Source organism: Physeter macrocephalus, chromosome 7 (genome assembly GCF_002837175.3).
Source record: "Physeter macrocephalus isolate SW-GA chromosome 7, ASM283717v5, whole genome shotgun sequence".
NCBI classification, from domain to species: domain Eukaryota; kingdom Metazoa; phylum Chordata; class Mammalia; order Artiodactyla; family Physeteridae; genus Physeter; species Physeter macrocephalus.
The window spans coordinates 50,268,135-50,338,457 of record NC_041220.1 but is presented as its reverse complement, the minus strand read 5'-3'; the positions used below and the strand labels follow the sequence as shown (position 1 = coordinate 50,338,457).

The following is a 70,323-nucleotide window of genomic DNA, read 5'->3' as shown; positions in this document are numbered from 1 at the left end:
CCAGCCGCTCCGTGGCATGTGGGATCCTCCTGGACCGGGGCACGAACCCACGTCCCCTGCATCAGCAGGCGGACTCTCAACCACTGCGCCACCAGGGAAGCCCTCAGCCAGCATCTTAAAGAGAGCAGTGACTTCACTAAGCAGTCACATCACAATCTGCCTTGGCAGGGAATGCTCATTGGATTCTCAGATCAGACATTGTCAGTGTTCAAATATTTCTGATTGGAAGCTGCATAGAGGAGACCAGAAGAGAAAGAGAATGTCACCTTGAAAAGATGTAATCTGCCACTCACCCAGCCTTAAGCATCTTATCCTGCCTGGGCACACAAACTCCAGAGAGCCTGACAGTTGGAGTGCTAGCTGGCCAATTCAAAGCAAAGAGACTTTCCTAGATTCTGCTTAGAAATCCAGAATCTTAACTTGATTTCCTCAGCATCTCACCCCAACTGTTGGTTATTTGCCTGAAAAACCCTGTCTCTATAAAATTTGAAGACACTCAAAGACATAATTACAAGAGTTTTCACCGATTGCTTTGTTCTTACACCATCTCAAAAAGTTCCCAAACAGGGCTTCCCTGGTGGCGCAGTGGTTGAGAGTCCGCCTGCCGATTCAGGGGACGCGGGTTCGTGCCCCGGTCCAGGAAGATCCCACATGCCGCGGAGCGGCTGGGCCCGTGAGCCATGGCCGCTGAGCCTGTGCGTCCGGAGCCTGTGCTCTGCAACGGGAGAGGCCACGGCAGTGAGAGGCCCGCGTACCGCAAAAAAAAAAAAAAAAAAAGTTCCCAAACAACATAAAGTTATCTATGACAGAAAAGCCCCAAATGAGTTTCTGAAGGTCAGGCTGATAAAGAGAGGGGATAGAGAAGATAATATTGTTATGGGCGCTACCAACATATTTTTCTAATACATCTTAGTTTGGGTTGGTCTTGATACCAATTGGAGTCTGAGGAATGGCAGATTTCTCCACAAGCCTAGAGGAGAGATGTTTCTAACAGGTCCTAAAATATTTACTATGAGTTTCAGTGCTTGAATCAGCTTCTGGGGTTAAAATCTGGATCCACTATTTCTTACTAACTGTACAATTTTGTACAAATAGGTTAAGCTGCCTAAACTTCAGTTTCCTCATCTGTAAATTGGTGATAATGTTAGTACCCAGCTCAGAGGGTTGTTATGAGAACTATATTTATAACTGCTTAGTACCCTGCCTAGCACAGACTAAGTTCTTAATAATTTATCAATTATTATTGTTGCTGTTATTATTATTTCTATGAAATCAATGGAAGTAATGAGGAGGTGCCATTGGTGCACAAGGTAAGGGCCATTTAGTAGCTATTTGCCCAGAAATGAGACTTATAGTCTCCTTCCTTCTGACAGATGCAGTTTTAATGGCCTTGCCAGGCATTCACCTGGCCATTCTGGAGGGGCACTCAACCTTCACCAAGCTCACCTGGCAACCTAACGCCGCAGTGCCAAACCCTGAGTTAGCAGGAAACGCCGAGCCAGCTGGCTGCCACACTGAGCCTTGACAAGACTTCAAAGCCTCCCTCAGAGGTGACTCTTTAGCCCTCCCAATATTAGGGAAACAAATGGTCCTTCGTGGCTGCGGCTCCCTGGGGTCCTTCCTCCTCAGGAGGCTCGTGGCTGCCGAAGCTGCAGAAAGCTCAGCCTCTTGACCCATCATCGGTCACCATTCTAATGATCTGGCAGGAAAAGATACCTGCCCTCAGTCCCCCTGGGGTGGACTCACAGTAATTTATGAGCCAGCAGAGCACCCCTTCCTCACGACTTAATGTGCTTAACAGCTAATTGCATCTGTGTAGGGATTACACTTTACATTGTGCAGCTTTATGGAAACAAAGCCCGGGCTTCCTCGGATTCCCTTAAACAGCTCCTTATCTCGGAGAGGGAGATCCTTATCAGGGCCATATGTTAGAGGGCCTGGACTGTTTCCAAATGACCCCAGGAGAGTCTGGGGCCTAATCAGTCTGCAGGCCCAAAGAGGGGCCTTGAACAGAGTCCCAACCTGAACCAGCTGGGAGGCCAAAGCCAAGGGAGGAGCTTCCTCCCTGCCTTCTGTCCTCCATAAACCTGTCAAAGGCCAAGCTGGGGCCCAGATGACCCACATCAGCTCCTCTGCCCCGGTGACCAGGGCTTCCTGTGCTGACCTTCATGCCACATGGAGCTTGAGCGAGCAAAGCCCAGGGGATTACTGAGCACCTTATCCAAAGTCAAAGTGAAGCTTTTGCCCTTCCAGGGGTGCTGTAGAAGGATTCTTTTGGTAGTAACACTTGGCTTTTTAACTCACAAGCTAGCTAAGCACCCCCAACCCCCGAGGGAACAAGTCAACGCTACCGCCTTCCTTTTGCCAGGACGGCAGGAGAAACAACTTGCTTCATACACAATTATTGCAAGGCTTGGGAGATTCCCCCGCCTTGGCAGACACAGAAAACACTCCTTCCCCTGGGTTACAACAATTCAGTTAAAGACCGAGTCTTAAGGCATTCCTGGGGGAGGCGGGGCCGCCAAGTGTAAAGAGCAGGAAATGTCTCCCAGCATGCGAAGCCCGGGAGCCAGAGGGGCCCTGCTGGAGTTTTCCAGCCTGTGACTCACGGGGCCACTTCCCTGCTGAACCCGGCCTGCACTCCTGCTCCTTGGCCACTGTGTCTCAGAGCCTCTTCCTGTCTCCATTCCACCCAGGCCCCCGAACAAAGCAGAAGTCTGGAGTCCACGGCAAAGACTAAAGTGTTGCGTATATATTCGGGCGTCATCTGTGGAAGCAGCTATTTTGAAAACAAAAAAATAACTTCCCTGCCCTCAGGAGAACATGGTGAGCTCTTAGAAGTGTCTACGTTAACCATTTGAGACTGAAATCTTGATTGTCACCTCTTGAAAAAAGAAAGGAAGACATAGTACATTCTTTTTCATTGATTCATAATAATAGGTAAGGAACTTATTGAGCACTTATGTGCCAGGCACTGTCCTAAGCCCTTCACATCCATTACTTTATTTAACCCTTATGACAACCCCTGTACGGCTGTTATCTCCATTTCATGAATGAGGAAACTGAGGCTCAGAGAGGTCAGTAACTTGTATGTGATCACACAGCTAGTATATGGTAGAGCCAGGATCCAAACCCGTCTGTCTTACTCAAGCACCCAGCTTCTTGGTCTCTAATATTCTGGGCTGAAAGAGGACTTGGAGGCCATCTGAGCCAACTGGTACTCTGATCCTCAACTCTTATAACGCCTCTCCAACAACCTTACAGAACAATCTCTACTTACTCCAGGGAAGGGAGACTCTGTGAGGCACAAAGGAAAGAACACGTGATTGGACATCAGATGACCCAAGGTCTGCCATTCTCATGGTTTCTATCCATTGGTCTAACTGCCCTTTGGCAACACAAAAGAAAGAGCACTTTCCATGGTAGCTTCCTCGTATATTAAAAGAGAGCCCTTGCATAACCCCTTAAATCTTCTCCAGTCTAACTAGTTCCAGTTTGCCAACGATTCTGTATGTAAGACCATCCCAGTCACCCTCCTGTGGGTGTGCTACAGCTTGTCAAATTGTCTCTTAAGTGTGGTTACAAGAATGGAGAGTCAGAATCAAGTTGGTCTAATCAGCAAGGAGACTGGGGGAAAAACTCCCTCCCTTGATCTCCCTATATTTACACAACTTAAAATTTCCTTCACCTCTTTGGAAACTCCAACGTACCCTGAACATGTAGTCAACAAAAGCCCTTAAGGTTTTTTTTTTTGCTCTTGTTGGTACCTAGGAAAGCAAGCTAAAATGCCAAAAATCAATTTGCTGAGAGCCAAATGGCTAAAATTCTATTTACCAAATGACCGATTTTATCATTGCATTCCACAGATATTGAGTACCTACTACTGTCCAGACACTGTTCTAGACACTAGAGATAAAGTAGTGAACAAAATAGACAGAAATTCTTGTCTTGATGAAGCTAACATTCTTAGTATAATGGAATTGCTCCAGCCACTTCTGAGTTCTTATTGCTTTGAATGTCATTTCAATAATGCCTCAGATGGCATATGAGACTTCATCTTGCATTTCTAGCAGCAGTTAGCAAGAAAAATTCAGCATTTCATATCATTGTGATTAGTTTGGATCCCTTGACAGAATTTATATATCAATAGCAAATATCTAATACAATTTTATGCTGAAATTGATGAGTCTGAATGACTCATTGACAATGATTAAATGTATTCACGGGAAATATAAGCCTAGGTCCATCAACTTCTGAAGAATTGAACTTTCCATAAAATTCTGTTTTGAAGACAGAGTGAAAACCAGTCCATTACAGCTTCACAGAAATCTTCAATACAAATTGCTGTAAACTTTATAGATAATTCTTAAAAGTTTGGTGTTTCTTGACAAGTTTAATTTGATGAGCTCATCATTGGGCAAACCGGTCATCTGACAAACTGATTTTTAGCAAATTGGTCATTGTCTAGCTGATTTTTTGCAAACTGATATTTGTTAACCAATTTAAAGTTATTGCTAAGCCATGGTGCCCCATCTCAAAATTTGTGCAGAAAAACTGAATTAAGTTATTTGAGTCACTGACCAGTGAGCTTTTACTGAATCCTGACTCTATCGCACTGCAATCTTCCCAGGCACTCGTCATCCAGCAATTTGTTCTTCATGCTGGGTCTTCAAACCTAGGGAACCAGGGACAGCAGAAAGTACCATTGGAGACCTCCAACCAGTTTGTCAATGGTAAGTTAATTAACAATCTTTGAGAACTATCATTCAACAAGCTATAAACCTAACCTCCCTATCCCCAGCAGCATAAGAAAATAGCTAACTTTATTGAATACTTTCCACTTATCAGGTAGTAGGGTGGGTATTCTACATACATATCTCATTGAATTCTTATCCAGCTAAGGAAAAGAAGACTCAAAGAGGTTAAGTAACTTGCTCAAGACCATACAGCTAGTAAGTAACACACTTTCTTCCCTCTGGAAATCAGATGTTTATTGTAACACTAAACTTTTACATTTACTCAAAGTGGATTTAGCTTGTAGATAAAGCTGCCTGAAAGATGGAAATATTTAAGCCAACATATATTAACTAAGACACTTAAAGGTACCAGGCCACCTTCATACGTACCTTTTATTTGGTTGATTGATTTATCAGAAGAGTCAGCTCACTGCCTTCCATCAGGAGAGAGGATCCCATCCTGGCTCCCATCCCAAATACGAACATGTCCCCAGGGTGTAAGTAGACTGGATCCAGTCCCGGCATAACCTTGCTTACCGGGGCTTCAAATTTTAACTGCCAGTCTTCCCTTGTAACCTGGTGATAATGGCACTTTAACACGAGGGCCCATTACAAGGATTTAATGAGATAAAATGTGAGGAGTGCATAGCTCAATGCCTGGCATATGGCAGACGATCAACAATCAAGGTTATTTCTCTGTCCTGCAGGCTACTCAGGTCCGAGTGACGGCAGAGCTACTTGAAATGTCTATCACCATGAGACAGAGAAACATAATGAAAGTTGAATCCATGATATATATTTATCTAAAAATTCTATTACCATGATTAAACTTGTTCTAATATATATGTCATCCAAAATTAATACTTATTGGTACTTTTTTCTAAAGTGAACATTACCAAGTAATTCTGTAAGATTGGACTCAGGAATAGTTTCTGGCATGACATCCTCTTGTCTTGTTCATCAGTCAGAGAAGGAATAAGCTCTCCTGCGGTGCAAAAGACTACAAGAATGAAAGCTGGGCAGAACACTGAAATTTACTGATGAATGAGGTTGATAAAGGAAGAATGAGGATCTTTTTTTCTCTTCATGACAGGTCCTCAAGGCAATTTGCCAACCATATTAGACAGGGGCAGGGGGAAAAGGTACAGCAATATATCATGATCTATTCATGGTGACTGAACTAAAAGAAAATTCTGTTTCTATTGACTTCAAGTATATGCTGCTTAGAAGATTCTCAAGGTGGTTTATACATGAGTACACTTTGATTTGCAAAACAGATGTATTCATGAAATGTTGCATGCTACTTGATAATATTCTGAAATACCCAAGGGGAAGTCATTATACATTTAGAACAATCCCTACTCAAGAATTCCTAGTAAAACTAATGGCAATGATGGAATTTATTCTTTCCGTACTTTGGATTTTCATCCACTGGAAAAGTTTAAAATGCAGAACAGTAGTATAAAGGTCAAACAACGTTACTTATGACAAAACAAAAGATTCCTTCTATGTTGTCATACAATGCCTGCCAACATGGAATTCTTCTGGATGCATTAACAGAATCTCCTCTTGCTTTACAAGTGAAATGCAAATTTTTCAAGGTGAGGTGAACCAGACCAAGAAAAGCATTTCCTGAGCCTTCTGTCAGAAGGCTTCTTATCTGGTTTTTCCCATGAGCATCCTGACTCTGAAGTCAGGTTAAGCGTGGAATCTATGTATTACAATACCTAGAAGGGTTCTTGAACTCAGATCTTTACTCAAAAATGACTGAATGAAGAATGAGCCAACAATGAGAACTATGCTCAATTTGTTAAGGGGTACCATAAGGATATGTAGAGAGTTCTGGAATAAGATTGGAGTTCCTCCTCTCTAGGGTTCTGCTGATAACCTGTAACCCAAGCAGCTAAGAAAACAGTTTTGACCACTGTCTGCTAAGGTGCCTGGCACATAGTAAATGCCTAACAAACATTTGTAGAAACCATCAGTGAGGATCCCTTTATGTCTCCTACATAAAAGGAGGAGATTGCCACCCAATCTACACTGTGATGCCTACATCTTGCTTTAGGGTCCCTATTAATTCAAAGAGTTAATATTAATAAACTCTTTTCAAAAGAGTGTCTGGCACACTGTAGCATTTTTAAAGTACAGTTAAATATAAACAAACAAATAAATATTACTTGCTTAAAGTTTAGTATTAAGGGCTGAATCTTTGGTACCTGATTTCTCTGGAGGGCCTTGCTTTTCCCCACTATGTGCTGCAGGATTCCTGTCTGCCAGTTTTCTTGTTAGCTTGGGGGATGAATGTGGAATGTTGTTGCTCACTATGTATCCAGCCTGAATTCTCTACTTTGCATCTGGGTTTTCATTTCCATTTCTGTTCTCTCTGTGGCAATGAACGGAATGTTTTCAATCCCCTTTATCAGGATAAGACATTCAGCTTAAGGAGATTCCATGCAAAGCACCAAGCTCCCATGAAACCTCTCCCCATAACAATGGTTCAGAGGGCTCTTGATGAGTCATTTCTTACCCCATATCCTGTGAAGTACACACGGGATCAGAGTCAGCCACTGAGAGTATCCTTCACACTGAAGAACTCAACCCACTTTCCTGGACTTATTCCACACCCCCTTCCCCCCATAGACGTCACTCCCTGAAGAAGGGAGAGGACAGAGAGCAAAGAATGGAATACAACTGGAGCGAAGGACTGCTTTCTTATTCCCTGCCCTTTTTCTATTCCAGTGTATCTAAAAGTTGAGAGCTTCTAGCAATTAAAGTATAGTATGGGGGTATGCTGTCACCAGTTACTGGTAAGTACACTGATCATAGGTTCTAAAGTACTCGGAATAAACAAAAGGTGAGACTAACATAAAAAATCAAACCATATGTTTTCATTCTTTTATTTTTAAACCAAAAACTATGAGTGAAACTATTGAATGTAATGTTGTTCTACAGGTATCAAGAAGCACATAAAGGTCATATGCTGTGTTGTAAAGAAAATAAAATCTAAGATACAGTTTGATGTCTTCTCATTAACATTCACTCGTCATGTATCTGTCACAGTTTACTGTAATCCTTGTCTTATCAATAGTCTTCCTTAGAATGCTTTTTTCCTAACTCAGAGCTATTATCTCTGAGTCAGACCTCAACTGGGCCTGGTATGTTCTACCACTTTAACTCCAGAACTTCAGGCCAACTTACATTTCTTTCTGAGTTGCTCCTCCCAGATTCTTGTAATTCTCTCCATTCTGATCAAAACTAGAGCAAATGGCTTTATTTTACCTTTTTAACCTCTATTACCTAGGAGCATTCTGTAACTTTCCCCCCCTCAAAATCAGACTTAATACTGGTTTCACAAAGACTGCCCAGATTTCCACTTATGTCTAAACCCTTACGTGGGAGAGACTCATGTAGAAAATGCAATTTTATAAAAAGAGATTGGAACCCCCTTTGATCTGTGCTCACTCCTTACCTGAAAGCATGGACATGACATGCCTACTATCCCTAAGGGACAAGGGCACACAAATGTGGAAAGATTTATATCAAGAGCTACTCACTGAAAGGCTTTAGCTTTCTGGGTTTGCCTACATTTTACCATGTGGGTGATGAATATCTGAGTGAGAGGTAGAAAGAAAGACATACTAGGGGAGACAGGAAATTGGGTTAACTACAAAGTTGTGGATTTGAGATTTTTACTTTTCTTCTTTCATTGAAACAGACATTGATAGGAACAGTTAGTCCAGGGGTAATGAACTTAAACTTCCCACCACTCTCCTCTCTCCTGTGATGTGGCTGAGGAGAAAGGTTGCTGGGGAGAGGGTTCACAGGAGAGGAAGTTTAGTGGAAAGAGAGACACAGTAGGAGAAGGGACAAAGGGGTTTGAGAAGAGGGAGAAGAACAAAGCAAGTCAAGGGAGAGAATGAGAGAGGTCAGGAGCCAAGGGGAGACAGTGTGGCCTCACCTAATACACACCAAATACCTTCAGTGAAAGCCTTGAAAATAAGACCGTGCAGGAATCACTTTAAAAAGCTACAACTGTTCTCTTCAATACAGGGGCAAATGAGGAGAGAAAAGGAGCTAAGAACAAGGGGTGTGGAAAACAGAAAAGAGAAGAAGGAGAGGGCCAAACCTCACCTCCTAATTATTCTGCCTGAGGTGCTGAAAGCATTTCTTTATGAAGTGTGAAGTTTCAAATGAATCCAATTTCCTGGCATTGGAAGCAGTGCCAGGGGCCGCTTATGAGAAACAAAATCTCTTTTTCCTAAAATGAAGAAAATTCTGTTTGTCTATGAGGTCTTCTCCATCTTGAATAACCTAGACTCTTCTGCCATTCATTTACTGGACAACACCGTAACAATGGGAAAGACAAGACCAGGCGTGACCTACAGTTTAACATCTGTCAGGAGACCCTACTCCACTAACTCCAGCCAATGGCCCAATCTGTAAGTGCAGTGCCCAGGAACCACACACACCCGGAGCCACCCTCTTTTCCATCATAAAGTTGTGCAGAATGTCTCAGTGAGATGATAGGGTTTGAAAAATGGTACACTGTGTATTTCCCCAAGCACAGGGGAAAAGAGGTATATTTAATAAACAATGCTGCCATGAGGGACAGCCGCTTGAAGAAAACAAAGCCAGATCCTTACCTCACTCCGTATACAAAAATAAATCCCAAACGGATTTAAATGTAATAAAAGAAGGAAGGCAATTTAGAATTTTGCATTATTTTAGAATTGGGAAGACCTTCCTCAATATGATTAAAAAACCTAGAAGACATTAAAAAAATAATAGGCATATCTTTTGATTATATAAACATTTCAAAATCTTGTATAAGAAAATCCCACGAAGAAAGAGTAGGACCACACTTTGGTGCCAATCATCTTTGGATAATTCCACTCACTGAATTCAGGCAAAAGTAATCATTTGAAATGGCAATGTTGGATCTGAGGTTCTGACACTGCAAGGATAGAGTAAAGCATTATTGAAAACTATAGATATGTTCCATGCTTCCCTGCACTGCCGGGTCTGGCCAACCTGTCTCGGGATCTCTCACCCCATGATTTTCATGGTTGGCTGTTCTAACAGGCACGGGGGTTACTAGCGAGCCACAAATACTGCTGGAGTATTTATGAGGTATCTCTCAGTCCATGTTTTAAGAATCTCAGAAGTGCTTGGAATTTAACAAGAGTGCATGTGTGTGTGAATTATTTGTGTAATGAAGAAGAGGAGGGGGAGAAGCATTTAAGCCAGAAATATTTACCCTCAAAACAGCTGTGATAGTATTATACCATTGTATTTTTTTTTTTTTTACTAAGAATACATTTATTGGTTTAAAAAGTATATAAACATTTAATGGAAATATCCTTCATAAGAAGAATAAGGGAACAAGTGAAAATAAAAAACAGCCATATGGAAATGATGTCTGATTCCCCCTCCTCCATTCTAGAAGTGAGAGAAATGATAGGTACAGTGATGCAACCTTGCAAAGGGATTACTTCAAGTTTTTCACTTTTTTTTTTAATAAAATGGCATCAATTGCTAAAAGCTTTATGACCTTTGTTATGCTACATAATACTGATACAAAATGTGATAGTACAAAGTTCATTATATATAACATAAGGTTTTAATATATTACATTTGTTTCTACATAAACAGACTATAAATATATGTGCCATAGCATGTTTTATAGTCATGGTTCTCAGCATCTCACACTATGGTACCAAACGAAAAATACATTTTCTTTTTTAAAAAGGAAAGAACAAGGGCAGAAACCAGTAGAAAGAGCTTTACATGTTAAAAGTCTAAGTAATACAATAGTTGTTATAACTTTGGCTACAAAGTAATTTTGAAATCTGGCTAATAATTACTCAGAGAGTGAACAAACCAAATCAGCTTTTACTAGGGTGTAGAGGCCAAATTGCTAGAATACTGACTGGCTGGGACGTCAGGAAAATACTGAAGGGAGGGGGAAGGCATGGAGAGGGGAGAAGGAACAAGAGCGTGATATTCTTCCTGAAGCTTTGACACCACAGCTTGATACTGAATCTACTGCATTCAGGCTCAGACATATCACATCAGGACAGACATGTCGGTATTCATCCAGAAGAAACCAGAAGCTGGTTTACACAGTCAGAAATCTTTGACGCGACAGAGAGCCTGAGTGTCCTTCCTTTGTGGTGTCCTGAATAAAGGATCAGCCTGGGAGACAAGGAGCCAGAGCTGCATCATTTCCTTCCTGGGGCTTGGCCAGGAGACACGTAAGAGTCCGGAAGGAACTCTCATTAGGAGTTGGAAACAGCACAAGGAACTCTCATTTAGCCCAAATGGGAAGAGCATGCAACCTTCGAAAACCAGTCACCTCATACGAAGCCTTTACGTTTCCTAACAGACCCTATGCCCACCTCCACCGGAGCCAACGCAACGCATGTGCAGGCTCCAGTGCATCCTCAAAGCAAGCCAGCGTCTTCCTTTCCATCAATCCAAACCCCACACGTAAGACTTGGCTCAGGACCAATCTCCTAAACAAAGCTTCTTAGATGGACTCAGCCCTAAAGGTCTTTCCCATCTTCAACAACTAAAGCACTTCCATTGCCTGTTTATCTTCTAGTTTTACAGAGGTGTCAACTCCCCCGGTACTGCTACTTCTTGGAGGAGGAAGCCATTTCTTGAACTTCTTTTGCTGTAGCCCCCGGGGTGACCCACATTAGGGGGCATCAGACATGCTTTTTAAATGAATTTTAAAAAGAATAAGGTCAACACCGGGAGAAGACACAAACACATTCTTGGGTCACAAGCATCTTCTCAGGAAATGCCTAGAGGACTGCCTCCCTGCAGTCCGAGGTCCTTGTTTTTGAAATGAAAATCAAATGTGGCTACTTTCTGGTGGTGGAAAGAACAACACTTGAAAATCTGAGCAGCACCTCTCATGTGATTTCCAGGACTGGGGGACGTGGGTGCTTCCTTTTAAACAGGAGGGGAGCTCAGTGTGATCCCAGCGTCAGGCTGGAGAATCTGAGCTGCACTGCCAGCTTGTGGTCCAATCTCTACCAGCTTTAAAAGTTCCGCCTCCTCGCTGGAGTACACAGTGGTGTCCGTGTCATCGGAGTGATACCCCGACTGGTAGCCGCTCGTCTGGTTTGAGCCTTCAGATGCCACAGACTCCTTGCTTTTGCTGGGCATCATTCCGCTGCAGAAGAGATGGCAACCAAATGAGTCGGCAGAGAGAAGGGAGTTCTTTTGCATCTTATCCTAACCCCGTCCCCAACCCCGTGTGGGCTGGCATCTTCCTAGAGACACCAGTCCCTCTCCCTCCCACTTGTTAATCAACATAGCAGCCTCACTCAGACAATGTCTATTTTCAGGTACTCGCGTGAATTTGGAGTTTCAGATAAGTCCTCTTATTCAGGTCCAAGTCTTTCAAGCCTGAGATGAGATAAAAGGCCGTTCTCCTGAGTTATGTGAAGGCTCCAACCAATGGAACCTTTTTATGGCCTTGCAGATTGACAAGCTTGTATACAAGGATGGCAGCCAAAGGGACTCTTTGAGGATGTGGAGCAAAACTGGGATGCTCTGAAAGTCCACTAGTGCTTGCCCCACACTGTCAAGTAAGGGATTACAAGGCCTGTGGGTGGTGTTAATAAAGTTCTTGAGCAACTTTAAACTTTAGTAAGTCGAAGCGTGTGTGTGCAATCAAGCCAGACATGTCAAAAAGTGCTTTTTACTCATCAAAACCACATTCTTTGGAAGGACGGAGGACCTGGATCACTCAGCAGCAACTAGGGAATGTCTTCAATGGCGTGGAATCGTGACAGACGGTAATCATCTCCAAGCTTAGAAAAAAAGCTTAAAAAGGCTTTTTGTAGCTTGGTGTAGGCTGTGTGGAGCTTAAGCCATTCTGAAGTGTGGGGTTTTTTGCCCCCTTAGTAGGTGCTTTACCAAGCTATTCATGTTAAAAACTGCAAAAAAGGGTTTTATTAACTCCGGGTTCATATATGGTTTAAAAGTTATTTCAAACGACTAGATATACATTTTTTTCTTTCACTCCAACCTCAGTAGAATGAGCTTAGTGTCTCAGACAATGGCATGGTACCTATTCATTGCTGAACGAATATATGTGAATCAGTGAATGAAACATATGATTGGCTCTCACAGTCTCTCATCCTGGGCCTATGGCAGACAATGAAATTGCACGACGGCACATTTTAATGGGTTTTTTGTTTGTCTGTTTGTTTTACATGAGCATCACTCGATACCAAGGGTGGTCCCATTTTATCCAACAGTTCGATTATAAGTAGATCAAAGTCTTCTCTAGTCTCACCTAGAGTGAACCTGCTAGGAAATAAATAACTACGCTGAATCCCAATATTCTTATAAATACAGAATCTTATTTATTTGTTAAGTTAAAAGCAGGTATATCTACTCAAAACAGCTACAAATTCCTACAGAATCACATGGAAGAAATATTCAAAACCAAATTCAGCATTTTTCCCACAATTAAGTACTTAATAATTCAGCCAAAAATATTTAAGTATCTTAAGCAAATAGATAATGGCTTCTTTATATATTATGTTTCATAAGGACAGGTGTACCCGTTTCTGTTCAAGTTTGAAAATTCTTCAGAGTAGATGCACAAAGATTTTAACTAACTCAATAGTTTTAAGGATCACATCCAATGACCTCTTTTTTACTTAGCCAGTATCACACAAACCACTGACCATAGTAAATATGCTCAAAAATCCCCTAGTATTCATAAATTCTCATGAAAACTGACCAAATCCTCTTATTTCAGATTCTTTTTTAGACTTGCCAGGTAATTAGTTTGATTTGTTTCCATTCTTTATTAGTTAGGTTGATGCAAATTTGCCCAACCAACAAAGACACAAAAAGGGAAAACTCTGCACCTACGTTCAAAGTCCTAAGTTCCTTCCAAAAATTCCTGTTGAAATTTGTCCTTCTATTTTGGCTGAGCCTTACCTAAAAGATGGGGCTAATTTGGTTCTGTCTTCCAAGGTTTTCAGCTCTTCGGATGCAAGAACCATACCACTGTCCGTCTGGTTGTCCTTTTTAAGAGACAATGAGATGGCACAGTTGATTGCGTTCACTGTAACAATTACTTAATTAAACTGATTTCCTAACCCATCTATCAGACAACATTCCCACCTTCTGCAGAGGCAGGTAAACGTATCATAGCCAGAAACCGTGCAGGCTACAAAAGGAAGTAACTGCTCAGAAATAGATGCAGGCCTGGAAGAAGAGAGAAATTTAGGAAGAAGAAGTCGAGGAGACCCGTTTCTATCCCTCTTTCACAATGATGCTATGTACACTTGAGTGGAACTGGGCATGAAGCTGGATTGTCTTGAACCTTAGACCAGGGGCTTTGCTTATGGAAAAACCAAAGGGGCCCACTAAGTTCCATTGCTGTAATGACCCCATCACACATACCCTCAAGGACAGCCTTATAATGAGGCTCCAAGTCTCTAATGCTTAGGTTAATATTTATCTAGCTAGTGTTTCACCTTTGGTATTATTTCTAAGACTATTTTTAAAAGATGTGCTTACATCTGGGATTACTTTTACTTCTGGTTCTTCCAACGGGATATCTTCAAATGTTTTTACACTGACAGGCCGGCTCTTTCGCTTACTGTTCTGCAGATACTGACTGCAAAAGAACAAATATTTATATTTTAGTGGTGGTATATTTGGCTGCAGATTCCACAAGTGATACCTAAGTTCATTATCTTTCAACCGCAAGTTTAATAGCGACCTTCAAAACATCCTTTGGAAAAAGGAAAACAAAACAAAAATCTTTCTCTGCTAGCACACACTGAAGGCTTAATTTCCTGTGAAAGTCCATTTAAAAGTATAATATAACTGAGGGGCATAGATGAGCCCCTTTTCCTTTGAATCGTACTTCTGAGGTCCAGGGCTGGACTGAAGACAACAACAGCAGACTCAGTGGTCAGCTGCCTTCTGCTTGGCTTCCTGATTGCCTGTGATTCCTCCACTGAGCTCTCGGCATATTACTGAGTGTTTCACATCTCTCTGGCCATCTCCTAGGCAAGTTTTCTAGACAATGCCCACAGAACAACCAGTTAATGAAAGACGGGCAGAGGAAGCACCTGCAGATCTCACTGAATCTCACCTGGCTCCGGTAAAGGATGCTGAACCCAGCAAGGTCTGGAGACAATCTTCTTCTACGTGTAATAGATGCGTAATGGGTACAGGGGCAGGTGGGCTGAATCTCCTATTGTTAGCCCACAGAGTTGGGGGTGTAGTTCGAGAGTCACAAGGAATTCTGTCCATTTCAAAGTCCACCACGAACTACACAGACTTGGGAAAGTCACAAATATATTTCTGTGCCCCTATTGCTCCACCATGAAAATGTACTGGAAAGAGCTTTCCTTTCCTCACTCACAAAGATACCTGGAGGATGAATGAGGTGATCATTGGTGGTTGATAAGGGGGTCTTAGAAAGAATGATGCACCATCAACCAAAGCTTGTTTTCCTCCTTTGAAATCCAAAGGGTACACGTTTCTTTCAGGAGTCCAAAGGACAGGACCTGTCACATCACAACAACACATCACCTGTTCCCTAAGGGTGTTCCTTCCCTATTATGTGACTTTGGGTGAGTCTGATTTTCTGTTAAAATCAGCCCAAGTGGAGAGAAGGAAAGTCCTTTTCAAGGGAAGGGACAGCAAATTCACTCTTCACTCTTATCCCAGCATACTTCCCACTTTAGACGGCCTTCTGGATATATTATATATCCTGTGTGTTTTCTGTGATCAAGTGAAGAGAGGACTCATTTGGGCAAAGAAGGATAATGGAAACGAAGTCTCCCTCCCCTGCCCCAGGAGGCTGTTTCCTCCTCTTACAGAGAAGAGAGAATGGGGTTCACCAATGACATCCTCACTCAGGAAACTCCACAGGAAAGAGGACATGACGTAAAGGAGAGAGAAAAGCCTACTTCTCCTAAGTCCAGTCCCTAAAAGTGGTGGTTACCAAAAATTACTGGTACCGTAGTCATTCATTCATTCATTCACTCATTCAGGAATCCTTTATTGAGATGCTCCCACGTGCCAGGCACTGTGCTAAATGCTCCTCAACCACTGTCTCATGGCATCTCCACAAATGGTACCTCTCTAGGTGCGTATCATTATCGCAACTTCAGATGAGGAACTAAGACACAGAAAGGTTAAGGAACTTGTCCAAAATCACATAACTGGAATATCTGGATTATTATCTTGAGGGCAATGAGCAGTCACTGAAGAATTTTAAGCATGAGATTGACAAAGTCAGATACGCCCTTTAGAAAGATGACTCTGGGTTGAGGAGGGTAAGACCAGAGGCCATGAGGCCAATCGGGAGGCTGTTCCAATTATCTAGGAGAAAGAAGAGCAGCCTGACTAAAGAAAGGTGATGCCCACACGGTCTGGAGAAGTGGACAGATTCCAGAGGTATTTGGGCTGTAATGCAGCTGCCTTAGAAAGGCCAGCTCCTTGATTTCTGAGCCTAATAATAATAAACATTGCTCGGCCCTTCACAGTTGACAAGGCATTTTCATGGACATCATTGCATCTGTTCTTCACAAAACTATAAAATAGGTTTTCATTATTTCCTATTTGGAAATGAGGAACCTAAGGCTTAGGGAGGAAAGAGCTAGAACTGGGGCTCAAACTTAGGTTTCTAGAGCCCATGCAGGGTTGTTTTTGTTTGTTTTTACCTTATTCCACATTGACGCCCTTGGAAAAGCATTAGGAAGGAGAAGGAAGAAGAGAGCAGTGAAGTAAAGATTGTCCAAGTCTTTACTGAGCGCCTAGTACGCGCACAGCCCTGCTCTCTCCCATGTGTGTACCGACCATGCGGTGGGGCCGGGGGCGGGGGGAGGGGGGATAGGGAGGGTGGGAGGGAGGGAGACGCAAGAGGGAGGGTATATGGGGATATATATACATGTATAGCTCATTCACTTTGTTATACAGCGGAAACGAACACACCACTGTAAAGCAATTATACTCCAATAAAGATGTTAAAAACAAAAAAAGAGATAGACAAAAGGTGCAGAGAGGACAGTTTCATTTCAAACAGTCTAATATCAGAGCCAAATTCAGGAATATCTAGCCAGCAGGCTGTCCCAGGCATCAATCTACAAGGAGCATTTAAATCATCGCTAGCAATTAACAAAAAAGAAAAAAAAAAAAAAAAAAGGTATGTGCCAGACCCTTTCTCTGGGAGAGAACTGAAAAGAAATCTTTGACAAGCTGCTTGGAGTGGGAGGTGAAACTCCCAGGGGAATTGGTGGAGCAACCGCAGACGGTCCCCAAACGGCCCTCCAAGAACGATGAGTCCAATTAAGATGTGTCTTCTTGCAGGAAGCGTGCAAACTTGGGGCCAGAGCTGATCCACAGGGGAAATTAGAGACAAACCGAAGTCTAGACACTAGTGGTCCTTCCTTCTCACCCTTCCCCCACATATCTCTCAGCCTCTTCTCTAAATAAATGCTGAACAAATATTTTAAAAATAGTTTAAAGGGGCAAAAAAATCAGGAGGTTGGCTCCCACGGGGATGTCTCTGTCCAGCTCTATTTATAATGCAATGAAATTGAAAATTATGAGGAAGCAAGTGAGAAAGACTCCTTGGCTCTTCTCCTTGACTGGCAACGTGCAAGATAAGAGCACGAGTCCCTTGAGAGGCACCCCAGCCTCACTTCCTCTTCCCCAGGGAAGCAGAACACAAGAGAACATCCAAGTGAAATGTGCTGTGTGCAGATGCCTCGATTGATTCTGCCTTTCCTTTAACCCAGACGATTACAATGTGATCGTGGTGCCTTATCTTTAGTAAAGGCAAAAAGGTGGAGGGGGTCGAGTGGGGATGCAGACAAAAGATTCCAATTTCCATTTTCGTTTTCAAATTACAGCTGGATAAAAGAGAAGCTGGACTAGAAAGACCAATTCAAAAATCACAGACAGGAAATAGGAGCCAGGCCTGTGTTGGGAGCGTGGTGTCGCATTTGTCCACGCCTCTGGGGATACATGTTGGCAGCCCTGTTTCAGATCCAGCATCGCATTTGCAACTTCCATTACACATACGTGACTTCATCGACTCTCACCACCACACGCAAAGTGCCTGAGTAAGCCAAGAGGCTGCCGGCTTGGGTCCTCACCCCACCTGGTCACGGAAAAACCCAAGGAACACAGCTCACCATCAAATGGCTTTCTGATAACGCAGAAGGCAACAGTGTCTCGGGAATAATTACCACACCAGAAGGCCAGCTGAATTTGAACGAGGACTTTTTAAACATTGGGGTGGAACATTGGGGTTTTCATTTCATTCCTCTTTCTCTTTGAGGCCCCCTCCTTGGTAGGGGAGAAAACAGCCCTGAGTTAGATAGCAGAGGAACTGGATTCATCCCAGGGATGTGATTTTAAGCAGCTCACTTAATTGCCATCATTTATTGAGTGTTCTCTAGGTGCCAGGCACTTAGAAACTCATTATACCATGTCATTCTCAAAGTCATCATTTTTGTACAACACCAGAGTCCTTGCCTGGGTCACGGTGAAAATTTGCCTCAGCTGCGAACAGCAGACTTGGGAATCCAACCCAGTTCCAGCTGACTCTAAAATCTGGCTCTTTAACCACAATATTGTATTCTCCCCAGGTAACTGCTCTGACACTCACGTTCAACATCTACGTCAAAAGATAATAGTATCTACCTTGCCTAACTTTGGCAAAATCTGGTAAGAAAAAGTTCTTTGAAAAATGCTGAAAGTTCTTGACACAAATGGAACGGACAGCTTACGAGTTGGCTTCTTCCCACTCTGAGCTTTCTTCTCTCCCACGGCAGCGTTCCTGCTGTCCTCCCTGTGCGAGTCCACGGGGCAAACTGTCCTGCGTGACTCCCCACCCGCCATCTGGCAACCCGGCCAAAGGCTAGCACTTTATGGCCGCCCCCCCTGGAGCCACAGCACACTCAAGGGGGCAGGCTGGGCTCATGTGCCAGGGGTCTGGTTACAGGAGGAAAACACCCAAAACAAAGCAAAGTGAAGTAGTCCCAGGCTTAGTAAAAGGCAATTTTAATATCATATTGTAGAAACCATACCAACTCGTTCCTTATGCACAGGTGCTGGGAGAGAATAAAAAGTAAGCTGCCTTTAGGACTCCTCTACAAATCAGGAAAATACGGCAGTGCATGTGTTTTAAATAAGCCCAGAAGTCCCATTATGCAAATAAAATGCTGAAAATCAGACTTGGGATGGGCTTCTGAAGTTGTGTTGCCCAGTCTAACTCAGGATGCATCCCCATGGCACACTGTATCCCAGCCAGAGAGGCAAAGGTCTGTTTTCATAAATGCATAGAACTCTTCCTTCCTGAATCTTTCCTAAGCCATTTAATTCACATTAATAAAAGAGTACATGGGGATAATTTAAATACAGATGTCTTTGTAAAATTGGTCTCTTTTTCTGGAGATTAACAAACTGTGGCATCCCAGCTATTTGCAGCTGCAGGGCTTAGAATTCTGAAATGAAGAGCTTAGGCAGCAATGTGGACCACAGATGGAAAGAGACTCACCTACCCAGGCCCTCTTGAAGGAGGACCTCTCAGGGCGAAGGGTGAATGTGCAAGTGAAATGCAGCAACTTTATACGATGTCCTTCCTCCATCCCCTTCCCCAAGATGACCTGGAAGCTCCCTCCCCCAGGGGATGTTGGCCTTAGACCGTACCTGATTCCTGCTGTGTTGTCATAATGGAATTTGGGGTCACACACTTCCTCTTCCTCCATACAGGAAACAGGTGAGGTAGGCAGAGAGAGTCCCGAATCCTCTTCCATGCTCAAAGTCTCTGATATGGGAAGAACAATGTAGTCTTTGCCATCCTGAAACAATAAACACAGAGTGCTATTGTTATGGCTTCAGTCCTTCAAGAGCCTTTCCATGAAAAACAAAGGCCATTGGGGCTTCTTGTTTATGGGGAATGTGGCTTTCATATCTGAATGTAAAGCTTTAAGACACCTTTAAGAATGGCTTGTCAAAAACAAAAGGGCACTCAAAAGCGATGTGTAGATGAAAGTATATTAAAGGATCTAACAAAAAACAAGACGAGTAAGGGGACCACAGAGCACTATGGCTACAATGAAGACAAAACGGGTTGTGGTTACAGATGGAACAACAGAACAGGCAGAGCTCCACAGAGCTAAGAAATCGTTTCTTCACATAGTCCTATCTACACGAGCTGGGTCCTTTAAAGGGCATGTCATCCAGTTGTAGCGTCTACGCTTCAAGGCAATGGAAAAACTGATGACAGTCTAAAGAAAAGCAGTAAATGTTCAGGAAAATGGGTCTACTGAGAAAAGGTTGCAGAACTTAACATTATTTCAAGAGAAAGAAATAAAGGGCAATTTGATACAGAAATAAAGGGCAATGTGATACCTCTAAATGTTTGGAAGGTTTATCGATAAAAATAGATTTGACCCATTGTCCCCCACCTGTTCAAAAGAAAAGCAGGAGGAAATGGACTTCCATTCACTGTAGTAAGAGGTGTCGACTGGAGATTAAGTAACTTTCTAACAGTAAAGGCTACAAGTCTAAAATCCTCCAATGGAAGTTATGAGGGCCTGGGATTTTACAGAGGGAAAAAAAACACATCAGTTTTGCAGGGTTCAGATGTGTTTTCGCTTGAAGAATGTATTTAAAATTCCTTGAAATTCTGTCCACTGTTGATAGTCACTTGATCAACTAGGTTTTTTTCTGTTTTGTTTTTTGGTTTTGTTTGTTGTTTGTTTGCTCTTTTACTTTATAAGAGCCTCTGAAGACACCACAATATACATCAGTAAAAATAAAAGGGATCAGCTCCCAGGTTACGAATTAGGATCTCATCTGTCAAAAAGGTAATTATGACTTTTAGAAAAGGATTACTGCTCAGATCTGGAAGAATACGGCTCCTTGGATTCAGTGGCTGAGAGGACAGTATGGTGGCCATGAGAAGGTCTAGGCAGCAGACGAGCCCTGGACACCTAAGTACTCTCTGTAGAAGCTTCTTGGATGGAGGTCACAAACCTGCTGAGCATTAGCTTGTAACAGATTTCCCAAATGTTCCACCAGCTCTGAAAACGTGGGTCTCTGATTGGGCTCCTCATGCCAGCAGTCAAGCATGGTCTGGTACCTAGAGAAGCAAAACACTGATGTCATTAACTGCCTCTTTCCTCCTGATCTGATGCTGAAAATAAGCACTTGAATGAGTAAATATTTATACGGAGTCCACCATGAGCCAAGATGCTAAAGAGGGATACGAAACTACGTAAAACACAGAACCCTACACTTGGAGCATCAAGTGTGTATAGAAAAGGAAACATCATAAATCAACATCTAGTAAAAACTGACTGGTTGGTATAGATAAAGTGCTGTCATTTCAAGAAGGATGACTCTGTGCTTAAGATTATCAAGGAAGACTTCAAGGGAGAAGTAAGACACAAACTGGGCCACGAAGGAGGTACATATAATGGCAAGTCTTCTAGGCAGGGAGAATTTTTGTGAGCAAAGAAGGAGGATAGAAAAATACTTGTAAAGTCTTACATTTCGGGTGTGGTATAATCAGGAGCTCTCATTCTAGTTCCTTCTTTCAATCTCCTACAAAATTCCTCATCAATCTTTACTCCAGGATATGGAGAAGCACCTAGAATAAAACAGGAATGGGGCATTATTTTTTTTAACATCTTTATTGGAGTATAATTGCTTTACAATGGTGTGTTAGTTTCTGCTTTATAACAAAGTGAATCAGCTATACGTATACATATATCCCCATATCTCCTCCCTCTTGCGTCTCCCTCCCTCCCACCCTCCCTATCCACTCCTCTCGGTGGTCACAAAGCACCGAGCTGATCTCCCTGTGCTATGCGGCTGCTTCCCACTAGCTATCTATTTTACATTTGGTAGTGTATATATGTCCATGCCACTCTCTCACTTCGTCCCAGCTTACCCTTCCCCCTCCCCGTCTCCTCAAGTCCACTCTACGTCGGTGTCTTTATTCCTGTCCTGAGGAATGGTGCCTTATTGATTTGATTTTCTCTTGCAGAAAGCCCTGAGCCTGATTCTTCAACACCTTCTTCATATATATATATCTTTTGTTCCTTTCTTTCTTTCTTTGTTTTTTTAGGTTTTACAACCCAAAGCTTCCAAGTAAGTTTCATCCGATAAAGGTGGAATACAGGAGAGGGAAAGGCGCACTGGGGTCACTGACTTTTATCATTTTATTTGGAGTATGGATGGAGGGACAAAGAGAAGGGACTTACCTAAGGAAAATATTTCCCAGAGCAGGACACCAAAAGACCACACGTCACTCTGAATTGTGTACACTCTGTCAAAAATTGTTTCCGGGGCCATCCATTTCAAAGGGAGGCGAGCCTACAGGGGTAGAAGACAAGGAATGAGAACCCAACTTATCAAATATCTGAAGGAAAAGCTTCCATTGTCCCTGGACACAGGTCCTGAGGCTTGCTGAGAGGAGTTTGAATTCTGCAACTTAACAGATCACTGGGTGCATCTCTGAAACTTACATCTCCTTTTCTGACATAATCTGGGTCTTTATAAATATCCCGGGCCAAGCCAAAGTCACAGATTTTAACCACATTCTTCTCCGACAAGAGGATGTTTCTCGCTGCCAGGTCCCTGTGGATACACTGCAAAAAGAATCGTGTGCATTAGGACTCAACATAACTGATCTCTTCCACATCTGTTGTGACCTCATGCTTTAAAAAAAAGAAAAAAAAAAAAAAACCCACATCAGAAAACCAACTGATTAACAAGCACTGGGTTAAACATCTTTTATCAACTCTTCCGGAAAAAAAGTCTGTAAGTTTCATTGAGACACACATCTGCTTATTCCATAAACAGCCCAAGACTCTGGAATTAAATAATTATGTTATAGCATGCTGATGGAGTCATAAATAGACTTCTCTTGGACACAATTAAGAATGTGTTTCAGGTCACATCCACACATCCCTTTTGCCTGGCACCATATACGGTTAAAACGTGTTATTCTAAGGAGGCCCTAGAATGGGGTTTATTTTGAATGAATGCACGGAAATCAGAAACAAGGGGCTCTCCTTGGTTTGGTGCCCTTTGTTGGTTTCTCTATTCCATACGTAACCGAAGCTGGACAAGCTCTGAGAAACAATTCCCAGTGGGGCTCACCCTGTTTTCAAAGCGCTGGCTTATCGTGGAGGTTTATGAAAGCACTCTCAGCCTCTCACTAGTCAAGGGGATTCTCTGGTACACGAAAAAGGAAAAGCGAATTCTCCTTGGCTTTCCTTCTATTCTTTTCTGTTCCTCAGTTTCTCTCTTCTCTGTATCCCCCTACCTTCATGTAACTTCCTACCCTAAGCAGCTTTATCTCCACCTGATAGATTTATGAGAGAACAAGAGTCTCGGGGAACATTTAGAAATGAAAGAAAGCCTTAGATGAGAATTCTTATGTCAGTGGAGGAGTGGTGTGTGAGCCAGGCATTACGGACCCCTTACACCTCACATCTGTAGGGCACTTTCCTCTGAACGAGGCACAAGGATGTATTGTACGACACAGGGAATATAGCCAATATTTTGTAATAACTGCAAATGGAGTGCAAACTTTAAAAATTCTATTAAAAACAATTTTTTTTTTAAAAAAAGCACATTGTCTGGCGTGACTGATCAAGACAGGAGGCTCCAAGAAACACAGTCCTTCCTACTTTGCCCCGGAAGTAAAAGGATCCCCCTCCACCCCTCATTCCCTTCCCCATCAAAGGAACCCTGAATAAATGGCAGGTTCTGGCCTTTAAAAAATAATAAAATAAAATCAGAATCTTCAAGAAGGGCAAAGGGCCTTTCTCTTTGGAAAAATCCTCTAAGATCCCAATTTCTCTCCCTTCCCCTTGGAAGAGAGAAGACAAGAGCTCCTGGGCAGAAACCTCGGAGATCCTGAGGCTCTGAAAGCGGTGACAAGCTTTAAACTCCAGAAAAAGACATGGGTGAGGGATTTCACTCTAATTTAGAAAAAAAACACAAAGTAAAAACTTTAAGTCTTTCTCCCACAGGTAGGCTGCAGCAACTGCATTCTGTCAACTGATCATTTTCCCTGATGCTTAATCTGAATTTTTCTTGTTTAATGTAAAACCATCCATTTTACCCTTTCCGAGGGGTGCCTCCACAGTGTTTACAACCTTTGGAATGTTTGTAACTTGTCACGTACCCACCTCAGCCTTTGTTTGGCCTACTTTTCTAATTTTAGCTCTTTCAATCGCTCTCATCTAAAGCCTGTCCTTCCTGGTTTCTAATTATGCTACTACCAAATACTTTTTGATGGGTGGTGATGAATATCAAAGAAATGAAAAACGGACTTGTGCCAAGATATTTGCAAGGCTCAGCCCCTCACCTCTTCTAGGCCGTTACTCAAATGCACATTCCCCTAAAGCCTTCCGTGTCCCCTTGGTTTAAAATCAATGTACACAAACACAGAGGCATATGTCCACAGGAACATAATGCTCCTGTACACTCTATAACTCTTTCCTGCTGATTTTTCTCCACAGTACTTACTCCCATCTAGCCTACCAGGCATTTTACTTGTTTATATTGTTTGTTCCACCCACTAGAACATAATCTCCATGAAGGTGGAGAGTTTTGCCTATTTGCTCACACAGTGTCCTTAGCGCTCAGAAGACTGCCTGCATTTAGTAGGTATTTATCACATGAATTAATTTCATGAACCCCTAATACCATTTTAATGAGCAGAAATGGGGCCTCCCCAGTAGAGCTCTCTTAACAGTGCTCCAGCAGTGGTGAATGAATTACAGTCCCAAACAAACACCAATGGCTGGCACTGGACACCTCATTTGCAAAGCTGTGATGTGAAGAGATACTTTGTCTCACCTTCCGTGATGCCAAAAACTCCATGCCCTTAGCCACTTGGAAGCTGTAACAGATGAGATGTTCCAAGGTCAGGAAGTTCTTGTACACATCTTCAGAAACTGTCAGAAGATGCAGGAGGACAGAGATTGGTATTTCGGCCAGAAACTGTTTGTAAGTTTGATAGAGCAATCTTCATTTTAAAAATTGGGAGTTAAATTTCAGGAAATAGAAGCAGACAGAAAATGCTTCTATCTTCTGTAAGTATGCTGAATCCTGGTATATTATTAGCCTTCATCATACCCCTTAGCAAAAATATTGGTTTTTCCATTTTAGCCAAATTGGACGAACAAATCCAGGAGGCAAAATGGAGGAAAAACTGGCATAGATAACAGGGGGGTAAAAGCAGGCTTTTACCAATTTGCTGTTTAAAGTGTTGTGTTTTTTTCATATACCCAGAGGGATAAACAATAGTTTTCATATCAAGAACTCTAAAAATAAAACAACAATATCCAGGGTCATTGAATCTTTTCTCTCCAGGCTTTGTCCTGGGACAAAGGCCAAAGGTCAAACCATAATCTACAATGGCTAACTAAAAATACCGGAAATATATTTACTTCTCTCACTTTTAAACTGAGAAAGGGCTGTAAACACATTAAATCTGGCCTGTGAGGATGCTTTTTTCCTTCAAGGATACGAATGAGAGACGACAGGAACATCGAGAGAAAGGTGAATTTACGTAAATTTGTGGTATTTACTTCCGGGCAACTAGTACAAAGAAACACTAAGACATTAATGGGCGTTTCAACCATGATCTCTTAACTTTGGTCAGATAAGATAAGACATGGCTTCTTTCCTGAAGACAAATACCAGAGCAAATGAAAACTCAGTTGTAATAATAACCTTGTAAGTATTAAAAAGACTACGGAACTTTTTCTCAGTGACTTTCTATGTTCAGGGCTGGAGGGCTCTCCATGAATAATTAGTGAAACTCTTTCATTTTCCAGATGAAGAAATGGAGGCAAAATTCTGGGCCAATGCCCCCTCTACTCCGACAGACTCCCTCAAGCCCTTGGGTTTCCAGCTCTCTGGCCACCATTTTGTGAGAGAGAGGATGGGGCAGAAGTGGCTCCACTCAGCGTGCACCCAGTTATGTGAGGTCCAGACAACCTCCCCACACTTTTCTAGACCAAGTTCTAGCCTCACACTGCCTGCTTGGCTTCTATGGGAAAGAAGTCAGTTTTAAGTTCTCTCTGTGGCCTCATGTCAAAGGGAACAGAAGCAGGTTTCTTCCGCTATTTCATGATTGAATTCTTCTAAGCTCATGCCTCAAGAAGACCCAAATGTCAGGAAGCCCCATCTCTACCTCCACGGAGCTGTCTCTGGTCCTTCTGAGGGAAGCAGATATACAGTGTATCCTGAAGCTGGAAGAGGTCCTGAAAGTTAGGCTGGGAACACAGCTCCACTCATAAAGAGCACTAAAATATCATTGGAAGCATAAGTGGATAAAGAAAAGTGTATTGACCGAGACTCTTCTGACGAAATATGGAAGACTTGATAAGCCACTTGGGGTAGAAACAACAGATACCTACACTGCCTTGGAGAAGGTTGGGTATGATTAACTGAAGGACTTCTGTTGTGCTGGTGAAGCAGACAAGGGGGGACTGAACCGCTGTGGACAATGGGGAGGCTGATCGAACACCAGAGAGCCTCCTTTGCCCATCCGGAAGATGGCGCTGAGCCTCTCCTGCTGACAAATGTTGAACCAAGATTTGAAGAGCATTGGTTCGACTGTTGAGATCTGCTTAGCCCTCCTGGGGGACCGAGATTTCTCAGGCTAGCCATGCTCTGCCTCATCACGTAGCCTGGGTTTAGACCTTCTGCCCCTCACTTTTGGGGAGACTGAATGAAAGCCTCCTAGAAATTTAGGTCTCTTTCAAATATTAGGTAATACTGGACTTTTCCAGGACAAAATTCATTGTAACACCCTGTCACCTCGTCTGTTCCTACAAGAGCATGCATTCGGTACGGGGGAAGCAATGGCAGGTACCTTCCTCTTCCTCCACATCACTGAGGGATTTCTCCTCAGCAAATCCGGAGCTGGCTGAGCTCTGGCTACTGGTGATGCTGTCCAAGCGGCGTTTAGGATCCACGGTGATTTCCCCAACATATTCTTTCCCTTGCCGGAATCGTGCCCCTTTAGTCTATAAAGAAACCGATGAACAAACTCCTTGAACACCAGAAAAATCTCTCCAATGTAGTTAAACTATAGAAACAATTGCAACTTTTAAAAGAAGATGAGAGACATCAATTTCAGGATCATGGAATCTCTGGGCTGAAATTTTGGTCAAGCGTTCTACATAATAGATTTTCTTCCGTAAAGCCTGTCTCTTTTCTAGCTTAGAGTTAAGGGCCTTGTTACAGGTTTCACTCAGACACACTTCCAACATTAGGGCGCTTTTGACACTGGGATTGACACTCCATAGGGCCACATATGGCCAGGGCAGAGACAGAATAATCCAGAACTGTCCTTCCACCTGTCATTCCCTACCCTTAATCACACCCACCTTCCCCTCCTTGGCATCATCTATAATGGGTCAGTAGATTAGAGTCACAAAAATAAAACATGAGAAGTATGTGTCCTCTAGAAGGTAAAAGAGGAAGTTACAACAGCCAAGAGGTAACATGAAAAGATTCCTCACAAAGTCTTTGCAGAATTTTACCAAAAAACTTAACCTGTACCAACTCTGAGTTTTTCTCCATTTTACAACGTGACCACAGTTGAGTTAGGAAATGACATACCTTGTAGGGGACAAATTCATTTCTCTTGCTCCTTAAGTAAGTTGACAGGTTTCCAAACTTGCAGAATTCCACAATCACCATGAGTGGCCCTGCAGACAGCACAGCATACCAAGAAGAGAAAATGTATTTGTATTTTCACTCGTTTCTCACCAAGTGTTTAATATATCAATGAGCTAGAAAATATCACAGAAGAGGCTACACCCTTTCACTGGAAACAGGGTCATAGAAATCAGCTGGCTGCAATTTCCCTTATATTGTAACTTTTCTTTTTCCAAAAGGCAATTCCACAGAAGATGAACCAAAATTTCAGAAGAAAACCCACCCACTTGCTTTTCAACACAATCACCTGAGATGACTCCATTTTAGGGGGGACTACTCTTAAAGTCCTTTGTTTTCAAATTTGGGGGGAAGTTTACTCTTCTCCTCTGAACACCTATTACATAAGTAGCAAACTGTATTATAATGATGTAGTATTTTTTAATTCACGTTCTAGAATAATTTACAGTGCCCATTAAACCACCATGAAATATATTTATATACAGCAATCTGCCAAAGTTTCCTAAGTTAAGGAAACCAAGGCCATGGGAGTTGGGTGGTTTCCCTCAAATACCAGCAGAAAAGTATATGCCAAAATCCCACAGCCAGAGCCATCTATAGACACTCACCCCCTGGCTTGGTACAGGCACCAAGAAGATTGACCACGTTGAGATGGTGGCCAATATGAATGAGGATCTTGAGTTCAGACATGAGGGCTCGGTGTTCACTGTGTGTTGCTCCTTCTACAAATACAAACAAAGAGGGAAATCATACATAGGCATGACCTTAGGAGGATTAATGCCACACTGTGTGCATCTGTGCAACTTTCCCTCCAGGGATAATACAACTGTAACCCAATTGACAGGCTAGCTGCATTAAAAGACAAACATAAATTATATTTTATAATTCTAAATCGAATTCTTTAAGTGCACCCAGAATGTTTGATATTTGAAGGAAGCCATTGTGAGGTCTTTTGCAAAGTGGAGAATACATCTGCAAATGAAATCATGCCCAGATTTTCTCCTTTTACAAAACTGGATTTTCACATATCAGGTTTACTATGCTTCTTAGGGCCTGATTATTTCAGTGCTTCCTCGTAAGGAAGCAACACCATGTATTGCTCATGCGTTAGGGGCTATGCTGGAGTTCCCACCAATCTGTGCCGAGCAGGAACTTAACAAGGGCCAGCTGGCAAAGCCAGTTGGCACATGAGGCCGATGAGGCTAAGACTGTGAGTTTGATCCTGTACAGACTGGTACACTTCCCTCTAATTCACAGACATGGTCCACACCTCAGGCCCTGATGAGCCACCTCAAAATTACATACTCCTCGGCCACAAGGGAGAAAAGGCAAAAGGAGAGAGATGCCTTCAAAATGCACAAGATCTATTGGCAAAGGGTCAGTAGCACTGTCTCCATCAATGAAAGCACATCACAATTCTTGCAAAGAGCTTTATACGCATCACCACCCCAAAATTAAAAAGGCAAGACCAGAAATCCACTACGATTAGGCTTAACAATTGTTTATGAAACTTTTAATTTTAAAAATGTCCCCCTTAATCCTTTTTTCCCCAGCATAACCATTCTTATTTTGCATATTGTCTTTTATATGTGAAAATCTTTTACATATTCCAATTCTAGGGAACATGCTGTTTTTTGCATGCTGCTATTTTTACTTATTACATCAAATTTCTTTTTCCGTTTCTTTTTTTTTTTTTTTTTTTTTGTGATATGCGGGCCTCCCGCTGTTGTGGCCTCTCCCGTTGCGGAGCACAGGCTCCGGACGCGCAGGCTCAGCGGCCATGGCTCACGGGCCCAGCCGCTCCGCGGCACGTGGGATCCTCCCAGACCGGGGCGCAAACCCGGTTCCCCTGCATCGGCAGGCGGACGCGCAACCACTGCGCCACCAGGGAAGCCCCTTCCGTTTCTTGATGGTCTGTAATTATCTTACTAATGCACTACAGTACACTGAGAAAACAGTTTTGATGTAACCAAGGTATTTTTTTCCTGTAGCCGGGCTACTAGATATAGTTGTACAAGCTGTGATCTGTGCAAGGGCTCCCAGGCAAGGTGGGGTGGTAGGGGAGCTCAGATCCATCCCAACTTTGCCTGCCAGGCTGTGGACCCTGGCATGAGTCTATAAAAGAGGAAATTTTTATCTAGTTTGTACAAAAGCATCGTATAGCCTGGCTGCATGTTTGGCTAGTGGGCCCACATAGCCACAGAGCCACTGATACAAGCCTTTCATCATGTTTAAAGATGGGATGAAACAGATAGAGGGATACATCACCATAGAATTTTGCTTTTACCTTTCAACATTTTGACAGCCACTGTCTTGCAGGTTGCTGCCTTGTCAATTCCAAAGGCATCTGCTTCAATCACTTGCCCAAAGGCACCACGGCCAAGAGGCTTACCTAGAGTCAACGACAAAACAGACTTGGACTAGCTCACCACCAAAGCGATAGGCAAAGATTCTGACTTGATAGGGTGACCATACATCCCAGTTTATCATGGACAGTACAGTTGACCCCCTTGTCCTGGCTTAATGATTTAATACCTCCCTCTTCACCCTCTGAATGTCCTGCTTTGGGTGATTACACAGGGACCCTACTTCTAAGTGACTAAATGGACGATTACTCAAATTCACGAGATGGAATGAATTTTCTGAACCAGGATCCAACATTTAAATAGCCTAGATTTGTCATCAGCCTAAAAGAGGAAGAGATGGCCTGGTAAACCCAATATCAAATTCATATCACTTGAAAACACACCTAGTTTCAGCCGGTCTCTGGGGAATTCCCATTTGCTGGCATCATAAGGCAGGCGCTCACAGCGCTCATCCAGGGGGAGCTCGTCTGGATCCATGACGATGGATAAGTAGCCCGTCTTCAGTTCCCCTCCACTGGCCTGGAAAGCATTGCTCCTTCCAGTCACACACACCCTGTTGTCTGGCTGTTGTTCTCTGTGCTTGTTACTGTTGTTTATAGAAGCCCCATTCTTGGTGTCTCATTTTCTAAATGGCTCATAGTGTGTGAGAGTAGTCCTATTATCATTCTGCTCCCAGTGTCCCCTCGACCCCCAAATGAGCTCAGAATTTAATTCTTAAATCTTAATTACACTAGACAGTCCAAGCCCATTTCTTCTCTTGCTGCTTCTATCAATTAAAGCCCAGTGGTCTAGCCAAAAGCAAGTGGGTAAGAAGGTTATTGTATAGAAAGAAAATTGCACCTATTGAGCCAATAACAATGGGAAGAATCAACTCAAAGAACCCCAGTCAGCTTTCATTAATCATGAAAGCCAACGTGCATGGGACGGAAGGGAAATTATTTTGTTACCCGCTTAACGGTCCGTAGAACGATGACAAGAAGTAGCCAGAAGAACATGGCAATCACTGCAGTGCCTACTAGAATAATGACTTCCAAGTTTGTCTTTTCCTGGGCACCTGGAAAGACAAAAATGAATAAGCATCAACAACTGGAAACTCATACCTTTTGATATAAAATAACAAAGTTCCACACTAAAGCAAAATCTCAATCTTACCAACTCAGGAAAATCCTAGACAATAATAGTCACAACCGTCTAACTTGAATGGAGTTTATAATATTCTTAATGAATAATTTAAAACATTGCAAAACATTGCTCATGAAAACTTCCAACAGTAAAATTCTAAAGTAATTAAGAGAGAAATATTAATGTCCTAAAAGACAAACAGAAAGCATTTGGAAGCAGAGCAGACTTTGATGGAAAAAAAAAAAAAAACAGATCGTGCTCTATAGAGAAGAAAAGTATTCTATTTGGGGAAAATAAATGTTTGGTTTTATGCTGTTGGTCGATATTTTGATCTGTATGGAGTTTGCGGAAGGACTGTCGTAGGGAAATAAATGTAGTCCTTTGGCCAGAGAGCTATTGGTGACTAGGCACCTACGAGATGCTCACCACTTTAGATATGTCATGTCACTCAGTCTCAATAACCCTCAGTTTTCAGATGGAGAAGCAAGCTCAGAGAGGTTAAGCTACTTCATCAAGGGCACACAGCAAGTTGATGGAATGGTCAGGAGTTAAACAAGGTCTGTCCAACACTGGCTAACATTTCACTACCCCATCCTTGTGTGGCAGGAGCCTCAGTGAGGAAAGAGAAAGAGCTGAGGTGAGTGCCTCAGGCGTGGCCTGGCAGTATGAGTTTAAACATGCTCAGGAAAGGAAAGAGAAGAGAAAAAGCTGGAGGTCAGCAAGGAAAGCTGCGGATGTTCAGGACTCCAGAGGACAGCTCTGAGTGAGGAAAATTAAGCCCAGAGGAGGCTTTCAACCAAGAGTGATTAGCACAGTGGTGATAAGGAAGCAATTATCACTTAGGGTCTCCCATTGGATGAGTGCAATGTGAATCAAACTGGGCCACAAGCTGTGAGAGTGGCTCAGGCAGCCTCAAGAAGACAGAAAGACAAGTAATTAATTAGTTAGCAAAATAAGAGTTATAGTTGAGAGACAAGCACCAAGTATGCTTGGAAGTAGATTTTTGTTTCTCTGGTGGTCTTACTGAAGGAATTCTCTATTTATACATAGAGATTTAAAAGTCTGTTTGTTCCTACTAAAAAGTTCAAAGATTCAACTGTCTATATAAGTTGGTGCATTAATATTCCCATATGAACATTTGGGAAACTAGCAGGAGCATTAAATATTTACCTCTTCCTTTCTTAGTATTCTCTTCCGGTGAGAAGTAAATATAATCTCTGTGCCAAGGTTACCTAGTTAGGCCTCTTGGTAACCACCTGCAGACAGCTAACAGAGCTGAGGCAAAGCATGGGAGAGAACTGGAAAGTCTCCCGTAGGATTTTGCCTAAAACATGAAACACTTTGAAAGTGACAAAACCACCATGTCACTTGAAATCTTTATTTGCAAGTGCAGTTTACAAAATGGTAATAAGCCTATAGATTTGAAAAGAAGTCAAGGTATTGAGATGTAATACTTGGCAACATAGATTTGACAGACTAAAGGGACTAAAATCTAGTCTTTGAGAGACAAATTAGGATGAGTGCATAGAAATCCATCAGTTCCTCCATCTATCACCACCCTTCTCTTTTCCCCTTGCATACCATTCCTTCACCCACATAATACAGTTTCACTGTCCCCTGATGGGTTATTTTTAAAAAGACATAGGAATACACTTTTGAAGATAAAATATTCTGTCACAAATTCACCTTTCCCATCTGAGAAAATGCCAGATTTCACATCATTCCTGCATACACATTTAGATAAGAACCCCAAATTTTCCATTTCAGAGAAGCAATGGTCTATTGCTTACAAATGAATCTTAATTATCTTTGGTCCAATAAAACCTATGAACCTTTGTGACTATCTAGATAGCACTGACTTTCATGACTAGGCAGCAATTCTACCTAATAAATATAGAGGCATAATTTTCATAACAAGTTAATTAAGCCATTCATACGAAGAAAGAATCAGGGAAAGGAGGACATTCCACCCGCCTGGCTAAGAATTTTTCCACAGTGAGAACTGCGGGGATAGAAATGTGATGAGAGCAGAATTAAAATAACATTAATTATGTTTTCTGGTTAAAATAACATATACTTATAGTAGAAAACATACAAAGTACAAAGAATATTAAAACCACCCATAACCCTCCTGCCCAAAGTATATGAGAATATATAAGATACAAGCTAATTTTTTTTTTTTTTTTTTTTGCGGTACGCGGGCCTCTCACTGCTGTGCAACCATAACCCTCCTGCCCAAAGTATATGAGTATATATAAGATACAAGCTAATCAAAGTATATGAGTATATATAAGATACAAGCTAATTTTTTTTTTTTTTTTTTTGCGGTACGCGGGCCTCTCACTGCTGTGGCACGTGGGATCCTCCCGGACCGGGGCACGAACCCGCGTCCCCTGCATCGGCAGGCGGACTCTCAACCACTGCGCCACCAGGGAAGCCCCTCAAGCTAATTTTTTAATTAGCTGATTGTCTATGAATTCCCACTGACCTTCCACTATGAAAAACGCCTCCACTTTTGCACACCCGAGAACACTGCAAGCCTGGCAGGTGTACAGGCCTTCATCCTCCTTCCTCACCCTGCGGATAGTTAGGTTCCGGTTCCCATCTTTTAGCACGATGCCTGAGAAAGGGGGAAAATGATGGTTTTTATTTATGATGTGGTCTGGTAGAGTTTTTCAGGACAAAAAAATTTTTTAATGTAAATGTTTCCCTTTATCTTGGGCTATTATCTAACTCTAAAAAGAGTCATACAGGGTCAACTGCTGTCTCAGCACCCCTGGCTTCCACGAGAATTCAGCAGGCTCTGAATACTCGGGTTCCAAGTCTATGAGATGAGCCAGACCATGGACAGTAATATTGCTTTCTGTTCTACCTAAAACAAATCAAGAAACCATATGGATTTTATACTGTATGACACTTCTATGTGGAATCTAAAAAATAAAACAAACTGGTGAATATAACAAAAAAGAAACAGACTCACAGATATAGAGAACAAACAAGTGGTGACCCGTGGGGAGAGGGGACAGGGGAGAGAGAGGCAGGATAGGGGTAGGGGATTAAGAGGTACAAACTACTACGTACAAAATAAATGAGCTACGAGGATATATTGTACAGCACAGGGGATACGGTCAATATTTTATAACTATAAATGGAGAATCATCTTTAAAAATTGAGACTCACTATGCTGTCCACCTGTACCTTAAATAATATTGTACATCGATATACCTTAATAAAAATAAATAAATGAGTAAATAAATAATTTTTTAAGAAAGAAATAATATGGATTTTAGTTAATATCTCTAGGAAAATTCTGCAGCCAAAAAGAGACCGACATGCTCTATTCACCTGAATCTTCCACAAGAGTCTCATTATCTTTAAACCACGTAATCTGTGGAGGGGGATTCCCAGATGCTGTGCAGGAAACTTCGATGGTTTCACCAATACTTGTTGTCTGGTTCTCCAGGTTTCCTGTGATCGTGGGTGCCATGCGCTCTACACACACACACACACACACACACACACACACACACACACAAATCATAGGACATTTAGTTATAAGTTTTGAAGTGGTTTTCGTATCAGTAAACTATTAAACCATTTAGTAAACTGTTAATTTACTAAGCCGAAAATACACAGAGGTTGATAACTGGAGCATTGTTCATGGCGTAAAGTTAAATGAAACAAGTCAGTCAGTTCAGACACATTACTGCATCTCTTTGAACATTCATATTAGTGATTCAAGCTGGTAATCACATCACAAAATAAAAGTTGTCACCCTTGACTTCCCTCCAAATAAATAAATAAATAAATTCTATCCAGTGACGCACAAGAATTCTGCCATGTTTCTCTTGGAAAGTACATAACTTCAGTGTAATTCAACAAAGAATGCCTTATATTTATTTGGTCGTTTTTACAAAACTCATTTGTCCTGTTTCTGTTTTTCACTATCAACCCTATGGTGGGCAGTATTAGCCTTACTTCGCAGATGAAAGGGGTTAAACAACTTATCACAGTCCTTATAACTAAGTAAACAGTTGAACTCAGCATTTCCACTAAAACACAGACAGAACAATGATACTCTAAGGAAAGTCAAAGATTTTTAAAAAATGAAGCCCATAGGTACTCATTTAAATGTACAGGACAACTTTAGATTTAACCTTTCCTACAAATCATCAAAGTGCTGTGGAAACATCTTGTCCAAACCAATTGAACATCGAAAAGAATCCTGCTGAAAGAATCCACTTCAACATTTAGCAAAATTAGATTACCTCAATGGTGAACTACGCTGGGACTTAAGCAAATGGACTCTAGTCTATTTCCAAGAATAATTTTTGGAAAAAACTTGGGAGTCCTTAAGAGAGCAAACCAGCTCATTGTGAGCATGTATTTCCTGGGCATGGCAAAGCCAGGAACCTCCTTCACATCTCTTTCTGAATTTCTTCATTAGCTTGAAACCAGACCAGTCACCAAGATGAACAGAAAAACCATGATCATATATGGGGTGTGATTTGAAAGGCCTTGGGATGACTTCACTCGAAAACATCTCTTCTTCTGACACCAGAGTCTCAACACTAGCAAAATCTATCCTAGTGCCTGTTTGAAAATACCTCTTAAAATATGTCAAGGCCTTTGAAAATATTATTCCTCTAAAACTTTGGTATAAATTAGTTTATCTGGGCAGTTCCCCCTTCCCGACAGTTAAAAAAAAAACAAACAGAACACATGCATCCTTGAAACTAGGAAGGGACACTACGGAGAGGAGAAAATGGAAGGAGATAGCACAGAGAAACTCCCCAAATTTGACTGATTTCCCCAGAGACAGAGCCGTGTCTGCACGGATTTTGTGCAAAGGCACGGGGTTAGAGGAGGTGTAGAGAGTGACTCGGTGTGGGATTTACAAAGCTTTCTGCTCCCTAAAATGCTCATCTCATTGACCGTGAGCTGTACCACAGAGGTACAGGCACTGAGTGCAGCATCCCTCCCAGAGGCTCTCACAGGTCTTAAACAACCCCATCACCACACTCTTCAGGCAGCAGATGTCTTTTCAAGCACGCAGTATGTGCCACTATGTTCTATGCCTGGAGCTCAGCAAGGAGTAAAACAGAAACAACCCCTGTCCTCATGGACACAGAGACCTCACTGTACTCCACAGCCCAGCAGTTGTCTGTGTTCTCACTCTGTCCACCACTATGAACTTCCGGCACCCTCCTAGCTCATGGTAGGCATTCACAAATATGTGTCTATTTAAATAACTGAATGCCCAAGAATGAGGCAGAAACTTCCCTGGTTTAGGGGAATCCCTTGCAGATAGTAGTGAGTGACCCCACCATCAGGGTTGGAAAGAATGGGGTTATTTTCTCTTTTTAATACATCACTTCACCATGATTAGCTTCCTTCTGACTTGAGGACTTTGTGCAAGATAAGTGCTGACCGGTCTACTTCATAAGCTGCTAGAGGACAATCTTCACACAACCCCTGAAAGCATTACATTTACGGCATCCCAACTGCTTCTGGATGGTCCAGAGTTACCTCCCTACCTAGGACTGTCAGCTGTCTGGCCACGCAATGTCTTTTCTTGGTCTTCCTGTCCTGAGCAAAGCAGATGTAGTCTCCTTGGTCCTGCAAGGATGCATTCTGCAGCTCCATGATCAAAATGTCATTTGTGCTATTAGAGATCATCGTGGCATTCATTCTCCAAAGAGCATCCAGGTTCTTGCAAACAGGTGTGGGCAGCTCTCCCACGTGGATGGGCAGAGCCTGTGGGCCAAGTTTGTACCACGTGAGGTTCTCAAACATAGTTCTGTCCGCGGAGCACCACAGAGACACGCTCTCCTGCTCGGTGGGCTGGGTGCCAGGTTGCAAAGTGATTTCAGGACACCCTGAAATGTAAAACCCATGCTTAGAAGACAGTGATTTAACTTGGGCAGCACACTATTGCTTCCTTGTTGCCTTCAGTCTGCGATAAAGCACCAAGAGAAGTGAAGCTCTGGCATTCCCAGATGATGGAATACAAGGAGACAACCGAACTGGACAATTCCAGATTCAAAATGTATTATTTTGCCAAAATACATTATTTCGAAATGTAAATGAATTCCTCAGATATATATGAAATCTCCACTTTGAGCTCTAAGCACGGTTTTTAAGATTAACCCCCCCCCCAATTCAAAGCAGATAATTATAACTTGGGATTTAAAAAATTAATTCCTCATTAATATATAACACTCACTGACAGGAAAGCTATGTTTATTACAGTGAATTAGCTCAGACTGAAATATTTTATTCCATCCAGTCAGCTAAAGCTGAGCCATAAAATTAAGATGAACAAAGTCGGTAGTATTGGGAAGGCACTGCTCCAATGTCATTACAATTGCCTCCCAAAAACCCAACCTTGTCAGCTGTTCAATAGCAAGCACATAAACGTTGACTGAACCTCGCTAAGCCAAGCACTGTGCTGCACTCTGATGACAAAGACAAAAATATGATGCAGGACTTGAGCTTCAAAAGCACGTGTGGGTCTTCCCTGGTGGCGCAGTGGTTGAGAGTCCGCCTGCCGATGCAGGGGACACGGGTTCGTGCCCCAGTCCGGGAAGATCCCACGTGCCGCAGAGCGGTTGGGCCCGTGAGCCATGACCGCTGAGCCCGCGCGTCCGGAGCCTGCGCTCCGCAACGGGAGAGGCCACAACAGTGAGAGGCCCATGTACCGCAAAAAAAATAAAAAAAAAAAAAAAAAAAAGAAAACCACGTGTGAACCCATGCTCCCTCTCCTGTGAAGTCAGATGTACTGACTTCACGCGAGCCCAGGAGCTAACTAAGGAACTCTCCTTTATGAACAAAAGCATCAATTAGCCATCCAACTCCCCTTCCTAAAGCCACGCCACTCATGGGAATGGCCAGGACAACAGAGTATCAGATAGCCCAGCCCCTGGAGAGCACTTACTGGTCACGTGGAAGGAGATAACCCTCTCTCCTCTCCCAGCTTTGTTCACTGCTTCACATTTGTACAAAGCGGATACATTGGCTGCTTGGATAACAAGGGTACTTACAGTCTGTGGAAAAAAAACAAATCACAGGCCATAAACAATGGAGGCTGTGTTTATGCACGTGCATTCAGACTAAAATTCAGCATTCCCACCACTGCTGCAACCTGCTTACTCCATTCAGACTCCAGCACTGACCACGCTCAAATCCGTGCAATTATCATTATGCTGGTGCAGCTCACACATCATACAAAATGAGTTTTGGAAACCATGGAATAAAGAATGTGCTTTAAGACAACATTACATACCTTTTCTCATTTCCATGTTTATAAAATCAGAATCACCATACATCCCATGTACAGAGTTAATGGCATATGTGTTTTATTTTTCTCTGATACAGTAACAATAAGTCAATGGTGTTTCTAAAAGTTAATGGTGTTTTCAAACTGACTTAACATGCTAGTATTTTATCATCCGATTTATTTGATGATCAATTGCCAGTATTCCTCACACATTGATATTATTTTACCCTGCTTTCACTCCATCCTTCCATAAAAGAGAGACAGATTTTCAAATTAAAGAACTTCAAACTCACTTTGTTTTTTCCTTCAATTAGGGCAAATTGATCTTTGTTGACTTCGATTTTGTTTCCCCCCTGGAAGTCCTCCACATTTCTCCATTCTTTACAGGTATGTGGGTTTGTCGTTAAGGCAGCTTGGCTATAAGAAAGAGGTAACATGATATCATGACTTAATTTTTCTTTAATTCATATCAATAGCAAGGAAAGGAGTCAGACTTTGGTTATTACATTCTTAGAAATAACTTCCAACGCACCCTACCACGTTACAAGACTTGGCGCCAATTAAAAATAGGCCTCAGCAATAAAGGAAAAGGTTCTAGGTAGATTCATTCAGGATACAGGAGGGAAGCAGCTATTCTGGGAACAAACCTCCATTCATAAATTGGATCGACAAGACAATTCAAGTTAATTTAGTTCAAAGGAAGGCAAGGAAACTAAGAAGCCATTGGGCTTCTTAATCTCCCTGGGACTGTGGCCTTTGTGTAGGAAATGGTCAGCATCTGAGGAAGAAACTAATAGAGGCCATCTCAAAAACAACAACAGGAAGTGAACTGCTTAGGGTGGTGGTGGGTGACTTGTTTTTTTTCCTAAGGATGTCTGGACTTGTGTTAGGACCTGATAAGCCGGGCCTGAGGCTCCAAGGTCTACCGCTCCCTTGCATCCATCAGCACTTCCTCTGAGATGTACCTTCTCACAGATAAGGAGACTGTGGTATTCACCAGTTGATTGGTATAAGGAGAAAAACCAAAGACTGGCAATTAACAAAGTGAGCAAAGAAACTGCACTCAGAGAGATGGACATCAGGGCCAACCTGAAGAGAGAGCTAGCTAATCTCAAAGCGGGATACCCCAAGGAATGACATCTCCTAAAGACGTAAGCACAGAGAAAGACGGAAGGAGATTAAGAGTACCACTTGAGGGATAACCTTCTTAGAGATAGTCTTCTTGGCTTGGAATGGTGTCATATCATAGCTTGGCTATGTCCATCCACAGAGGAATAGATAAAGAAGATGTGGTACATATATACAGTGGAATACTACACTGCCATATAAAGAATGAAACAATGCCATTTGCAGCAACATGGATGGACCTAGAGGTTATAGTACTAAGTAAGCCAGACAAAAACAAATACTGTATGATACCACTTACATGTGGAATCTAAAAATAAAACAAATGAATAAATATTTTTTTAAATGCAAAAGAGCAGGAAACAAAGGGTGTGGTCCTACTCACGTGGGCTGGTAGGTACACTCTGTTTCCAGCTGCCAGTACCAGAGGATGTGACTGGGGGGAGGAACGGCATAGACCGTGCACGTCAGCGTTTGGGAGGTGCCATACTGGTAAGAGTCCACGGGAGAGATCAGAGATTTCTCACCAATCTGGGGTGGGACTGGAGATGGGAAAGACAGCTTTTGAATTGTCAATCAGCTTTGAGGAATGGAAAGTAGAAGTTTTCAGCAACTAAAGCCTGTGTTTTTCCAAGCATAGAATTTTTGCCCCCATTTGCTTTTTTTTTTTTTTTTTTTCCCCATTTGCTTTTTCAAAGAACATCTAGATTTGGAAACAGGACACCTGACTTCTAGTGATACTCATGATAACAATAATAATAAACTAGTGAGTTGATTGAACAATAATAATAAACTAGTAAGTTGATTGACTTTGTGTCAGTCTCGCCACCCTGTGCCTCACCTTTTTCTCACATCTACATTACAGAGATAGTTCTCCTCATCCCCGCCAATTTCACAAGATCAGACAAGGCTCCAGGAGGAAAACAGTTGTGAATAATACAGCAAGTACATGTACATGTACTGAGCATTGTTCTAAGTGCTTTACATCAATTAATTCATTTACTCCTCACAGCCACTGTTATTGTCCTCCACTTTACACATGGGAAAAATTAAAAAGTGAAATGACTTGCCCAAGGTCACCCACCATGCCTGCTTCTCCATCTCTCCCTCCTTCTTCCCCTTCCTTCCTTTCTCCCCTCCTCTCTCCCATCCTTTCCTGTTTTCTTCCCTTCCTCCCTCCATTCCTTCCCTGTCTTTTCCTCCTTCTCTCCCTTTTTTCTCTCTTTTTTTGGCTCCAAAGTCATTAATGTGAAACTATCTTCTCATCACTACCAACCTAAAGCCTCAGATTATACTTTCAAACCTTGACTTCTTTTTTTATCTTTGTTTTATAGAGCAGGGTAAATGCTCGGGTGAATCAAACGTTTAGTGACTTCCTGGATGAATGAGATAGAGTTATTCACTGTCCATTTTTACATATTTATTTCTTGTTCCTTTCCTTCTCTCCACCCTACTTTTCAGCTTCCCAGCTTCTCTATACTCCCCAAACTCCTACTCCCAAGTGGCTCCTAAGTGACATTTCTGGAACCTGTTATCATTAAAATACTCCCCGAAGCTGATGTCCCAGCAAAGAAACGAAGCCAAGCTCAGCAGACATACAGAGCTTGGCAGGATATACAGGGAAGCACCTTACTGTCACATGAGAAGATCCTGAAGTTTTAATCTGCCATGACAGTAGAAAGCACAAAGAATTACAACAGAGAGGCATTTCCCAACCTGTGTTTGGAGCAAGATATTAATGGATGTATGGGGGAGGGGTGCTCTGGTCAAATAAGTTTGTTAAAGCCTTGGCTACTCTATGTCTCCCACCCACCACTGGAGAATGGCAATATACTATGTCCATCAACTTAGCATCTCCCACATTTACTTGACCATGATGCCTTTCTCCTCCCCACCCGGAGTACGTATCGTAAATAAGTATCTTTCAGTTTGGAAAAATAGAGTCCAAATCATTCTTAAATCAAAAACTTAATATCTCCCCCTTTACAGCCTCAGAGTCAGATCCCAGATTCCTGTTGAAAAAAAAATTAAAACACTTCCAACCAGCCAACAGTGTCCACCTGCAAAAGCCTTCTGCATTGGAAGCTGCCTGTGCATCCCTGATACATCAACCCCCAAATCAAACTAGAAGCTTCCCACAAAATTCAAGAAGAGTCTTAAACATTTGCATGCCAGGAGCACAATTCAAAGGTACTGCAACTGGGGCCTGATGACTGTCCCTGTGGGCACTCTTATGTCACAGCATCTAGCCATCGGCTGAAGCATCTACTTCAGGCTCGACTTCGACCACCAAATGGTTCAGGCGCATGGCCTCTTAAGCAAACATGTCCGGAGCATACTGTCCCACACCTCACTTCAGCCGCACTGTCCTGGATCATTTTTATACACCGGAGCTACTCAGGATGTAAGTGAGGCAGAGACACCAAAGGAATGGTGGCCTGGCTGTTCAGGAGGACATAATCATACTCTCTATAACAGATAAAGAGAAGGAAAACTGAATGGACTCACCATTCACAACCAGAGATACCACGTGGCTCTGTTTCTCCTTTGAAATGGGATTGGTAAGGATGACAGTGTAATTTCCCGTGTCTTTTTCACTCACTTCCATAATAGTCAGTACGTGCCCCACTTTAATTGTGTGATTGGACTCAATGGGTCTTCCATTTTTATACCTGTGGGGAAAAACAAATCCCAGAAGTGAGTCCAATCTAAGGATTTGCTTTCACGTGGAACAAGGCTTTGCATTTATTTCCAGTCGTTACCATTTTATTTCTGGAGGAGGGTAACCGAGGCACTTCACAGGGACTCTGACACGGTCTCCCACGGTGGCTTCCACCAAAGATTCCATGCCACTACCGAAAGCGACAAAAGGTTTTTCTGGAAGAAAATAAAAATCATTTTTCTCGTAAATGGCAACTTCTTATAAATGGCCATTTGGTTTAGTTTTTCATTTCAAGTGAAGAGTCAAAGACCTTGGGGGTGTGAGTCACTGCTGTTCAGAGAGTCCCCATCTCACCCTTCTACAGGTCCCACTCCAGGTTCTCCCTCACCTGTGGTCTCTGCGTTAGCTTTTCTCTCTCCGCCAGTCTGTTCCACAAGTCTACGGAGCACTCAAATCTCACTCAACTCAAGCATTTGCTTCTCTGTGAAGCTTTCCCTACGTCCCCCAGGGGACCTTGGGTGCTCCTTCTCCTCTGTTCCCATGACACCCTATACATACCTCCCATGTGCCCCAGGACTCAGTCCTCAGACCTCTTTACCAACACCTTCCTCTTGTCAATTACACATTCCTCCTAAATCTGTATCTCCTGCCCCTGACTTCCCTGGGTTCTAGGTTAATGTATTAAAGTCTCCACTTGTATATTTAGTGGGCATCTCCAAATGAAGCCACTCAACCCTGTGTCCCCAAATCCTACTCCTCTTCCTATCTTCCCTATCTCGGTTAAGAAAACTACCACTCACCTAGTTGCTCACGCTAAAAACGCAAAGGTCATCTTCCATTCTTTTTCTCTTATATCCCACAGCCAGGGAATCTACAGGCAAACCCTACTGGCTCTATCTTCAAAAATACATCCAGAATCAGGTCACTTCTGACCACCTCCGCTTCTACCACCCTTGTCTAAGCCACCCACCATCTCTCACCCGGATGACTGCAATTAGCCTTCTAACTAGTCTCTCTACTTCTGCCCTTACTCCCCTAAAGTATTTCACATTAAAATAACCCACATAGTGATCCTATAAAAACATAAGCCAGAGCATGTCTCTCTCTACTCAAAACCCTTCTATGCATTCCCATATTATAAAATCCAAACCCTTATGAAGGCCTATAAGTTGGATGCCATACAAATTATCATCTAAACTGAGACATTTATGTGAGTGAAAGAGAATCAATGGGACATTAAGTTATTATCTCAAAGCCCCACAGAAAGTAACTAAATACAGGTTTCACCAATTGCAAGGCCCATGCTTATTCAGGGAAGGCTCTCGGCCTTGCGATCAAATGAAAATTTAAAAATGATCTTAGATGATAACCCTCTGCTTATTATAGTGATAATAATAATAGCAACAACAAGTAATATGTAGTGAGCCCTTACTACATCAGCTCATCTCATCTTTAAAGTTGGGATTTGAACCCAAGCTACGCTCTTGACCTTGAGGTCAAGTGGTCTTCCTAGCAAGAGCTCAAAAACATCTTCTGAACGAGCAAAATAGGAATCACTAGCTGACCTAAATTTATTTAAATCATCTCACTTTTCAAGGCAGAGCATAATTCCAAAGGAAATCTTAGCTTACCATGGACCCTGATGAATGTGCTGTTCTTCTTGGTCATGAGCCCACTGGAAGCGGCACAGGTGTACCACCCTTGGTCACTCCGGGTTACACCATCTATAGTCAAGGTGCTCAAAAACTTCTTCATCTCACTCCCAGACTGGGTTTTTAGGTCCCGGTTTACAAGTTTCTTATGCTGATGCTGAAAAAGAGTTTAGTGAACTTCCAAAGTCCAGAATAACATTCCCTGGTAGTTTCTAGATACCCACAAAAGTCTTGGCCTTTGGTGAACACTATTTAATGCTAATAATAGATACTTCTGAACTTTTATCATCATGCTGATGACCAATACATTTGGTTTCAGGAGAAATAAATAGAATCAACCGAATCAGGCATTTTAAAACCTCACATAATGGGAATGAGATCAATATAAACTGCAGAAACACAAGGAAATACGACCACTGTTTAAGGAGAAGTGTGTCTCATGCCACCTCTTGAAAAGAAATTCCCTTAAAGGGAAAACAGATCAAGGACTTTGGAGAACAGAGAAATAATGCAACCTAGAAAGACATAATCCCCTAAAGAAAACTAATCTTCACAGCCTGGACAGAGTTCTTGCTTTTGCATCTTTTTTTTCCATGGGTGCTGTATGTCCTACAGTTCTCTTAAAATGTGTGTGTGTGTGTGTGTGTGTGTGTGTGTGTGTGTGTGTTAGTGTAAGTTAAGGCCCTTACATTTTATCTGGCCAAAGAGGTCCCTATCTCTCTCAAGCAAACTTCGTTGGAGCTTATTATCAAAGTATTTGGAGGTCTGGCTTTGAATTGTTAGTGTTACCTTCAAAGAAGGGTATTCCCAGTTGAAGTCAATCCCCACATTTAGTTCAGTTCTTGCCGTACAATTTAAGACGAGCTTCTCTCCAACAGACAGCTCAATTCCGTGAGGGGGGCTCAGAACCACATCATAAATCTTGTACCCTGGAGCAAGTAAATTGGAAAAACAGAAAGTGAGAGGGAAACCAAAATCTATAACTTGGCACACATTTTTTCAGACATGATGCAACTTCAAAACGTGCCACATCATTTTTCCCTGAGGGCCTCCCCAAACCTTGGTTAACTCCCAGGAAAATGGTCTACAGAGATTCACAAAGCAGCCCTAAAGGGATCTCAAAGATGTTGTAGCCCAGTAGACAGAAAAGCAGTGAAATCTGAGAATTCAATAGTCAATGGGGCCAGCTTTAATAAGTTACCAAACTTTCCATAAAATAGGTATAATTAAAAGATTTGACGCCAAGCAATGCTCTGAACATTGAATTTTCCAAAAAATATGTTCCCATAACAGAACTCTTATTCATCCTTGGTCTTGGTAAGGAAGGAGAAAAACCTCAGTTGCACATAGGTTTACTGGGTAGAGAAGAGCAGATGTAATGAATTGCTTAACCACAAATCTTGAAATAATATATTTCTCAGTATCTCTTGTCCTCCAGAATCTTAATATAAGAAGCTAATCTTTATTGTCTGACATTAATGATACAGAAGGGAATTGTCCTCTTACCTACAACCACAACTATGTACATAATAGACTGGTAACTTTCATCATTAATTTTTGCTTCACAGAAGACCATGCCAGCATAGCTGATCATGTAGCTGGGAATAGTGAAGCCTTTCTTGCTCTCCCAGGAAATTCTGTTACCATCAGGAACAAACCTCTTTTCTGGATACCTCTGGGTAGAAAAAGAAATACCAAATATTTAATCAAGTGCTATCCAAAAGTAAAAACCATGAACACTAAAGAATTCATCTTATTTTAAGAATACAAATTGGTTTTATTTATTGTCATTTTGACCCTTCCTAAAGTTTCCTTTAAAACTCACTGTTGACTTAACGTTATATAATGCATATAATATATATATATATATTTATAATGTATATAACGTTGTAAACAGGCTACCCATCTTAATACTAGCTTAAAATTTTGAAAGGGTAAGAGATGAAGAAAGAAGATGTAACTTACTGCACAAAGTGACACATTGAGGTTTGAAATGGTCCCCAGACACGGAATCACCACAGTTTTGTTTTTGTTCTCAGTGATGTATACAACTCCATGTTGGTCGCTGACAGAAGCAATAAACGGAGATCTGTAATCTAGAAGAAAATGTAATTCCATTAGTTAATGGCATTTACTAGAAAAGTGGGTCATCTTTCAGGTTCATAAACTCTAACCAGAGAAGTAAACTATTGGGAAAGACATTTCACACTAGGCAAAGGAATCCAGAGGTAGGTCTGCCGGTAAATATCTGGCTCCAAAGTTATGCTACAGGAGGGGGGTGTGTATGTGTGAAAAATCTGGAAGAAAACTCCCAGAATGAGACTGGCTCTTTTTGCACTGATGATCAACAAGTAGAGTGTACTTTACAGGTTCCACATTTAAGCAGATTGATCATTACAGTTTTTTCAAAGTGAGGGAGCATATGTCTTCATTTTCATATACATTTTCATATGCACTATACATCTTTCACGTACATAAATTTTAAAGTAAATTTAAAGTTAAACCTGTATAGTTTACCTACTGAGTTTTATTGATGTTAAAAAATTCATGTTCTCTCTCTTAAGGCAAATAGTGTAACTGTCATGAAAATAGGTTAATGGCTCCCAAAGATTCTTTAAAGAAATAACTAACCAGTTTTAATTCAATAATTCAAGACAAAGTTTCATGTGAGTATTTTAAGATTGTGAAGACTAGATATAAGATTCTTTATATAATAATGTTGAATAGTTAAATTGTTTATGTTTACTGTTTAATTGCATTCAGTTTAAGATTCAGCAATCATTAATATCTTCAATGACAAAAACCTGAAAAGCCACCATGGCAAAGACTGAGAAAAAACAAAAGATTTTAATGCCGTTCAAACACTGTTCGTATGATGTTAACATGCTGCTGGGAAACGACTCCTTTTCCCAGAGACAGAGTTGATGGGTGTGAAGCCATGCTTGAAATCTCAGAGAGATAATGGTTCATGCCACTCTCCCCAACACACCTGACCAAGCATTTTCAGAGCTCTTCAGGATGGTTGGTTCAAGTAAAGAAAGAGTTAATTAAACCAAAGGGGAGAAAAGCAGCTAATTCCCTGCAACAGCAGAAGTTTGATTTCCCTCCCAGATGGAAAGCACAGAAAGGCAGCCAATCCAGCCACCACACGCCATAGCCATTATCTTACGAGACCAAGACCCACTTCCCGGCTCCATCCATTGCTGGAGGGAATGGGGTCAGAAGACTAAGGAAGTAAGGTGGGGACCAGAGGGGATATTAAAGGACCGTCCATAGGGAATACTTCAATGTTTTCTTTTCCACTGTTAAACTTCATGACCAAAATCTTGGACAACTCACCTCCTAGAACACCAGGCTTAGACAGGAAGCAGAATTTGATGGTATACTCAAAGACAGGCAGTGTACAAATAAACAGTGCTGGGGATTGCTACTTCTTAATATTACCTACTTTTCATCTGCATGCTACAAAATATTACACAGCTTGCTTACAGAGCAAGTCTTTGGAAGCTAAATTAACCCCTGGACGTAAGACTAAAGCTATTCAGTCAATCAATTCTATTTCAGTATCCCAGAAAGAGGAAATAAACAAAGAAACCCAAACAACCACCCATCCTCTCAAAATAAAATATTTACTGTAACTCATGAAATGAATTTTCACATGTCTCCAGGTTTCCTGACTTGGGGAGAAGGAAATAACGAGTTATTATGGGAGAGGTTCATCTTGTAGTATTTCCAGACAGCCTGAAAGCAGGAAATCCTTGCAATCTTCTGAGAAAGCCTGATCTCCCAAGACTGCCAGATCAAAAGGAGCCAGAAATTCTCGAAGATCTGAGCCTTGTCTCTTTCAACTTCTGCAGAGGGGAGGAGGAGAGCACAAAATTCTACCTTGGATTGTGCTTACCCTGGGCAAAAGTAATTCTCAAATATTGTGCAATCCAGGAGCAACATACGTTATTTTGATGTGGTGTCCATTCTTCCCTGCACTGACCATATTGCACTACTGAAACGCAAATGGAGATATGCAAGTATGTCTCCCAAAGCTGATGAAATTCCTGTTCTGTAAAAGATGCTTCTGGAAAAAAGTCTAAGCCATCTTCACCTGCTTCGAATTCCCTGGGATGTACAGAGGTATGTAAATGTATAAATAAAATGTCTAAAAAGCTCATCTTTACCGAAAAGAAAAATATTTAGTATATCTAAGCAAAATACTATACTATAGACTTATACCCACCCAAGGTATATGATTCATATCTCATTAGTTAAGTCAGGTTTTCTTAAGTTAACATAAGATTTTTGAAACACGAAGGAAAGAATAATTCAGATTATAAATGCTAAATCATGTGACATGGAGTTTACCCTACATGGATGTTAAGTTGGCCTCCACAGTGTAAATCCCAAATTGCAAACTATAGAAAGATGGAGCATGTCATCCAAGATCTCAGACCACACAAGCAAAGGAAAGAAACACTGTCCTCAAAAGGCCTCTTGAGACAGTGACTTTATTTGCACAAGTGTATGGAAATTGTTTTTTTATAAAGCGTAAGTGGGAAAAGAAAAGTTCCTATGAACAAAAAAAGCTCCAGAGCCCTTGGTTGATTCCCTGTGCATTCTTGGGGAAATCTCCGAATCTGCTGTAGATAACCTATCTCTCCACAGAAACCTCTCCATAATTCCCCCCTGAATCTTCCTTTTCGAGGATTTCAGGGTTTTTTTTTCTCAAACATCAGAAGACTTCTTATAAATCTCCATTGCCAACTGTGAACACAGATTTCCCTTAGAAATAAAGATCAGAACCAAACTAATTGGGCAATAGAGATGTAGCAAGGCCCAAGCTGCAGAACAAATCACTGAGTCTTGTACTCAGAGGAGGCCTTGGGAGAGAAGAATTTTGTAGATTCCTGTTGGCAGAGGGCCTTTAGAGCGAGCCTTTGTTGTCCGGATTCTTCTTTGCACCTATTGTGTTTTGTAACTGGTAAATTAACTTGGGAATGAATTCCATTTAACCACTTACCTTGAACATACACATAGACGACGGAGGCCATGTCAGTGTCCCGGTAGAAGCACTTGTAGGCTCCAGTATCATTTCCGATCACTTTTGGAATGGTGAGCATCTTACAGACGACGCTGTCACTGCAATCCGTTAACTCCACTCTTTTCTCAGAGCCGCTCTGATTGTTGGGCCAGAGCCAGTCCAAGTCCCGCTGACCCCTGAAAAATTCATTCCAAGCAAGTATTCAAGTGAAATGCCTATGAGGCTGTTTCTAAGAAAACAGGTTTAGTTCTCAAACTTATACAAACTCCTCAACAGACCGATTCATAGCCTTCTACCAACAATGACAGATTATACGGACAAATGACAAAAAGCCAGAGTCTCAGCTTCAGAAATCACTTATAAGGATCCCCGAGTTTTCTATTACTTATTTCATTCAACCAACAAATATTTATTAAGCACGTGCTATGTGTCAAACGTTGTTGAAGACGGAATACAGCAGTGAACAAATCAGATAAAAATCAATGCCTTCATGGGACTTCAGTCTAGTTGGAGGAGACAGGCAGTAAAAAAGTAAGTAAACTTCAATAAAGCTGAAACTTTTAAAAAGTAAGTAAAATATATTGTGTAAAAGGTGGTGATAAATACTATGAAGAAAGTCTAGAAGATGCAAAGAAATGAGTGAAGAGTTCTAGAGGGAGGGGGCTTGGTGAAGTGGGCCGTACAGATTATCAAGAGGAACAGAGTTTCAGGCAGAGAGAACAGCCAATGTCAAGGCCCTGGGGTGGGGGCCTATCTGGAGTATTCGGGGAACGGCAAGGAAGCCAGAGTAGCTAGAGAAGAGTGGGCAGTCAGGAGAGTAAGAGGTGAGGTTAGGAAGGAAGGGGATGCAACTGTCTAAGGGCCTCGTAGGACCCTGGAAGGATGGCATTAAAGCACAGATTACTTTCATTGCAGCATTTCTCTACAAAGCCCCAAGGAAGACAGTCAACACCAAGAAGAATGTAATATCACTGACCCTTCTTTAAGGAACTTGAAATTTCCACGGAGTTGCAGCTACATTAATGAAGTTACTTTTAACACACTCCATTGTTTTCCTGGGGACATAAGAGGAGTATATATAGAATCTTGGGGAATTTTAAATAACCTTTGTTGTTAAGGGTGGGGAAGAGGAAAATCTGCTGAGAAATGCATCTTGAAGTAGCAAAGCTAGGCAAACAGCACCTGTTACTATGTTTTTTCCCAAGGGTTGCGTATTGGTGATCTACCCTTGATAATGCAACTAGGGTATCCTTTACACTCGGCAAGCTAAAACAGATCTGTGTCACTGTGCTGAACACTTGGCATTCAACAAGCAGAAACAATGGCAACAAGCTCCCCAAGGTTCTTTGTGGACCATCAGCACTCTTCTCAGGGGGCAAGATCACCTTTACCCACCATCTCTGCCAAAACCACACTGGTCCCAAGAAGCCTCTGGGTCTGTCATGCATAATCACTACATTAAACCCTAAAGTCTTCTACTTTTCTTCCTGAGGTAGGGGCTGGAAGGCAAAATTTAGAAGCCTCCTCATCTTGTCAAAGAGGCCTATTTCCCCAGTTAGCAAAAATCAAGAGCATGACTTCTTGCTAGCTGGTGAAAGAGACATGCCAGAACCTCAAGCCAGAGCATGACATGCACTCAGCAATATTAATGACTGAATATAAAATTGCTACTACAGTCAGAATTTTACCATAAAATAAAGTTCTTGAAAAGTGCTAAACAGATGTCTAAGAGTCATTCTGAGTATACCAAATATGTCCCCAAACTTCTTTAACTCTAAAGATTTCATTTATTCATTCAATATTTATTGAATGTGTATTACATAATATATGCTAGGTGCTATACTGGTTATTAGGGTGTGTGTGTGTGTGTGTGTGTGTGTGTGTGTATGTATGTGTGTGTATGTGTGTGTTGGAAGAGGGTAGTAGGAAAAAAATGCCAGCAAAATTGTACAGAATTTTCCAGAGAAGATCTTCCTCATGTTTTCATTATTACATTAGTTCTTAGAAACCTCACTACTTATACACAATTACGACGACTCTATTATAATTCTGCTGTATGGAAATTATTTTTTCTTTAATAATGATATTTGACACAGGAAATCTGAATCTAAAATGTATCCTTACCTGCAAGTAATTTGAAGCGTTGTGTTAGCCATAATTGTAAGTATGTCTTTTTTTATGCTGAGCCTGGGTGGATCAAGAGAAACACTAGACAAACCTAGAAACAAATTAAATAAATGAATATAATTGCCACTCAGACCCAATAGGAAACACCTTCCATAAACAATGCACACGCTATACTTTAAAAGGCCTCTTCAGCAATTCATTGTGTAAAACTTGTGAATTTACTTTTCACCATTCCCAGTAAAAGTTCACAAGCTGTGTCATAACAGGAAGAATGGGCAGATGGTCATAAACCAACACAACAGTTCTGCAATTCATTGAGCGAGGGTGGAGTTCCTGTTTTCCTGCATTGCCAACTTCAAGGTCTTACAAAAGGATATGGGACATTGAAACCAAATGAACCTTCATCTGATGATCTCACTCCCCTGGGAAAGGACCCACTGACATTTCTTATAAAACATAGGATGCACACATTCGACTAAACTGCTGATTAATGAATACTACTTAGAGAGATTTCTATATAGTTCATCCATGTACTTTGAGGGGGGTGGGAATGTCCATGACATTGTCTCATTTTCCTTTATCAATTTTCTAGTGCACTTCCTCTGGTAACTGAACTACCAAGGTTGAAAGACTGTACATTAAAACTAGATGAGAGGAATTGAGGAAAGAAACATGTTCCCATGTCATATAACATGCATATACTTTCCCTCAGAAAACAGAACTTAAAAAGGGTAATGCAGGACTTCCCTGGTAGTCCAGTGGTTAAGAATATGCCTGCTAGTGCAGGGGACATGAGTTTGATCCCTGGTCTGGGAAGATCCCACATGCCGCGGAGCAACTAAGCCCGTGCACTGCAACTACTTAGCCCCCGCTCTAGAGCCTGTGAGCCACCACTACTGAGCCCACATGCTTCAGCTACTGAAGCCCGTGCACCTAGAGCCTATGCTCTGCAACAAGAGAAGCCGTGGCAGTGAGAAGCCTGTGCACCACAACGAAGAGTAGCCCCCACTCGCCGCAACTAGAGCGCAGTCATAAATAAATAAATAAATAAATAAATAATAAAATTAAAGAAAAAATAAGTTAAAAAAAGGGTAATGCTAATGAATTACAACTGGGGAATCTCAACTTACTGATCAAAGCACTGAGCTTGTCCTGACACCAAGCTTGGAACACAGGAAAAGTGTCTACCTAAATATACCATGGGACAGATTCCTTGCCATGGGTCACTCTACAGCAAGAAGACTGAGTTCTCTGCCAACTAAATGCAAAGCACTACCAGGTGTTGAAAAAGCAACAGAGAAAGAAAAACTGTCCACCACGTCAGGGTCTTAACTCATAGCTAGATCTTCAAAACACCACCTTAAAAAGTGATTGATGCTGGGTAAGCACCCAAGCTTCATATGATCCTTAACTCACATCCACTAAGTACAAATGACTCTCTAGGCCTAAACTGGGATTGACATTGTTGGGCAAATAAAAGAGTATTAGCAAATATGAAAGAGTTTGAATAAATAGAGTATGAGCAAATATCCAGTGTAAATATGCAGAGCATTGAATCTGTGGACCCCAACGTGAACAGCTGCAGGCAGAATGAACAGCTGATCGACACTCGTGTTCTCATACACTCACTCAGATGTGTAAACTAGGTTGCTGTAGATCTGTTAATCAATATTAAAAACATTTTTTTTAACTGGAAATTACTTTATATCAATAAATCTCAGAAATTAAATTAATTGGCATTGGAACTGCCATGGGTTTGGGGCAGTAGTTCTTAAACTTTAGCATGTGTCAGAATATGCCTAGGCCTACAAATCTGCATTTGTAGGTGACGCGGTCATACATGGTCTATGGGCCACTGTTGGATGGCTATTGGTCTGGGTGGTCACGCTCAGTTAATCAGCAGAGCACTTTTCAATATGAAGGAAATAACTGCTCCCAAAGTAGGCAAACAATAAAGCAAAGTGTTTAAAAGCAAAAGAAAAGTCTTCCAATAGTGGAGCCCCATTTTGTCTAACAGAAGGAAAATGAAAATAATTTATTTGGATGAGCACAGATATCAAACTTGACTGGGAAACACTAGGTTGAGAACCATGTCAAAAACAGTAACTTAATACAATTCCTATGATGACCCAAATGAGAAAGAACCCATTATTTGGGCACATTCATGTGAGAAAAAAATGGTAGTAAAGACTAAGCTCTAATTAAGCCAAGCTCACCCCACCACAAAAATAAAAGATTCTTGAACCTCTCCTGTAAATCACTGTCACAGATTATCTCACACTCTAGACACACTTTCCAATGTTAAAAAAAAAAAAAAGGTTCTCCATTCATAGGGAGCCAAAACAACACCACACTATTCTAGAGACATGTCTCCAACAAAAAACTATTCAACAAGGCTATCAATAATGATAACTTCAAATTCATATATGTAGACCAACACTCAATTTCTTTTTGCTCCAATAAGCTTCATTCATTTTCACTGACAAGTTTGAGTTCTGCTCTTCAGAAAGTTCTAAAGAAATAACTCTAAGAAGTACATACACTGCTACTCAATAAAAAGCTCTTCTATGTTCAAATTCCATAGCCAAAATTAATTCATTTGTGCACTATTACCCTTCCAGCTCAAAGACAGGAAGGAAAAACAACAGTGCCTCTGTCTCTAGAATTTGATGGCATCAATTATAGCCCAATCCAATTAAGCAAGTCACACACTCCAAAAGGGCAACCTCATCATTATATTCAGGGCAACCCGATTACGGTTACTACCGCTGTGCTATGAAACACCCCAGGCTTAAAAGCAACTCACTTCTTTGTGGGATACAGAACAAACCACAAGTTCCAGACCTTCATTCTCTCACCATAAAGGGGAAGAGAGAGGTCTTGCCAGGGACAAATGAGTGTTCCTGGTGGAGCTGGCCTGGATGAACCAAGTCATTATTCAGAAAATTCAGTAACTATAGACAGATGATCTTGTTACGGTATATGTGTGTGGGTGTCTTTAAAAAAAAAAGTGATTCTTTAATTTATAAGGAATTTTCACCTGAATCATTTTACCTTTTCTTCCTTTTCCACCCTCTCCCCTTTCTCACCCTCCGAAGAGTGGAAATCTGGAAATCAGCAAACTGGCTACAGGAAAGAGATTAGAGAGAGATGAGAAAGGGAGAGATAAACAGAGAAGGAAATAGGGATGGAGGAGAGAGAGAATTTATTGCACCAAGGGCATGCGTGTTCCTAATCTTGAAGGAGAGTGAAATTTTAGACGGCAAGGAGAATGGCGAGTGGCGCCCAATCTAGGTACCAAATCCCTCAGAGTAAGTTTTCAGAACGTGAACTTCTGACCTGTGCTTACCCGAAAGACCAAAGCGCTTTGAAAGATGTTAAACTGCTTTACATAAGAAGGTGACTATTACTTGGAGACACTTCGGGAAGCTGTCACAGCCCCAGGTCCAAGCCCAATTCCCCTTTCTCTCTGCGAGGAGAGCGGCGTCCTGCACCAGGAAGAAGAAAAAGTTTCCCTCTCCCCTGGACCCCACCTTATACAGTGGGTGTGTATGTGAGTTCGAACCAAAAGGGAACAGTAGACCGGGTGTCCGGTTCGACTCCTACAGAGGCAGAGCTAAGCGCACGGTGCCGAGCCGGCTCGCGGCCCCCTAAGGGCTTCCTTCCCTGCGTCCTGGCTAGGATGGTGCGCGCAGCCGGACAACGTTTCACCGCCTGTTCCCGCCTGCGGGGGCACCTCCTGCCTGCCAGCCCCAGGCGCTTTCCCACTCCCGCCTCCTAAGAGCACGGGTGTATCGGCTCTGCAGGACACGCTCCAGCCCAGGCCCTGTCGGAGGCCAGAGTCGCGGAAATGGAACTGGGCTCAGGAGACCACCAACTCGCTGCGTAATCTTGGACCAGTCACTGAGCTTCAGTTTCCTCTTTGGTAAATGAAAGAACACAGTGTGAAGTCACTTTCACCTCTCCAGCTCTATGACTCCAAGTTAGGTCCGGCCTCCAGGTCCTCTCCGCATCCCTATCTCTCCGCCCGTACCCGACCTCTCCGCTTTCCTTCTAGGGAGTGGGCTCCTTACCCGCAGAGGCAGCCCGGGTCTCCACGCAGAGCCACAGAGCAAAGGCCAGCAGCGCCTTGCTCTCCATCCCGCACCTCGCGCCGGGCGCAGTGCCCAGAACTCTGCCGGCGGTTCTCTCTCCCTGGTCCTGCTCCGCGAACAAGGCGCGGAGGTGGAATGCGCGCCGCCGCGCACGGCTCCGGTGCTCGCAGGGCGAGGGTGCCCCGGCTTCGGCCGCGGCTGCAGGGGCGTCTGCGGGTGCCAGTAGGAGAGGGTATCCCGCCTGCCAGACAGCTTCGGGCTTTCTGTAGCGCGCAAGGGATACCCCGTGCGGGCAGACGAAACGCAACCGTACACCTCCGGCTCTCCCGTGGTCCCGGGATTCGGTGCTGGGTGGGGAACCAGAGCCGAAACTCTAGAGCGCGGGGGAGGGGCTATGCGGGGCGGGGCTTCCCTTCGCAGCCGGCCCCGCCCCTCAGGCGGGTTCTGTGAGTGGACCCGGTGCTTCCCACGCCCACTACATCTCCCCACCTCCCCACCTGCCCCGGACTGCATCTGGCCAGGAGGGGCCCGAGGGTGAACGTTCCGGGCGCAACCACTCCATTTCTGAAAGAAAATGTAGCCCATAACGGATTCTGAGCCACTCCAAGTTTCAGTCGGTGGCTGCCCTCCCACCCCGAGATGTTGGGGAGCAACACTGGGAGTGCTGCGAGGGACACTGCGCCCTCAGGAGGAGCGCCAAAGTTTGGTACGGTCTCGCCTCTGAAGTGGCTGGGGGGCAGGCTGGAGCAACGAGGCAGAAGCGGATACTGCGCAGAGACGAATGCAGGATCTCAAACTGTGACTCCAGCCAATATGAGTGTTTGGCTTGGCCAGCACAGTTGTAGTTTAAAAATCTGAAACTGAATGCCTTTGGTCCGAATATTCACTTGCCCAGCTCTCCAAAGTTGCCACTATTTCTTACACCTGACGGCTTTAACTGTTTTTAAGTTACCTGCCTCACCCCCAAAAGCATTTAAATTTGAGACCCTCCCCCTCTACCTGGCTTTCACCAAAAACCTACCTCAGGCCTCCGGGGAGCTGGAAGTACCCAGGGCTCTGGAATATCCGCGGCGCGTGTGGGTATCCTTGAGAAAAGGTTTTGCCCACCGGGTTACCCGACCAGGAAGGAGTCCGTCGCTTGACGCTTCCCGGGCATTTTCAGAGCAGAGATTCCAGCCAAGCTCCCCTTAAGCCGCGGGGAAGGAGGCCCGCAGCAGCGGGCTTCCCTGGAGATGCAATGAAGCAAAGCCCAGACCCTGTCTCACTTTGACAATGAGACAATGAGTTACTGCCCAGACCCTGGGCACCCAGAACACTCTGTACCAAACCTCCCAACTCTCACAGCAGGTGTAGATTCCTTGTGGCTCTGTAGACTCTCTGTTTCCTTTCTAACCACATTTGTTCTTCTTTTCTCTCCATCTGTCCCCACACCTGGGAAGTGACAGATGTCGCCTAACTTCATTAAATGGGATCTTCCAGGTCCCTCCGTCTCTTACTTCGCAGGTGCTTTTAAATGATAACTTAAAGGACCATCCTTCAGGGAGATGAAGAGGTAGAAATATTTTATTTCTACATCTAGTCCAAACTCCTCCTCCTGAAATACACATTAATGTAAAGTGTTTCTTCTCTTCTGCTATTTTTTATATGTACTGTATTTACTCTTCTACTTTGCCGGGGTGACAGTTGAAATACTTTAACTCTGAAATATAATGAGTGCATTATGCTTAAAAAAATCTTTTTTTTTTTTTTTTTTTTTTTTTTCCGGTACGCGGGACTCTCACTGTTGTGGCCTCTCCCGTTGCGGAGCACAGGCTCCGGACGCGCAGGCTCAGCGGCCATGGCTCACGGGCCCAGCTGCTCCGCGGCACGTGGGATCCTCCCGGACCGGGGCACGAACCCGTATCCCCTGCATCGGCAGGCAGACTCTCAACCACTGCGCCACCAGGGAAGCCCTAAAAAAATCTTTTTAATATGAAAAGGTTTAGAATGAAAAGTCCTTCCTTCGGCAGAGGCAGGCATTTTTACCTTTCTTTTTTTCCCAAGCAAATTCTATGCACATATAGGTATAAGTATATCATGCTCCTCCTTCCCCAAACGGTACCCTTGGTATAAATACTGCTTGAGTGTTGGCTTTTTTCACTTTAAAAATATAACTTGGAGGTCATTCTACATCAAGCTTTAGGGCTCCATCTTGTTCTTTTTCATAGTGGCATGGTGTTGCACTGTATAGATGCACTAATATTTAATCTAGGAGGTATTCGTCAGGGCCAGGGGTATACTTAAAAGAAACTCCTCTCTTCCTGCAAGTAAACTTAGCAAGGAAAACAGGATGGGCTCTGGCAAAGTTGGATAAGGGGGAGGGAGATGGAACCTGGTTTGGAGCAGGCAGTTTTTCTCCATCTCCATCTCCAAACAATTCTTCTCTCTCAGCTTTATTTACAATTCATGACACTTCCTCTTCCACGTCTCACTTAAGAAGATAGTGTCTCCTCTGAATGCAAACCAGAACCTGCAGGCCCATGGTAATAGCCCCCTTTAGAAGTCTTGGAGGAAATGATGCGTCTTTGATGGCCACAAGACCAGAATTTGGCAGGGTCTCAATGAAATCAGTCTACCACATTCCCTCCCACACAGCACTAAGAAGTGCCTTGTGTTCATGAAAAATGACAAAGTCTGGTGGGGTTTTTCTGTTTTTTTTTGTTTTCTTTCTTTCTTTTTTTTTTTTTTTAAGTCTGTTCCATGTGCAACACCCTCCCATTATCTGGCACTGCTGCAAAGGAGTGATTTGTGAGTTAATCAGACAGTACAGGTAAGATCACCACCTAACAAAGTAGGCAAGTGTGTTCAGTGCCCCGTAAATGGTATTCAGACACCTTTGGGGGTGAAGCAGCCAAGAGTGGCGCTAAGTACACAGGGGCCACACTGGCTGGGCTTGCCTCCCAGGTCTACTACCGCTTTACTATCCACATGATCTTGACCAACTTACTGGTTGTGTATCTATGAAACACAAAAGATGATAATAGTACTTTCTCACTAGGGTTTTTGCAGGAATTGAATGAGTTACTACACATAAAGCCTGACCTAACACCTAGTAAGCACAAGCACCTAGCACACAGTAAGCACCCAATGCACATTGGGAAGCATTGTGCAAAGATTAATTATACTATCTCCTTCATGTTGCTAAGATCTGAATGGTAAATAAGGCTCATTTCTTCAACAACAGTTTCTGGTCCTACTACGTGCTAGATATTACAGGAGAGACTAGGGTTACAGTGGTGAACGTGAGCAGAAATGAGCAGTCATCACAATAGCTCCACCCAGGGCAAATTTAACTTAATCACAGAGTGCTCTGTATCTCCAGCTGTTTCATCGGGCTTTGTGCACAAAGAATATAAATTGTTCATATCATCAAAGCATACTGCATAAATTACACTCCACAGTGCCAACTTTTGTTCCATCGCCACCAGTATTTTGGATTTCATATTTTTAAAAAGTAAATACGAAGGCTAGCAAAAGGTTAATAACTGAGGAAGTTGGATGATGAGTACATAAAGGTTCATTTTACTATTCTCTCTACAGTTACACATTTTAAATTTTCCATGATTAAAAAAACCTGTTTTAAGTAACTATAATCAAAGTGCTGGCCGGGTTTGTATAATACCATTGACTTTTCCATAGTCGGTCTTGACATTACCTCTGGGAAATGGTTGAAGCAGAGAGGCAGGTGGATGGGAACTTGCACTTTTTACTTCATGTATTTCTATAACATTTTGTCAAAATGAGAAAGTGTAACTTTTACAAATAAAATATATAAATCAAGATTCAACTCTCCCTTCTAGTGGCTGTTATAGTTTTCAAATATTGCCATTTGTTGATTACGTATTTGCATGTCACTTTCTCCTGTTTACTTCACTTAATTTGTTTCCAATATTTGTTTATGCTCTAACTTACCAGAGCCCTGACTACCTGGCCAGATGTTGGCTGGATTTCATAGTCCATTGTACTCATGACTATCATGCACTGGGAGATCCTGAGCACCCTTTATCTCTCATTATCCACCTTCCTTACACACCTATGTGTATTTTTCTCTCTGTGTGACTTATTTCTAACTTAAACTTAAAACATATTTGTATGTTCAAGGAAAAGAAGGTTTTGTCACCACAAAGCCAGGCTTGCCTTGGATGTTTCTATCAGTGTTTGGCTTCATTCATCAAGTCTTACATTCTAATAAATATAAAACAAACTCCCCATTCTTTTGGTGAGACAAATGAAACAGAACTTCATTACTTGCCACCTGCACAGGAAAAATCTGTTACTATAAATATGCATGCCTATGTGCCCTCCCCAAACTCACCCATATAGTTGCTTGCTATATCTCACAAGGATAAATATAACAATTTTAAAAAGTGGAAAGCACGCAGGGAATTTAAGTAACCAACTGAAAATCCACATAACACCAGAGAAGGATGTTAGAAAATAATAAAAGTAGCCAATACTCCCTGAGCACATTCTGTGAGCAGGCACTGTTCTGAATGCTTCACTGCATCCTTTGCTTCATCCTTGCAACATCCCATGAAGGCAGCAAGCACTGTTAGCAATTCTCAGTGAAGAAGAAGAGTGAAGACAAGGAATTGCTTATCCTTAAGTAAATGTTCCTTTGCCTTCCTAAAAGTCTTGCAAAAAAGTAAAAAAAAAAGTTGTTTTATCACTTTGCAAACAATCAATGCATAGTTTTCTCACTATTAGTTAATGATTGGTTAAAAGTCAAGACACTCTTTGCTTTTTTAAAATAATAATAAGAAGAAGAAGTCGATTTTTGGAGCACTTATTATATGCCAGGTATTTTCTTTCGCTTAGCTTATTGTAATGTTTACAATAACTCAGTGAAGATACTATAATTATTTTCATATGGGGGTGGGGGGTGAGATTTGAAGGTTTAAGTAACTTTTCCAAAGTCCCACAACTATAAGTAGTAGAATCAGGACTTAAAAGAAGAGAGGTAGTAAACATCCAAGACAGACTCCTCCAAGCACATAGTTTCTTTCTTTCTTTTTTTTTTTAAGGGAATAGTTTAATATTTTTATTTAACATACTTCCCTTCTTTTTTTTAAAAAAATTTTTATTGGAGTATAATTCAAGCACATAGTTTCTTGATGAGGACTGGTCTCCTTCAAGAGGTGAGGCTGAGTCAATAGATGCCATTGGCTTCCTCAGCCTCCCCATGATGATGGCTTCCATTTTCCTAGGTGGATGGAAGGCCAAGGGTGACTTAGGAGAATCACTCTGCAACAATCAAGGCAGAATTAAAGGCAGGTAACTAGATCTCCCTCTCCCCGGCCCCAGGAACCCCAACCCAACTGGATCTTCACCTTCTTACCCCTTCAAAGAGAAGCAGTTGCTCCTATGTATATAATCACTTGGGCATTTGGGGTATTTGTTTTCTGCCATGGATATTTTTGTCCTTTAGTGTCTTAGAAAACTTTTATTTGACCTTCAATACCCAGCTCAAATGTCCTTCCCAAGTAATGTTTTAGCTTTTTATTCAACTGCCTTCTTCAATTGAGATCCTCCCAGAAATAACAGGCAGAGGTTAAATCTTACTTGAGCAGGTGGTTGAGTAGAAGGATGGTGGTTAAGGTATAATAAGAATGGTGAAATGCATGATGTTGATGATGCTTATTGAGTAAAATGTACCCTGCACATTACATACTTATCATGATATGTCTAGTTAAATAGAGCTATCATCAAATAGCTCTAATGGGGTTCAAATGATATGTACTAGCTATGTAAAATGTACCTTACAAATCATTCTTAAATTCACATTTAAATAATAGTCATACACTTAATAAATATATCCAGAGCTATACTGAATTTATACTTTATCCTAGACCAATTAATTTGGACTATTTTGTTATTTACAGAGCCAGGAAATTACTTTCCTTTTCCTATATACACACAGCACTTTTATGATATGATATATGATAATATGACTACGTTTATGTGAATGTTTCTCCCTCAAAAGCAGGAGTTTAGGTCAAATCTATTTTGTATTTTCAATGCCTAGCACAGTCTGTGTGCATCCTCTCGTCTCAATACTTTGATAAAGTTCAAATTATTTTTATTATTTCCATTTCTGCTGTTCTTTGTTTCTTCACTTTTTTCCCCCTCAGAATCACATGCCTCTTGGGTATCCATCACAATTACCTTTACAGGAAGCAACTTACTGGAATAAATAGAACTATACAACATCAACACAGACACAGAGTGAAAAAGTTCTTAATTTATTAATCAGGGGAGATTGGAGTTTTGTTTTTTTTTATTTTGAGTTACAAAGAAAAACAAAAAGAGCATTTCTAAGGTTTGCATGTGCTATACAAAAAATGTGTGTCCCGAATTTTATGTCTGTGCCCTTTGCAGGTTGTAACCATTTTCCAGTGAATTAATGTCATCTCCCCTCTTAAAAGTTTCTCAAGTTTTCAAGGAACTGAACAGTGCAAAAACAAATGCTTTTGTTTCCTAGAGAATTATTATAAGTCACTCATCCCTCACAGAAGAATATATCCACTTCCAGTTTAGTTGTATTAGTATTCAGTGCTTTTCACATTTCTCCAGAATAAAGACAGCATTTTCCAGTAGTGTTGCTTCACCAGCAATGACAGCTAATCAATGGAAGCAGAAAAGTTTTATGGTCTTTGTATAGAAATTTAGTTTCCAGAGTTTCCAAAACATTGGTGAGGAGTCCCTTGAGGCACAAATAAAAATTCTCTTTCCGTGTGTTTCTGAACATTCATTTCTCATACGTTACTGCTTTGGTGAACATAATAAAACCAAGCAGAACAACTCAGCAAGGAACACCTCACACAGAGAGACAGTTTTAAATAAAGTAAAAAATACAACTTCAGATCTAACTGATAATCATCCCAAAATTAGTCAGGCTGGTTATAGGCAGATGAAAGGCCATAAGGGAGTCATTTCATGCATCTGACCACATAATATAAATAGAAGTTCCAGATGTAGAGAAAATGAGTCTTGTAACAAAGCAACACATAGAAAATATTAGACACTAAAATGGTCTTTGGATTGTATACAAAAACACTTAGATATCCTTATCCTAAGAAATAAGGACCTTGACCTTGCTTCTTCCTAAAGCTACTTGGTTGTTGGTTACTTTTACCATTCCTCATTGTAAAAGTTCTGGAAAGAGAGAGGTGACCCCGCATCTTCTCTTCTCAAATACAATAGCTTCTTCTCAGTTTTGACTCTGCCCAGCATCTCCAGCACATCCATTCCATTGTCCACCCCATCTTAAATCTCTGTCTTTGCTTGATTCTCATTACACTGTACACGCCTACCTCTCCAGCCAATGCCTTTCACTGGCTTAAGCTCCTTTGTTCCACCTTAAACATAGGGAATCTCCAAATCATTCTTGGTCATCATCCCTTTTCCTTTTCCATGACTCTCTCAGGGACCTCATTCCCCCATGTGCCTTCAACTGTGCTTTCCAGCTCTGGTTTCTACCCTAGCTCCAGACTCTAGCCTCCAGCCCTTCCTGGATATCTCCCTGTGTACATCCCACCAGGCTCTGAAATTCAAAGTGTACAAAACTGAAGACTGTTTCTCTTACTCCTGTACTGTCTCCAGCAGCACCCTCAAGTGCAGTCCTTCCAAGTGCTTATACTCCATACCTTGCAGCTGTGTTACTCCCCTGACATTTTTCTCCCACCCAAACCAATCTTGTCTACATTCTTTATATCTCTCATATCTACCCCCTATTTTCATTCACCAGACTGCCCTGATTCATGACCATTTTGCCTTTGTCCTGGAATTTTCCAATCCATCCATCACTCTGCTGCCAAAGTTATCTCCCTAAAACACAAGGTTCATCTGTCCTTTATCTTTGACAGTTGGCATTTGCACACAGCATAAAGCCCCAAATCCTAAGCCTAGTGTTCAAAGCTTCATTCCTCGCCTGCTTCCTGTTTTTCCAGCTTATCTTCTAGTATACCATAGACATACTCTATATCCCAGCCATATAGAGACCACTGGCCACTTCCAAAAAATGCTTTATACTCTCTTGTCTCCAGGCTTTGCCCAATATATGTTCTCTTTGCTTAGAATGTACTTTATTCGAAGATCTGCCTATAGGAGACTGGCCTCCCTTCAAAACCAGGCCCCAAGAAGCCTCCTCAATCCCTACTGCTGCACCCCTGGCCAACTGAATTACTCGTTCCCTACTTGCAATAGTTAGGATTCCTTGGATTGTAAGCAACAGAAAAAACCAACTCAATCTGGCTTAAATGTATAGGATCATGCTGCTGTAAGTTCTGGGCTGATTTCAGATAGTTTTATCTAGAATCTCAGTGTGTCATCCTGCTATTTTTCTGTATAAGTTTCTCAATTCTGCCCTCAGGCTCACTGTAAAAAAAAAAAAAAAAAAAAAAGGCTGTATATCTTCACACCACACTGTCCACAGAAAATTCTTTGCCAGAAGCTCTTGAGAAAAAATGAGGAAGACTCTGTCCTCAGCAAACATTCTCTTGCTTCTCATTTGCTCATCCCTATACCAGTTACTAGGGCAGTATCTTAGTCCATTTAGGCTGCTATAACAAGACACCACAGACTGGGTGGCATACAAACAACAGAAACTTATTTCTCACAATTCTGGAGGCTGGAAGTCTGAGATCAGGGTGCCAGTATGGTTGAGTGAGGGCCCTTTTTGAAGTTGCAGACTTCTCATTGTATCCTCACATGGTAAAAAAGGCTGGGGAGCTCTGTGGGGTCTCTTTTATAAGAGCACTAATCCCATTCATGAGGGCTCCACCCTCATGACCTAATCACCTATCAAAGGCTCCATCTACTAATACCATCACATTCCGGGTTACGATTTCAACATATGAATTTTGGGGGACACAAACATTCAGACCATAGCAGACAAGAAGGATGCCAGTAGGGTTAGGTTAATCAGAGTCCACCCCTGCAATTAGAAGTGGGGTCAATAACATCAAAACCACATCATTGAAATGGGGAAGGGACTGTTTCTCAAAGAAAAATCTGAAGGTTTTTGTAGAAAGTAGGGGGATATGAATGTTAAGGAGACAACCAACTAATGACTATTATATTCCCCATACTCCAAGAATACATTATTCTATACCTGTTGTAGCTATATGATATCCTGCTTTATATCAGATTTATTTGGTCTGTGTATCTATTTTCTTCATTATATCGTGAGATTGAGGACCAGTTTAGTGTAGCTTTCATAGCTGTTTTCTTTAACCTTCCAATTAATTGAAGACAAGCCTTTTCGGTCTTCTGGAAATATTCCCCTTTCTTCCAATGTTATCATCATAACGTATCATAAAAATAACTAACATTTATTAAGTCAGGCCCTGTTGTAAGCACTTTATATGTGTTGACTCCCTTAATCCTCACCACTGTCTTACAAAGTAGGTACTATTATTATCTTTACTTCCTAGATGTGGAAACTAAGGCTCAGAGAGGTTAAGTAACTTGCACACTGCCATGTAGCTTGCATGTGGTAGAGCCAGGATTTGAGCCAAAGCAGGATGAATCCAAAGCTACACCCTAAAGCAGATTCATGCTAGTTCATCTCTCAAAAAATACACCTCTTGGTAAAACAGTCACTAAAAAGCTACTGCTTGTCTTTCATCCCTCCCATCCCAAGCATCACTCAATATTGCCAATTCTCCTTTCCTAACATATTTGTTCTTTCTAATTTATTCTTATATTAAATTGACCATCAAGTTCTGACCATCTCTTGGCTCAACTTCTAGAATAATATATTTGAAAATCAATCAATCTCATGTGTTGACCCCAAACTATCCTCCTAGTCTCTACACTCTTCTTCCTGACCTGATCTCCAATATCAAATAGTTAATGTCTTTCACCTTATAATCATGCACCATGAGGAACTGATGTTGGGTCATATTTGGAGTTGCTCCTGACAATAATTCTTATGAGACTGCAAGTCAACTAACTCCTTGATGCTGTCCCTCCCAGGAAACGGAACTCACAGAACTATAGGGGCCCTTAAGAGATTATTCAACTCAGTCTCCTGTCTTTAGTCAACAAGTCATTAATCAAGACAGGTCTTGATTATTTGCCTCTTGAAGAAATACTGAAAAGATTCTTCACAACCACACTCAGAAGCACAGAATCTTTTCTAGCATGTGACTGTGACAGAGTCTTCCCAAGATGTCAACACCATGAGGTCTCACCTCATACTCTGTACCCAGAAACCTGCTATAGTACCAGAGGCCTGCTCCTTGAGTACAGATGGCAGATTTCTGAGCAATCCCTATTCATTCAGCAAATTATTAATTTACTTTTTAATAGCAAGTGAATTATGACATATCTATGCAAACACCAGAATTTTAGACTCTCTAAAAGTAGTTGAACTAGATATACTGTTCATGTTTTTATTAGAGGCTTTATTGGACATTTATTATTTTAGTCTTATTTATAAATTTATTAAATTATTTTATCTACTTTTTTATTCATTAGAGAATTTATTTATTAACAACAAAACAGTGATTCTCAATCCTGACTACACATTAGAATCTCCTGGGTCTGGGGAGCTTTGAAAAAATACTGGTACCTGGAACCATCCTACATCAATTAAATCAGAATCTCTGGGAGGAAAACCTGACCAACAGATTTTTGTTTTTGCATTCGAATGTGATTGTAATGTGCAGCTAGAGCAGAGAAACATTGTTCATGAGAACAGAAAAGATCCTTCCGAAACTTTGAAATGAAAACATTATAGCTTCAGGATGATTTCATGCATTGGGTACTATAGTCACAGTGAGATTTCTAAAACGTATAAAAATATGTGAGAAATTTTAAAAGCATAACTCATAAGAACAAAATTATTCTTAGCAAACTCAACATTATTAAAAATACTTTTAAATATTTTCAACCAAAAAAATATGTGAGATGGCAGTACATTTTAATGTGTTTGCCATGATTCAAGGTGAGTCTTCCAAAAGTAAGAGCACCTACAACATAAAAAGATCTTAAAGCCTCCACCATAGAGTATTTCAAATTTTAATTCAATATTTACAGCTTGAAATGTTCCTAGTTATTGCTGAAGTAAATGTCAAGCAAGTAAAAGAGTCTGAAGTCAACAGTCTGGTAACAACAATTCATTTTGATACAAAGAATTACAGCTTCAAAAAGAAGATAAGCTTTTTATGTGTATTGAGGCAACTCTCCCATTCTTTCTGAGTTATGCCTTTCGATAAATGCTATTCTGAATGAAAGAACTGCCTGGGGGAGGTTGGGAAGGAGGAAGACACCCAAATTGAGTTTCAAGAAAGATGAACTATCTAAATCAGTTTCTCTGATCTAGAAACACTGCTGAATGCAATGCAGTATGTGACGTTATCTTTCACCCTTTCTTAGCTCCTAAAATCAAAAGCCAAATTCCAATGAATTGAAGTGACATGTAGCACTAGCTCTTATATTCAGTTACAAGAATTCTTCAGGGTCTAAAATGAGGACCCCAGACTACAAACATCTCTAAAATTCTTTATGAGCTCGTGTTTCAAAAAGTTGGAAAATGTCTTTATGTGTATGCTCGTGTACAGAAAACAGACTGAAGATATACACATCAGAATTTAACAGTGGTCATTTGAGAAAAATACGGAGGACTTAAATGATCTTCAAGAATCACAGAATACTTTTTACACACATATGCAGAAAAGAAAATTGTTATATATACACTACCAAATGTAAACTAGCTAGCTAGTGGGAAGTAGCTGCATCACACAGGGAGACCAGTTCAGTGCTTTGTGACCACCTAGAGGGGTGGGATAGGGAGGGTGGGAGGGAGATGCAGGAGGGAAGGGATATGGGCATATATGTATACATATAGCTGATTCACTCTGTTATGAAGCAGAAACTAACACAATATTGTAAAGCAATTATACTCCAATAAAGATGTTTTTAAAATTAATTAATTAAATTAAATTTTTAAAAAAAGAAAAAATTGTTGAAGGGCACACATGAAACTTAAAAATAATTACTCCTGAGGACCAGGATGGAAATGGTAGATAGAAGAGGTTTCATTTATTACTCTATGCTCTTTATATTTTTTAGGATTTTCATTGATAATTGATCATTTAAAATAATAATTTAAATAATAATAAACATGATATATTTTGGATTTTTAGAAAGCTATTAAAGGCCATCCTCATCGTCTCTAATTTGAAGGTATCTTTATTAACATCTCATTTGCCCAGGTGGGTAAGAGAATATGAACAGAAGTGCTTGCCCTTCTCTCTCCTGCTTAGAGGGCATGGAGTAGTTCTCCTGGAATACTGTTTCCTCATGGGTTTCATGGTGGTGCCAAAGCAGGAGCTTGACCTCAGAGAAGCCATAACTTATCAATACTAATTCATTTAAAAAGCTCAAATGAATTATATACCTGCTGACCAAAATGTTTCCTTATACATTATCTCGTTTTCTCTTCAAAATAATCCTATGAGACTTGGAAATTTCAAGTATCTTTGACAGCCCACACAGTGAGTAAATGGAAGTGCCAGGATTTAAATCTACACTTTCACAAACCAGTGTCCTACAATGGAAAGAAATTCAAATCATGAAACTATCAGGAAATTTGAACAGTAAGTGGATATCCATCTAAGTTGGTAACATTTCTGTTGCTATAATCCTTCTTAAAACTCTGTGGTTCTCCTACAACTCTTCTTGAGATTCACTCTATTAGTCAAAATCCACATCCGCAAATCTCTTTGAGGCAAGTGTTTCTCTACCTTGGGCTTCTGCTGAAACTGCTGGGGGACAGTGGCCCCCCAGGTATCTTAGAAACTCAACTGTTTGACCAAATAATCCTAAGACAAGACCTTTAATCTTTCTGCTAAACTTTCTGCCTCCAGGATCAAATATTTTCCTTCTAGCCCTCACTGGCAGGCTTCTCAAATGCCATTATGATTTTGCTAACAACCTCATCAATATTCTTTTTTTTATATATAATTTCTTCCACACATACATACTGTAATAGTTTAAATTTTTTGTATGGAGAAGTTTCAAGATACAGGGTTTGGTCCATATTACTTTTTTTTTTAAATTTTGCATTGATCAATTGCAATTTTTCATTGATGCCTGTTCAACTTTCAGCATACATTCTTTCTTCATAATAAGCTCCTAAATAACTATTCCCGTGACTGAAAAGGGGGAAAATCCTTCAAAATATATCCCCCATAACTGTGAAGGGGGAAGAATCTTCAAAATATAATAGGTGATTTTTCATATATATATATAATAATACCTTACGTGTAAAGGCTGCCATTGTTTTTTTTAATCGATTTCCTATGGAGTAACGTACTGTATTTAGTTTCAAATGGCTTGTTCTAAAGATATTTTCCTCTTCCAGTTTCCCATATTTGTTTGAAGGGGAAGTACAATGATGTAGTGGAGGAGTGGGAGCTCTGGCGCCAGATGAACCGAGATTAGAATCTCAGCTCTGCTACGTGGAGAATTTTAACTGTGCTCAGGCTCAATTTTCTTTTTAAAATTTTATTCTACTTAAAAAAAATTTACTGTGGTAAGAACACTGAACATGAGCTTTATCCTCTTCATAGATGTTTTAAGTGTAGACTATAGTATTATTATCTACAGGCACAATGTACAGCAGATCTCTAGAACTTATTCATCTTGCATAACTGAAACTTAATTCTACCAAACATTTAAAGAAGAATTAACACCAATCCTTCTAAACTTTTCCAAAAAAAAAAAAAAAAACTGTAGAGGAGGGAACATTTCCAAACTTATTTTATGAAGTTAGCATTACTCTGATACTAAAGCCAGACAAAGACACCACAAGAAAAGAAAACTGCAGGCCAATATCCCTGATGAACATTGATGCAAAAATCCTCAACAAAATACTAGGAAACTGAATTCAACAGCACATTAAAAGGATCATACACCATAACCAAGTGGGACTGATCCCTGGGATGCATGGATGGCTCAACATATGAAAATCAATTAATGTGATACACCACATGAACAGAATGAAGGATGAAAATCACATGATCATCTCTTCAATATCCCTTAGGTTTTCACTAACAAGCTTCTCAAAGTTCTTACAGCCTCTTCCAACTGCTGCACTTGAAAGCCACTCCTACGTTTTTAAATGTTTATTGTGGTGACATCTCACTTCCAAGTACCAAAACCTGTGCTAGTTTTCTATTGCCACATAACACATTACTCCAAAGTCTAGTGGCTTCAAACCATAGGCGTTTATTATTGCAGAGTCTTTGTGGTTCAGGAGTGTGGGAGCAGTTTAGCTGGGTCTTTCTAGTTCCAGGTCTCTCATAAGGTTACAGACAAGATGTCAGCCTGGGATGCAGTCATGTGAAGGCTTGATTAGGGCTGAAAAATCCATCTCTAGTGTGACTCACTCGTATGACTATGGCAGAAGAATTCAGATCCTCATTGAACGTTGGGAGTCTCCACAGGGCTAGGGTTACTTGTGTCCTCAGACATGGAAGTTGGTTTTCCCAGAGCAAGTGATCCAAGATAGCAAGGTGGAAGCCACAGTGTCTTTTATGACCTAGAACTGGAAGTCATATATGACCATGTCCACAATATCCTATTATACAGTTCAGCCCTATTCACAGTCTGAGGACATTAATACCCAGGGTTTAAATACAGGAGACAGAGGTCATTGGGGATCATCAAGGATTTGACTGTAATTTCTCTTATTAGTGTTATATAGTTTTCAGCATTCAAATCTTCATCATATTTTGATAGACTTACCCCAAAGTATATCATGTTCATTGATGCCACTGTAAGTTCTAATTTCCAATTGTTTTTTTGCCACTATATAAAAATACAATTATGTTTTGTATTATCCTAGTAACCTGTGCCCTTGTTAGACTCACATATAAGTTCTAGTAGCTTTTTGGTAGATTCTTTAGGATTTTCGTTATAGACAATCATGTTTCTGTGAATAAAGACAATTTTATTTCTTCCTTTCTAATCTGTATGCTTTTCATTTGTTGGCTTCTTATATGGGCTAGGATCTCCAATATAATGTCAAATAGAAGTGATAAGAGTAGACATCCTTGCCTCAAATCCATGCTTGAGAAGAAAGCAGGCAGTCCCTCATCATTAAGTATGACATTATAAGCTTTGCACAGATTCCTTTTATCAGGCTGAAGAAATTCCTTTCTAGTCCTAATTTATTAGACGTTATTATGAATGTTGAATTTTGTCAAATGCTTTTTCTGAATCTGTTGAGACGATCCTATGGTTGTTCTGGCAAATTGCATTTATTGATTTTTGAATGTTGAACCAAACTTGCATCCCTGGGATAAACCCCGTTTGGACATGATATGTTAGCTTTTCTATATATAGTTAGATTTGG

The 70,323-nt window shown here is 41.5% G+C and overlaps 1 protein-coding gene across 5 annotated transcripts; it reads right to left on the bottom strand.

Moving 5' to 3' along the window:
• Positions 1-9,699: 9,699 nt before the first annotated feature.
• Positions 9,700-55,211, bottom strand: KDR (kinase insert domain receptor). 5 transcript variants are annotated; one of them, XM_007121132.4, is made up of 30 exons: positions 54,897-55,211; positions 50,821-50,914; positions 48,676-48,872; positions 45,630-45,760; positions 45,171-45,339; positions 44,454-44,593; positions 43,644-43,821; positions 42,113-42,227; positions 41,859-42,022; positions 39,736-39,892; positions 38,519-38,642; positions 37,884-37,992; positions 36,484-36,825; positions 34,292-34,438; positions 33,435-33,566; positions 30,772-30,878; positions 30,208-30,343; positions 29,746-29,850; positions 28,067-28,180; positions 27,402-27,490; positions 26,650-26,803; positions 24,624-24,721; positions 22,277-22,399; positions 22,013-22,124; positions 21,297-21,396; positions 20,781-20,886; positions 19,449-19,600; positions 14,292-14,391; positions 13,707-13,792; positions 9,700-11,919 (listed from the first exon to the last, which is right to left on the bottom strand). In XM_007121132.4, exons 1-30 carry the CDS (start codon positions 54,961-54,963, stop codon positions 11,697-11,699), a joined length of 4,071 nt encoding a protein of 1,356 aa, XP_007121194.1. In that variant the 5' UTR covers positions 54,964-55,211; the 3' UTR covers positions 9,700-11,696. The 5 variants fall into 5 exon arrangements, with proteins under 5 accessions (XP_007121194.1, XP_028347631.1, XP_028347632.1 ...); XM_028491830.2 differs by lacking the exon at positions 54,897-55,211 and adding an exon at positions 54,173-54,257 and having other exon boundaries at positions 10,136-11,919; XM_028491829.2 differs by having other exon boundaries at positions 11,827-13,061; positions 54,897-55,052.
• Between the last annotated feature and the right edge of the window lie 15,112 nt (positions 55,212-70,323).

Excerpts from the sequence above, each read along its gene's own strand:
- KDR (XM_007121132.4), bottom strand. The coding sequence starts at position 54,963 with ATGGAGAGCAAGGCGCTGCTGGCCTTTGCTCTGTGGCTCTGCGTGGAG. Across the intron at positions 45,340-45,629 it reads TCAATGTGTCACTTTGTGCA|AGGTATCCAGAAAAGAGGTT; the intron begins GTAAGTTACATC and ends TTTTCTACCCAG. Across the intron at positions 36,826-37,883 it reads TATCTCCTTCCACGTGACCA|GGTGTCCTGAAATCACTTTG; the intron begins GTAAGTGCTCTC and ends TTTACATTTCAG.